At 43.9% G+C, this 72,089-nt stretch overlaps 2 protein-coding genes across 4 annotated transcripts in view; one reads left to right on the top strand and one right to left on the bottom strand.

The window, feature by feature from the left end:
- The window catches only part of KLF11 (KLF transcription factor 11), a 15,084-nt gene extending 5,873 nt beyond the window's left edge, over window positions 1–9,211 (top strand). Inside the window, exons 3-5 of one of the 3 annotated variants that reach the window (XM_032779725.2) lie at window positions 786–1,097; window positions 1,560–1,782; window positions 4,310–9,211. In XM_032779725.2, coding sequence (XP_032635616.1) covers window positions 786–1,097; window positions 1,560–1,782; window positions 4,310–4,605 — 831 coding nt within the window. In that variant the 3' untranslated portion in view covers window positions 4,606–9,211. Of the gene's footprint in view, window positions 1–785; window positions 1,783–4,309 lie in introns of all 3 variants that reach the window. The other 2 variants (XM_032779724.2, XM_075063681.1) reach the window with 2 other exon arrangements.
- Window positions 9,212–19,690: 10,479 nt separating this feature from the next.
- CYS1 (cystin 1) lies at window positions 19,691–52,244 on the bottom strand. The gene is given in 6 exon segments (XM_075063505.1): window positions 19,691–20,736; window positions 26,595–26,647; window positions 37,308–37,410; window positions 37,412–37,547; window positions 37,550–37,709; window positions 52,143–52,244. Coding segments are annotated over 6 exon segments (660 nt in total). The 3' UTR covers window positions 19,691–20,630.
- Between the last annotated feature and the right edge of the window lie 19,845 nt (window positions 52,245–72,089).

Genomic DNA, 72,089 nt, shown 5'->3' with positions numbered 1-72,089 from the left:
TGGGCTGATGGACCTTTTGGTCTGACCCAGTATAGCTGTTCGTGTGTTTCTTATGTAGGTATTGTTGTAGTTGATATTCAAGAAAAGCTAATTTGTTTTAATCTTTCAGAACGTTAAGGAATTTGTTTTACCCAATAGACTTTTAATATGCAAATGAACTAGGAAGGAGGAGGAAGATTGAGAGGGATGATGGCTGGCTGATAGACTTCTTAGGTCACATTCTCATCTCCCAACAGTGGCTGGTCTCTTCTGGAGCAGTGAAGGGAAGAAGGATAAATTCTCAGAAGCAGTATAGGGAAGAGGGAGAAGTGGCTCAAGAAGAGAGGGGAGAGCATTTCCAAACATATCTATTACAAGATGAGCTACTAGCTGACAGAATAATAATTAATAAGCTATTTAGGTCTCTGCAAACCTGCAGTTAAGCAAGTATAATGTCACTATGACTTGCTATCCTATTTTCTAAGAACAGCGCACAGTGAACAGCATTTAAATAGACACAGCCATTATCTGAGGAGTGAAAATGGGCGTTGGAGCCTAAAGAGCTGACACATGCAGTATTGCGGCTGTGTCACTGTTTACTTGATACTAGCAGGCTTTTGAACCTTCCAGAAGAGCCACTCTACAAGAAGGTAATGTTTTAGTCATAGCTTCCTGAAATATGGCTCTTTAGACTCTTCGTTATGCTCTGGATCTTCATCACATGTTCTTTATTTTTAAAATAAGGTTGATAATCACTGTGAAAACACCTGACTGTTATGTCTGTATATTTTTGGTTTTTTTTCTAGTGTATGACCCCACCCCACAGCCCTGATTTTGTTGAGTCATCGACTACAATGCTCCTTTCTTCACAAGTCACTTATTCCAAACCAAGGACAGTCATGGCAAATACATCTGTTTGCATAGTCACCTCTACAAACTGTGCATCTGCCATAGCCAAACCATCTGTCATAAACATGGAGAGACAGTCCAGTCGGAAGTCAGGAATATCTGAGCCACCTGTCCCTCAGCCTTGCAGGGCCATGGCAACCAGTGTGATACGTCATACGGGCGATAGTTCTGCTTACCCCCACATTCCTGCTGTGCAAGTTAAAACAAAGGTAACTTCAGGCAATTGCAGCACTTCCACAGACTGGTGTGAAGCACAAGACCGAAGACATTCCAGAGTTTCAGAGGACATGGATACTGCTGATGGTTTAATTAGTAATACTTCACCAGTACATCAGCCTTATTTGCACAACTCTACTTGCAACACTACCAATAAAGGGCAACAGCCAATACGGCCTGTTTCACCGCGGACTTGTTTACCAAAGAACTGTGACAACTGCCCACAGGAAAAAGCCACCCAGCTGCTGCATGCCCCTGTTTCAAACCCCCAAGTCATCTGCCAAATGATCCCTTTTAACAGGCAAAGAGGTATGATTTCTGCCTTTATAAAACCCCCTACACAGACAGTCGCAACTACTGTCCAACCTATTTTACCCCAAACAGCCCCAGTTTCTCAGCCTGTTCTCATGGGATCTTCTGTGCCTCACGGGACTGTTATGTTGGTTCTTCCACAGACTGCTGTTGCACAGACACCGCAGTGCCAACAAAATGTAATGACTGTTGGAAATACCAAGTTATTGCCTCTTGCTCCTGCACCAGTTTTTATTGCTTCTGGTCAAAGCTGTGCACCTCAAATGGACTTCTCAAGAAGGAGAAATTACATTTGCAACTTCCCAGGCTGTAGGAAAACTTACTTCAAAAGTTCCCACCTCAAAGCCCATCTTCGTACTCACACTGGTGCGTATGGAGGGCAGGTCTTTTGTTACAAGAATATTCACTTGTATTGTTGAAAGAATGTTGTTCTGCATTTTGATTTTGAGAGGGGTAAGTGGGTGCATAGAAACCTTCCCATATATTGTGGGAGAGTAGAGGATATTCTTCAAGGACAGACGAAAAAGGGACAATTTTTTTCTGTAACTTAAACCCCAGATTAACTCCGTTGACATCAGTAAAATTTCCTATAGTGTAAATTAAAGCAAAACTTGGTCCAAAATGTGTGTTTTAAACTTGAGTTGTGCTATATTTAGTATGATCTGAAGGAATTATATAAACCAGTTTTCCTGGGGAGGGGGTGTTGTGACACATCATCCTACAGGTAGTTTTTGTGTCTGTCTTTTTATGGTTCATCAGGCTATACATAACAGAATCCACTCTATACATCTGTGAATAATAGATGTATTTTTCCCCAGTTTTTTAGCATTCTGACTTCACTAAAGGAATGAGCACCAGGTCCTGAGCTGTAATGAATTCCACGGTGGTGGATAATAGAACTAACTATTGGTTAAATAAAACTGATCGGCTTTAGTTTGTGACCGCTATGTGCATAGAATTGTTAAACAGAAATGAAAATTAAACAGAACAAATACCTGTGGACTGTCTTTAACCAGATTTTGAGGAGCTGTGAGGGGAGAAATATATTTTTACCAAGTATATTTTAATAATTCCCCTTTCCCTTTTGAAATCCTGGTCTGCTGCAAGTCGTGCATTCTGGGTACTCATTAAAAGGATGTCAAAGTGCTATATTTGTTTGTTTTGGAGGGAGGGGGCAGGGGAGATTATTTTAAGATGTATTTCTTCCCTGGTTCTGTCCTCAGCCTGGTCTCACTCTGTGGACATTCAGCACATAATCTGGTTTTAATTTCCATTTAATCTGACAATTAATTTATTTTATTAAAATTCCTCATTGGAAGAATAACTTTTTGAAAAAGACACTTTAAGGGAGTAGGTATTCCCCTAAACTAGAACCTAGAGCAGTGGTCTCCATACTTTTTACCTCGCATCCTCCCCTTACCTCTATCTGTGCCCCTGGAGCTGGGGTTGGGAGCAGAGCCCCGGGTATGGGGCTGGCAGCCAGGGCCAGGCCCAAGAGTGGAGCTGAGTGGTGCTCTCTCCTCGCGCCCCTCCCCCCTGCTCCCACATCAGGGCTGACCCTGGTTCTAGCTGTGCTTCCCTGAATGTTCTTTGGTGCCCTTCCAGGGGAACATGTCCCACAGATTGGGGTCTCTGACCTAGAGGTAGAATGCTGTCCTTCCTTGTTGCCCTTTAGGGTGTGTGGGCGAGTGGAAGAGTTGTCATGGCTGGTGTAGTGGGATTCTGAGTTATCCTGGTGAAGTGCAGGATGCCCCAGGGGTAAGGGCAGTGAACCTTACAGAACATCTTTCCTCTGGTTCGGAAAGAAGCTGTATGAATCTGGTCTAACATCTAGCAGCATGTGTACAGGGGAGCTGGAGCAGACTGGCCTAACTGTGATTCTTAACTAGCAAACAGCCTGCAGAAGGCCAGGGGAACAATAGCTGACCTACCCTTTTCCCTCTGTTACTCCTGGTTTGAGAGAGAGATTATCTTGTACAGTAGGGGAAGGACGTAGGCCTTAATATGTAAGAATTCTTTTTAGTGCTTCCTTGTGGAATGGAGCACACACTTTCAGATTTATCTGTAACTATATTTTGGATATTAAACATTTATTGCTGGGTAAAAGTGGGTAGTAGATCACTTGCTATTAGAAGAGCTCTAAAATTGCACAATTGTGTAAGTATTACACACATACAGTAATCAGAAACTAGCAAAGGTGAGGTTAGAGCTCTGAGCGCACACTTACATTCCTTGAGCATCCAAAATGCTCATGAAACCAATGGAAATTTTAGCTTATGAAAGGAGTGCAGGATCATCCCTTACATTAGTTCCATTTCACACCACATGAGTAATAAAATGTAACTTCTTTTTGGTGGAATTGATGAACTGCCCAAATCTAATGATAAACGTAGCTTAGTAAATGATCCAAAATCTTAGTAATTATGGTCTTAATTGTTATTAGCAGTTGAGTTGCTGTGTTCTTTTGAAGAAATTAGCATTTTATTATGACATTGAGATCAAATCCAAGACTTTATTTCAGATTATAGTACTTTCTAATGACATGGCACAGACTCTGACCTCTAATAGAAGGGTTAATTTCTCAAAGTTCACAGTCAAAAGATATTGTAGCTTTATGCAAAAATATTCTCTCCTAAACTCTGAATTGTTTGGCGAGATTTTTTTTAAATGTTGTTGAATCAGTAAACTAACAAAAGCAATAAATGTGCTATTGTCTAAGACCTCGATGCAGCAGCTACTTAAGCACATGCTTAATCTTATGGGACTCATGCATAAAGTTAAATATGTGCTTAAGTGGCTGCAAGGCTGAAGTCTAAATTATTAGTTCTTAAAGCCATTTTCTTTTTTTATCAGTGAAAATAACATTGTTTTGCTTTTCTCCATATCCATTCAGGAGAAAAACCTTTCAGCTGTAACTGGGAAGGCTGTGACAAAAAGTTTGCCCGCTCAGATGAACTTTCTCGGCACCGAAGAACTCATACCGGAGAGAAGAAGTTTGCTTGTCCTGTGTGTGACCGTCGTTTCATGCGCAGCGATCACTTGACAAAACATGCTCGTCGTCATATGACTACAAAGAAAATACCCAGCTGGCAGACACAGGTTGACAAACTGAACAGAATTGCTACGGCAGAGAAACCTAAAAGTGATGGTGCATTGAACATGCTCATACCCATACCAACCTCTGCCTAAGTGGGCTAGTTGGACAAAAAATCTGCTTTCAGAACTTTCTAAAAGTCAGGAAGAGCTACAATGGTTAAAATTGAATTGATGATGATTTCTTAATTTCTGTTCATATTTCCCTCTTTAATAGTGCTGAAAAAGGTATGTAATTATTTTATTCAGTTTAGGCTCTGTTCTGATGATATATGAGAACTCAATTGTGTCTCTCTCTTTTTTTTTTTTTTTTTTTTTTTTTTTTTTTTTTTTTGTTCCTCTCTCAACATTTGGGCATCACTGGCACTTCAGGAAAGCAGAACTCTTGGAAACAATTTGGATACTATATTAAAAGCAAAACTCATTTGAGTAACAGTTGCTGTTCATATTTTGATACAAAGTAAAACAAGTGATTTTAATGTTCTATGTACTAGTATTTTCTATACAAAATATATTTTATATTTGTTCAGCTAGGGCTTGGCCTGCTGTCATTGAAACTACTTGCATAAGTAAAAGTGTGCAAAATCTGACCCTTTGTTTGGAAACTGCTTTTCACTAAACCTCAAGAAACTTAATTAAAACATTTTATAAACATATACACACTTGGTTAACTCAGAATGTTTTGGAACTCTACACATTCAGATCCTGATCCAGCAATCAGTTTGCATAGTCAGACCTTCATTCAGATGAGATTGCAGGAGTGGGACTTAAAAGCCTGTTGCTATTTACCGAAAAAAAAAAAAAATCTTCAGGAATAAGTGTGCTTCTTGAAATCCACAACAATTAATTGAATTAGGTTCCTTGAAGGAAAAAATTGCACTGAGCATGTTTCATAAACTTTGCTGTGGGAAGTCCTTGTGACTTCAGGTGGAAGCTTGAAAGACACACACTCCTGATTAGTTTTTGTTCTGACTGAGCAAAGTTTGGAGATTCAAGACTGTTCAAGTGGATGCATAAGGACAGCTGCTTCTGAAGAATTTTGCCACCATTAAGAGATTTTTAGTTAAATCCTGTGGATGCTAATCTACTGTAAACACAAAACTGGTAGATGGTGACAAATCAGCTGTCATGTGTAGTAAACTGGATCTCTGATTTTTATTTCTCTGTTTTTAAAATTAGAGAGTTTTTTTATACAGTGTTTAGGTTAGACTCTTGCACACCTAATGAACTATTCAAGACTTCAGTTTGTGTATTAAAAGCACACACCCAAAGTCTAATTTAAAACACAGCCACTTTGTTAAACTGATGAGCCTCTTCTATACACCATGCTATTTTGCATGCAGAACCACTCTTTTCTATTAGATGAAATATTCTTCCTGTTGAATGGACTTTCTTTTCCATCAGAGTAGGTTATGACTCAGATGAATTGCAAAATTGCCAGCTGCAGGACTGCTGTGTTGTAACTTTCTTTAGTAGCATAGTATGATTAACAAAATTAAATGTGTGTAGATCACTCAGCTTCTGTGTCAAGAAGAGAACACACACATATATTAACAAGCAAAGATGTTTGCTGTAGTGCTGAGATCACATCTGACATTGCATTTAGTACCCAGAATCATTGGCTATAGAACAGATTAAAAATAGCTTTTTGTCTAGTGTGGTACCTTCCTTAACCCAAACATTTCTGTTCTGTAGGTTGATTCCTTGTGCAACGTGTCTGCCTCTATTGCAAACATCTTTTAACATTAACATAAGGACTTTTCCTTAAGCTTATTTATTTATTTCATTTGAGTCTAAGTTTCCTGTTGTGAACAGCCTTCTCCTTAAAGCGTGGTTCTAATCTGAAAAGTAACAATATAAAAGCAGCAGAGAATCCTGTGGCACCTTATAGACTAACAGACGTTTTGGAGCATGAGCTTTCGTGGGTGAATACCCACTTCGTCAGATGCATGTCACATGCATCTGACGAAGTGGGTGTTCACCCACGAAAGCTCATGCTCCAAAACGTCTGTTAGTCTATAAGGTGCCACAGGATTCTCTGCTGCTTTTACAGATCCAGACTAACACGGCTACCCCTCTAATATAAAAATGGCATTTTCATACTCCAGGTCATCTGCTTCTTGTATGTGCATTCAGTTGCATCTTCCTCTTTACTGACCAAGTATGTTTTTGCTACTCTTTGCTCTTATGAGCCTGTCACAGTCAACACAACTAATGGAGCATAAGCTAGATTCTCTTCCTTTTTGCAAAATAATGGTTTACTAAGTTTGTTCTATTACACTTTTTGAAATCCACTGAGTGTCGATATGGAACAGTATTTCAGTTATATGGGGTAAAATGATTGGACTTTACTACTACCAGCAAAGAATATATTGAAATTGTCAATAATATTGAGCTTTTGAGAAGATACCTAAATTTCCAGATGAATAAAACATCAGTAATTTGAAATGTGCTGCATGTTGTACTGCTTCATTAGTCTAAAAACTTTTTGTTGTGCAGTATGTTGGTTTGATTCTGCGCTCATATGGACTGGTGCAAACACGCTGAAATCAGTTTATAGTTCATGTGAAGTCAGTGAAGCGCATGTGTAATAGCAGAATATATATATATAGGTTTTTATGCCTCTGGTTACAGTTATTGGTAATTTTGAGATTATGCTAAATTGAAACATTGCACTCAGTGTACTTAATTTTTGTGCATATCCTTTAAAATGTCCAATCCTTGTTCATTTGACATTTATTATGACACAGCTGATCATCTGTTCTCCTGGGGGAGTTCTGCCCCATTGCGCATGCACAGAATTTATGTGCTTTGCAGAATTTTTTTTCAGCAGAAAATACATTCTGCCAGCAAGGTGCTGCAATTACTCCTTTTGCCCACCAGGGGCCATTGTGTCACCAGAACAGAGAGCAGCTGCTCCTATGCGGGAGCAGCCCCAGCTGTGGATAGAGAAGAAGGAGAGGCTGTCTTCCTCACAGCGCCCTGCCCCTGGAGCCAGGTCAGGAGGCACAGGATAGGCAGGGACAGACAGCATGGGCTGCTGGGGAAAGGGTCACAGACTGGGGTTCAGAAAGGGAAGTGAAGGCACAGATTGGGGCAGGGACTGAATGGAAGTGTGGGTGCAGGGACACATAGGGAAGTAGGGTAGCTGAGTGGGAGAGCAAGGCCACGTGGGGACGGGGGCAGATGTGCCTGTCTGAGAGGGGCTAGGGGGTCAGTCAGCGTCAGCATGGTGAAGTCTCCCTAACAATCCCTCCCTGCTCAAAAAACACCTGGCGTGATATTTTGACAATAAAATATACAGAATTTTGCAGAAATCCCCCAGGAGTAATCTTGTGTATTGCTGAATGTATGCAAAAATTTATTTTTTGAAGGGCTACATTGTAATTCCTCTTTTTGGTAAAGTGGATACTTGGACTGTTACTCTTGTGGTGTTTGAGTACTGACGGTTAGGATGCAAGCTTAATTCCATTGCAAAAAACGATTAGCCCTGCTCTTTATGCTCTAGGGAAGAAAAGAGCAAAAAAATCTGCCTATGGACTGTAGTGCGACTGGGTGGCTTTTTTACTTGACCCCGACATGACATATCAACTTCAAAACCTATTTTGGTAAACTTTTTTTTTAATTTGGCAGAATTTTTGATATTTCCCAGTAGCAGAACAGTTTTGGAAACACTCTGTAAGTAATCTTGTAGATGGTCTTGTTCTTTTGCTTGTCAGAGAGATAAAAAGATGCACAGGAGAGTATGGGATAAAATTCTGCCCATAAATGTGCAAGCATAGTTGTGATTGGTCCCTGTGTCCTGTTTGCAATATCTCTACTCCTATTTACTTAGGAGTTAGGGCCACTTAGACATCAGCAGGAACTTTGTGTGAGCATTAGAACCATGATTATTTAGGACCTGAGCCTGCAAAGAGCTGACTAGAACTGAGCAAATAATAGATTTTTTGGTTTGGGTGCTGAACTGAAAAGTTTAAAAAAAAATTGTTTTGAGGCAAACCAAGCCAATTTTTTTGAAATTTTTAATCAAACTGAAAAACTTGGAAAACTTTCATTTCCAATTGACTGAAATGTTTCAGGTAGAGTCAAAACAGTCTTTTCATGTTTATATTCATTATGAGTGTTTTTGTTTTCATTTGGCAGCTTCAGGGTATTTTTCACCCTCTTTTGTAGTGATGGTCTTTTTTGTCTTTTTTTTTAATTGGCCAAATTTGATAATGAAATGCCATTTTGAAGCAAAATGTCAGAAAGAAATGTTTCTAAATCATTGAAATGAAATGTTTTGACTTTTTCCACACACAAATTTCAAGTTGTTTTGGCTGAGACTGTTAGATTTTACCCAAATTTGGGAATAGTTTTTGATTATCTGAAAAATGCCTTTTTCGGTGAAATTTCTTTTAGCTGAAAATTTTCACCCAATGCTTTGGCCGAATGTATCCTGTGAGGTGTTTTGAGGGCGCTCATACCATTGGGCCCAAGGGAAGCAAAGTACTTTTGTAAATGTGCATGAATAATTAAGCCAAAATTTGAAACTTTTTTTCTTGCACAGTATGAGGGAGTAGAAACAGAAGAATGAAGTCTTATTAATGGATTAAACATGACCAGGTTAGCTGTCCTAGTGCACTTTAATGCCTGCACAATATTGTTCAGTCTTTTTACTGTGAGCCTATAAGTATATTTCAAAATAAATTTTTAAAATTTTCACTTTTGTAACTGTTTTTAACTTATTTAATAAAACTGTAATGTGGCTGTATTTTTAAATCACATATTTGGGATTTAGAAGTATTTAAAGCATTTAGCTTGTTGAAGAATGTGTAAAAGTAAAATGGTATCTGGCATGTATTTAGACAAATAGATGTATTGGTTCATCTAGTGCATTTCTCTGCAAATACAGGATTTTTTTTTCCTATTCTAGATTTTTCCAGTGCTTCATCCGTTTATTCACTGTTACATAACCCTTCACGTGCACTTGGTATAGTGGTGTGCAGTTCATAATCAGTCATTGTGTCTGTGTTTTGAAAGACCCTCCACAGCCATTTGATTGGAGCCCTTAAATTTTTATAAAAAATTCTCCTTGTGTGATTCATGCTGATAATCTGTAATGATACAAAAATGTGCACTTCCATAATTCCACGAGGTCACTGCTGTAGGTGCAAATATCCAAATTTGGTCCAAAAGATTTAGATGCAGGTTGCTCTTCTGTTTAAACTAATAGAAGGACTTTAGTGCCATTTTCTTTAGCAGTGGAAAGAAACCAGTATCCCAAGACTGTATGGAAGTGTCACTGGTTTCTCCTTCCCCTATGCAGTTATTCTGTGATATCGATGCAACTTGAATGGGGCATATCTTATTTAGTGGTCTATCAGGCAAGAGTTGTCCAATATCATGGCAGAATTTTTCTGCTATTTCTCTGTGCCCTTCCCACCAACCAAATTGCAGCAACACTTATTTCTGTCTGAGTCACTTTTAAAAGTCTGGTTTTGTCTTGGACTAGAAAACAATTAGTGTAGAAACAAACAAGAATCCATAAAATAAGTTTAAAGCAAGAAAATAAAGGCCTTGTTCTTCCTTCAGCTTTTCACTGCAACATTTTAGTACGATACCTGTCTATAGCCATTGTCCTTGCCGCTGGCAGCGTACCCTGAATTTGGGAAGAGGAGCAATGCTGTACTGTTGTGTAGGTAGATAAGACAGCAAAAGCATGCCCCTATATAAATCCATGATACGCCCTCACCTTGAATACTGTGTTGTTTTGCTTGCCCCATCTCAAAACAAACAAACAAAAAAACCTGGAAAAGTACAGAGAACGGGAACAAAAAACAATTTAGGGTTATGGAACATCTTTTATCTGAGAAGAGATTAAAAAGACGGGCTGTTCATTTTAAAAAAGGAACAAGTGAGGGGAGGGGAGGTGGTATAAAGTGGAGGAAGTGAATAAGGAAGTGTTATTTTCCCCTTCACATAACAAGAAGCGCAGGGGTCACCCAATGAAATTAATAGGCAGTTGGTTTGAAACAAACATAAGGAAGTACTTCTTCCCACAACACACAGTCAATTTGTGGAACTTGGCAGCAGGGGCTATTGCAAATGCCAAAAGTATAACTGGTTTCAAAAAATAATTAGATAAGTTAATGGAGGATAAGTCCATCAATGGCAATTAACCAAAATAGTCAGGGATACAGTCCCATGCTCTAGATGTCCCTAAGTCTCTGACTGCCAGAAGCTGGAACTGGACAACAGGGGATGGATCACTTGATAAAATGTCCTGTGCTGTTCATTCCCTCTGAAGCATTTGGCACCTCCCACTGTTGGAAGACAGGATACTGGGCTAGATAGACCATTGATCTGACCCAGTATGGCCATTCTCACGTGTGTGCATCACCCGACAGCAATGCCTCCTCCCTCCCAACCCCCAGCAAAAAGCGGATTTTCCTTGCAAGTCATTGGAGGAGGAAGACTATGAAGAAGAAAAAATATGGAAATAGGGCTCCCTCCCAAGAGCTTGATCTCCTCCGTGAGTAATTCAGCCTCTTGTGTGTATGTGAACTCTTCTGCTTTTCCTGATGCTTTTCTCAGTCTTCCAGTCACAGGATCCACTCATTGCACATGGTGCTTCTTCCTGGCAGCTCAGGGGATTAGCTTTTGCCAGGTGCTGACCGCCTTTTGGTGGTGTGTCTACCAGTCATCTCTTTCACTCTGACCCTTCTCTCCCAGACCTGCAGCTTCCTGTTTGTGGTTTGGCTCTCTGGCCGAGTCACTGAGATCCTTCCCTTACGGGGAAGTCAAAATCCTGGATCAGCTGTCTGGTAGGCATCTCCAGTGCCCTGCACGCATCTCCAGTGCCCTGCACCACTTCCCAGTGGCTGGTAGGGGAACCCAGACCTGCCCTCTACACTGGGTTCCAGCCCAGTGACCCTATAACAAGCAGCCCAAGTCTGTATGCTCCTACCCCTTGCTGATGTTTCCCTGAGCTTCTTCCTACTTGTACTGGCAGAAAGAAAGGGAAACCAGACAAGCACTCTTCCCCCCCAGGGAGTGGCTACAGACTACTTCCTTGCAGTCTCTTGCTACTCACAGCTCCTGGGCTTTATACAGGCCCCTCCTGTTCCTGCCCAGCTGTGTCCATTTCCAGTTTGTGGCCTGCTCCCTGTCTCCTTCCTCAGGTGTAGTCTGGGCAGTTAATTGGCCTGCCTAGCCATTTTAACCACTCCATGCTTTGTAGGGGTGGGCACCCCATTATACTCTCCTTGGGCAAATGTTGTGCCCACCCTTTTTTCTTTCTGGATTCTCTTAATGGCAGGTTAGACCTTAAGAAGCTACCTTCCCACTCTTTCCTCAGACTTTGTAACAGCTTGCCCTAAGCCTGCTCCCACTAACAAGGGGAAAGGCTTGGGTATTTCAAAATGTTGGTGTAAAATCAGACTTCATAATCTTAAATTTTCACATAAAATTGCTCTAGTTTAACTGAAGCCTGGTCTACAGTTAAAACCTATCGTGATTAAGAAATGGGACTGAAGTAACTATTTTAGTGGCAAAAAAGTTATGTTGAGAAAATGGAAATCTGCAATTCCTCCCTCGTACATAGACAGGCTTAGAGAACTCTCTACTACTGCATTAATGGAAAAAATGACTGTCTAATAGAAATGATTGGAAAAAATGTGAGGATGTCTGGTCATACATTGCAAACTTTTGCAGCTTAGTATATATTAGTCCCTAATACTTGCAGATTGTTCTAATTTATTATTTTGGTCACTTTAATTGATGCCCTGCATGACCTCTATGGGTTGAAGGTTTTCTTGTTTGATTGTTTTTTCCCAGGTTTTACAAATACTATGACCGGGGTTGCAAGGGGGGCAGCTGAGGTCACTCAATTAGGTTAACTGCAAAGAATGAGGCAGACAATCCCCAAAGCTGGTGGATATTTTCAGTACTTAAATTTACCAAGACAGCACAAAACAGCTTCTTTATTACCTCACTGGTTGACCAGAAGTCAACAAAACCATTACCTTAAAGTAACCCAGCCTCAGGCCTCCACCCAGATACCCAAGTCAAGAATGATGAAGATTACTGAAAATAGTTTTCATCATATAAAGGAAAAGGTTCTACCAATCTCAAAGGATCAGACACGTTACCTCCCAGGTTAATGAATATTCCAGATCTTACCCAAATACATGCTTACAGCCAATTCTTATTAACTAAACTAAAATTGATTTAAAAAGAAAAGAAAGAGTATGGTTTAAAAGATCAATATATATACAGACCTGAGTTCAATTTTTGAGGTTTAGATATATAGCAGAGATGGTGAGCTTTGTAGTTGCAATGAGTTCTTTTAGAATTTAGTCCATAGGTTATAGTCCAATGTCATATTCAGAGTGTTTCTACTTTAACTGGGACCTCAATCTTGTGACTCAAATGTCCCCTGATGAAGCTTAAGCAGATCTGAGAGAAAAAGGATTGGGACCCAAGGATCTTTTATACAATTTCAAGCCACCTTTGACAGGTTGGAGTGCCTCAGGGAATAACGGGCCCTCATTTCGTAAGCAGTGTTATTAATTATTCACACAGATTAACATAAGGCAAGTGCCTATGTTTCCACCATTCACGGGTGATTTGCTATACACTTCAAAGAGATGATTACAGCAATATCCTGTGTTTATAGTTCATTTACATGCTAGGATGTTCTTTTGATCTCTGAATTAACAGCATAGACAGGGACTGTTGATTACATTGTTGACCATTACCCTATATATGTAAATACAAAGAAACACAAACATTATCCCCTCATATGTCTTTAAGGGTTGAATCTGAGTCATACATCCTGCAGGATGTTTAACCCTTTTTGGTCACGCATCACAATGAACCTTGAATTTTATTAGTGATATGCCATTTCCTTTTTCATGTATTTATATGTTTTGGTTCATGTGTTTATATTTAATATTAAAACAACAAAAATAAAGTTTAAAAAATAAAACCTATAGCAGCATAGCTACATGGTATGGAGTGTGGATGAAAAAAACATATACCTCAGGCACCATAGCTGTACCAACAAACCCCCCAGTGTAAATGCAGCTGCAACACCAGAGTGCTTTTCTGGGTATAGCACATCATTCAGGGGAGGTGGTGTTCCTATACTGACAGAACTCCTCATTGTCGTCGTCCTGATTTAATTAAACTGGTGCAAACCCCTCTTGGCCACTTACTTTGATTTAAACCAGGCTTGTTTCAGTTTTGTTTAAGTTGGCTAATGAATTAGTTTGAACTGGAATAAGTGACTTTTAAAGCAAAGAAGGTTTTCACTAGTTTAACTAAATAATATAAAATCATACCTTTAATTAAATCCATAACTTTCTTAATTAGACCCTTATCTAAGGGTCCAGATTTCAGACCTCACTAACTTAGGCTCCCTGAGCTGCAACTTGAGGAGTGCCCCTCAGGGGAATATGTTCCTGAAAGTGAAAATTTACTCTCTAGACTGAAATCTTTTTTTTCCTTTACATGAGGCCTTCCATGTTTGTTGTGTGTCAGTAATTTCTCTCCATCAAATGTGCTCAATTTACAAGTAGAATGATAATTTTTTCTTAACTGCAAACTCAGCCTAATTGGGCTTTTTCCCTCTCATACATAATCACCTGTTACAAAGGTTAGGTCAGCATGAGAGACCACTGTCTTTGACCTATGCCTTCCAGAACACCTGTGCCATAAATAGATTTCCATAAGTGCAGCTGATGGGAGTTTACTCAGCAATTCCAGTGATACCACCCAAGAAGGAATAGAATTTAGCTCCCTCTCTCCTGGTCTGTTGGTTCTATAAATAACAGCAATAAAAAGCAGTTAAAACTTACTTTTGTTACTGTAGTCAGTAGAGATGAAAAGGCTCCCAGAAAGCAGATCTGCTGAATAAAGGTATCACTTCTTACATCTGAACTCTTCAAAGTATAACTGCACTCTAAACCAGCATCCTACCCCAGCCCCTGGTTAAGACACCCATTGCTTTCTGGAGCACCCATGGAGTTGGCACCTATGGGCCCATCCCTGGGTAGGGCATTCCTACTCAGTGGATCTACACTGGTGGCAGCGGTTTCAGTGAAAAACAAAATGTTCCTACTTTCTAATTGTCTTCTGTAACATAGCAAAACCAGTACAGAGTTCCACCCTGATGGAGACAGGTACACCTGAGGAGTCTGGGTCAGGAAGTCATCTCAGGTATTATAATCTGTATTTCTGCTTTGGAAGTTCTGAGGTGAAAAACCAGGTGAAGGGAGAACAGGGAGACTAGCTGTGAAAAGCCTTCAGGTGAGTGAAAGCTGCGAGGTTGTACTGTAGGCTGTATTATTAAAGCTGTGAGTCTTGGTTAACAGAGTACTGAAGACATATTGTTGTTTGCCAACACAGACTGTTTATTGCCGCACCAAGCATATAGATAAATATGGAGCAAATATTGCTGCTTATAACAAGTAAGGGGGTCCTCATGACTTGCTTTTGGCAATTTCCATGTCAAGCTTTCTATCACCTGCCCACACGTTAAGTCACAGCTCCTCCCATTTTGAGTCTTCAATTTCTAGCTCAATTTGTCCCTGTAACCAGTTTTTAAAGCCTTGTAAAAGGGTCAGCTGGCCCATAGCCAGCCTATGAGAGGGTAATTCCCTTCTTAAAACTGCTCTAGAGGCAACCACTTTTTCTGGTTGTTTTCAGGAGACAAAGCAGCCAGTAGTTTCCCTTCTGAAGGTCTTGCTGTCTTTCTGTTCCTTCCTGTACAGGTATGTGCAAGGCTAGAATGCTACAACAGTGACTACACCCTTTTAACTTCTGTTCCTTGTTCAGTGCAAGGCATGCTGCTGTTATGGTAGTAATGTTATGGAAAACAATCAGCAGCTAAGAAAAAATACTTCTGTGCATTATATCTTCAAAGGTGCAGTTCTGCATTTGCAAAACCCCAATTTGCATCTAACTCAGGAGTTGAGTAGATGTAACTGGAGTATGCATAAAAGTGGCTTTTGTTCTGTTTTTGGAAGATTTTGGCCTAGTTAACTAACTTCTAAGAACTCTTTTCAGGCTTTTAAATTTCTTACCATTTCAGTGTTTATCTTTTTACAGGCCAACCAGTGAATCTTGTGAATTCCAAATTGCCTTTTGTTAGGTTGTCATGCTGCTGACCAGGTCTTCAGTTTTTTTGGCCTGCTGTCCTCTGCATGACTGCTTTTCACAAGACAGATAGTCAGTCAGAAACCAAGATATTTGCCTTTTGGTTAATATTTATATAAAAATCTCTTATGATCTAGTTTTTTTCAGTTTGCATGGCATGCTCTGAAGGCTTACTTTTTTTTTTTAAACACTATACTCAGTGAAAGCTAAGTGGCTGGAACTGGTAATCTATTTAAGTGGTAACCATGGAAAATGTGACCCTTTCCTTAACCTTCTGACCAACCGTGGTTTGGTTTGGTGTTTTTTAAGGAAGGGCTTTTTGTAGAATGGCTAATAGCCAGCACGGCACTAAACGTAAGGTAGTTAGTTTGTGCAAAGTACAGCACATAACTGTTTTTGTGTAATTTTGTATTTATGTGCTGCTTCTAGATGAGGGAAGATACCATGCTAAATTGTGGAAAATACTTTGTTTGGAGAGGACTGAAAGTTTTTTGCACTAAATACTGTGCCCTGCTCCAGTACACTAGGCTGTGTATATCATGTAGAAAGGTAATGACTGAAATGCTGGGCCAGCTACACAGCTGGTGTAGCTCAGTGCAGTCCCAGATGTTTAGGAACAGGCTTTTCAAAAATAGGAATGAATTTTGTCATCTTATGAACAACTAGCCGTCACAGACTGGACTAAAGTATGATGTCCCCCCAAATGCTAATGGGGAGAAAATAAATCTTCTTGCCAGGCAGGTTAGATTTCAATGTTCGGTCCTTAGGCCTAGTGCCAGCCTCCAGGTACTTTTCTTAATAATCAGTCAGGGATGTCTATTTCTTTGCCTTTTATTTTTAATATTTTCTCTTTCTATAAAATTGCCAAAACAGTGTTTCCTTTAAGACAACCTGGTCATAAACAGATAGCTAAGGATTAATGTCTTTTTCACCTGTAAAAGGTTAACAAACAGTGACCTGCAACACCTGACCAGAGGACCAATCAGGAGACAAGATACTTTCAAATCTCGGAGGAGGGAAGTCTTTGTTTGGGTGTTCTTTGTTCTCTCTGGGATCTGAGAGTGACCAGATGTACTACAGGCTTTCTAATTTTCTATTCAAGTAGTAAGTGCAAGTAGAAAGGCAGTTTAGTCTTTTTAATTTTTCATTATTTGCAAATGTGTAGTTTGCTGGAAGTATTTTAAATTGTATTTCTGCTGGAGAAGGTTTTCTTTCTAGTGTCTATAAGCTGAAAGACCCTGTAATATTCCATCTTGAATTTACAGTGATTATCTTTACTCTTTCTGTCTTTTATTAAAAACCTTCTTTTTAAAGACCTAATTGATTTTTACCCCTTGTTAATGCTAAGGTATTGAGTCTGTACTCACCAGGGACTTGGTGGGAGAGAGAGAGAGCGTGGAGGGGTGGAGGTGGAATCTGTCTGTTTTAAGATTCAAGAAGTTTGAATCACTGTCTATCTCTCCAGAATAACCCAGGGAGGAAAAGCCTGGGAGGGGGGAGGAGGAGGAGGAGAAACCTGATTTCTCTGTGTTGTGATTCAAAGAGTTTGAAGCACAGTGATCTCCTGGTGTACCCAGGGTGGGAAAGATCTGGGAGGAAGAAAGGAGGGGGAAGGGAAATGGTTTATTCCCCTTTGTTGTGAGACTCAAGGAATTTGGGTCTTGGGGTCCCCAGGGAAGGTTTTGAGGAGACCAGAGTTTATCAGGCACTCCAAGTCCTGATTGGTGGCAGCTTATTAGATCTAAGCTGGTAATTAAGCTTAGAGCAATTCATGCTGGTACCTCATTTATTTTTGGACTTTAAGGTTCAGATTGGGGCTAAATGCCATGACACAACCTGAAAAGCATTCTTAGCGGAGCAGTTACTGACTAGAGCTGCAGAGAGAGAAACTGAACAGGAGGAGGTCTCAGATACTGAAGGAGGCTGTGATCTCCCTGCCTACACAGTATAACAAGCGGGTCTGGCATCTCAAAGGGTCTGGAAAGTTGGTAGATTTTTCCAGCCGAGCAGTCCCCAACTGACAGGGGTACCACCCTTCTCCAGCCTCCCCAGTGTTACATTGGGGTGTGGCCAGAAGAGGACTTTCATCCAGCTATTCATGGCTAGTAAAATGAACCCTGGAAGCCGTAGCCAGCTGCCATAGTTTAAAGCAACTTGGTGGTGATCCTAAAGTAGGCCAGGCCCCAGAACCAGAAAGCCACAATCAGTTCCTCTATGGCTTCCTCCCCCCATCTGTGCCTATCACATACTGGGCAGTCCTTGGAATCTGCCCTGTGTGACTGTCCAAGAACAGCCTCAATCTAAAGGAAGAAACCTGGATAGCGTAGAAATCTAAAAGTTGGCCAGTGTCTGAACAAAAAGGGGACACGCCATGCATGTGGCATCATGGGTAAGTACAGCTACTAAATTTAGAAATTTTCATATTTTTTTGTGTTCTCTACAAAAAATGCACTATGTATTCTCACTCTGATATAATTTTGCTTGCTATCATGGCAGGTTATTGGAGATTAATTTAATTCTGGCCAATGTAATAGAATACTGACCTGGGTCATATAAATTCATGTAATTACTTTTGTGTAATTTTTACACGGTAATATTATTGAATGTGTTTCTACTCAAGCACTAGTTATTACCATATTTTCTATTTTTGTGTGCAATTCTACTCCTAATATGTTACTCTACCACCCCCAACCCCTGCACATATATCTTTTGACTAACAGCAGGATATTTCTGGATATACCAAGCTATTCAAGAATCGGTGTGCTGCCCTAGGCTTTAAACTTACATGGCTTTCTGAAGCTTTCCTTTCATCCCCCCTTCCCTCTTATTAAGGGTGCACATACATGCAGGGGGGGGGGGGGAGAGCCCACACTAGCTGTTCATTAACTCCCTGTGTAGGCACTCATATTGTGCACTGAGTGCCTTTGTGCTCAGGAGCATAATGCACATTGGCTAAACTGCGTGAGGGCTCTCTTAGTGTGCAGTCAGTGTCCCCACAGGGCGAGCTTTAAAGTCACGTTTTAGCTTATTGAGCATATTAGCACTAACATCCCCATGTAAACATGCCCTAAGTATAACTTCCGTCTGATTGGGTACCACAGCAGACCTCCAACAGGAACCTTTCTGTCCTTCTCTATGTAAGGTTCCTACCACAACGATACCCACCATCTGAGTACATGAGCAGGACATCTTTTGGAACACTTTTCTTATCCAAATTGGTCAGTAGGGGTTTTTGTGCTATCTGCATGATCCTCTCCATCCTTCTAGAATTGTGCACATCCCCTTATAGATGAACTTTGGCTCTGCTGTCTTCATATTCTTAGAAGGTTCATTAAAAGGCTATCAGTGTGCTGAAGAAGCACTGAGCAGGAGAGGACTATGAACCACTATGTAGACATCTGTGCTCTGCCACATTGGCGAGGAGAACATGACAACCTGGAGATAGCCACAGGTTCCTCATTATATAATCTGGAGGAAAAACTAAAACTAGATATCTCATTAGGAAGAAAAAATCATATGCGGTGATAACTAATTAAAAATCCAACTGGATATCTCCATGAAAAATAAGTTAGGGGGACAGAAGATTGATCACCCTGTCTCTCTCAAACTGATACTTTTGCCTTTTATTGAGAATTACATGGAACATAGATATTTGTGAAATATACACCAAACATTGACATCTTAAGGTGTATCCCACTGTTCCAATTAGCATGTGCCTCACTAATTTGCCCTTGAGATTTCATCTGACATGTGTTATGTTCCATCAGAGGACAGAAAAGTTATTTTTTCTAATTCTGATAATAAGCAGCTACTCAAAGTACATCAGGCTCCAAAAAACCCCCCAAAAACTACACACACCAGAAACCTTAATTTAAAAGTACAAGGCTTCACCATCAATCATGCTGAAAACCTCTGAGTCTTTGGTTTTATAGGATTTTTTTTGTTTTGTTTTACTTTTCCATTCTTAGTGATAAATGTGGTGAATTTTTAATTACACAGGAATCTTCATTAGTGCTTAAGCCAAAAGTGGTAAATATCTAACTCCAATGCAGGAGCGCTGATTTATGAACTACTGCTCTTCAATCATGTTAAAGCCCATCTCAAAGTGGGTGACCCAACAGGCACATACATATGGCATTGGACCAGTATGTGCACATCACTCTGTCCTTGTGATTTTCCCTGTTGCTTCCATTTCTATAAGCCAGCAGGTAAGAAACTAGACCAGAAGCTTGCCCTTTCAGGAAACAGGACTCTTGACAATTTCAATCCCCTGCCTCTTTGGAAAAGGGGAGCTAGAAAGAACAGAGCCATATGCACAATCAGAACAAATCCCACACCTGTTTGATAGAGAACTGGGATTTGAACTCTTAGATCCTGCAGCCTAAGTGTGGAATGATTGATTCGCTTCCTTTCCTTTTTCTGTATTGTGGAATATTTAATAATAAAAAAAAGTGGGGCAAATTCAGACCTGGTGCATAGAGTTGTAATCTGCTTACTGTAAGTCTGAATTTGACCCATAGCGAAGTGTCAGGAAAGGTAAATTTTGGATATATCCTATCAAGTAAGTATTTATTCAAATGATTTGCTGCACTTCTCTGACTGAAATCATTGTCAGAATGGCACATCTCAACCTTGCAATACATTCAAGACCTCATACACAAATATTACTTGGAAACTGGCTTTTAAATATTAATTTTACAAGAGGAATGTAATATGATAATTTTTCCCCACTGCTTTGCTTTTATTCACTGGTCAGTGAGGATTCCTTCATTAATCAGTGCTCTTGCTCAGCACTTGCCAAAGAGGTGATCTTCGAAGTCCTACAATACTAACAGCCTCCTGAGTGGTAACATTCTCTTTCATTTCATTCTTGTCTTTTCCATTTCTTCAGAACAATTTCACTGTGTGGGGGGTTATTTTGTTGGCAGAACCCTTGCTCATATGTGCCACTGTCAGTTATGATCATACAGCACTGGCTCTCAGCGGCAGTACTCTCGTTCAATACTCGCCATGAGCTCTTCTTCAGAGTAATCGTACGATATTGGGGATTGCATCTCGGGCTTCTTGTTACTTCTGACTGGAAACCTGTAGGATGAGACAATGAAGTATCTTTACTGTAAAAGAAAATCAAGCTCTGTGAGACATAGTAAGTCCCTTATCCCTAACAGGGAATGAGAAACATCATTTGTGTGTGCAAAAGTCAAAACAAACCCATCCATCTTACTGAACCATGGATTCTGTAACGGTAAGCAGGCCTTAGTTTTCTGACCCAAAAGACATGTGATGCTCATTAGTGATCTTTGGGTAATAGTGATTTCTGACAGGTTTCAGAGTGGCAGCTGTTAGTCTGTATCTGCAAAAAGAACAGGAGTACTCATGGCCACCTTGAACTTGCAATTTATTTGAGCATAGGCTTTCGTCGGGCTACAAGCCCACTTCAATTGCATTGCATGCAGTGGAAATACAGTTAGGAATATTACATACACACACCACACACAGAACATGAACAATGGGTGTTACCATAAACTACCACGAGTGATTCGGTAAGGTTGCTATTACACGCAGGAGAGAGAGAACTTTTGTTTTTTGTTTTTTTTTTTCTATAGTTGGTAATTCAAAATGGTCCATTTGCAGCAGTTGGACAAGAAGGTGTAGGAACGAGGGGGGCAGAGGGGAAAGGAATAAACATGGGGGAAATAGTTTTACTGAAACAAGCACCAAGAAGAACCTGGAATGATTTTTGATGGTATAATCGGAAGTGGAATGTTCATGTTACGTATGCTGACAATCCTAGAATTCACTCCTGCCCTTTCCTGTCTGAGCTAGGAGGGGTGGGAGAACAGTGGAGAGGTTTTGACCTTGCAAAAGTTACCACAAACAGTTAACTCTACCTGGTAGGCCTGTTTTACCACTCCACAGAGCAGACAGCAGCCTGTTGGGCAGGCAGCTTGAAGCCTCTCCTGGCTGCAGATCTACACACTCTTTTGAAACTGTAGAGCTGGAGGGCAAAGACCCTGGGACCTCTTGTGTTCTCTTGAGTGCTCACAATCTTGCACTCCCCTGTGTCCTCTTGCCCCCAGAAAGGATGGGGGACACGGGGCTAGCTTTGGCCCTAAAGAAGAGGCTGCATCTTGCTAACCATGTTTAACAGCACACACATAATTAAATATGGAAGTAACTGTCTCCCCAAATATTGCATGCAGCATTACCCCAATGGTTCAGGGGCACAATTCCTGTATTCCTAGTATGGGTGTGTGGGGCAAAGCCTAGGAGCATGTGCAGCACAGCAGAACCAACTTCTTCCCCCAGGCCCTCTTTATCCAAGTAGTGGCCTCAGCCCCCTATGAGAGCGCAGGGAGCCCCCTCCCTGCAGGCCAGAGACAGGAACCTGCTAGGGGTCTGAGGCACAGAGGTACTGCATGATGCTGTCAGAGGGCTGGTTCACATGTGGTAAAATAAAAAGACCTTTGAAAAAAACTGCATAATTTTGAACTCTTGGCCAACTATACTGGATTAATCAAGAAATCCTGTATTCTAATCCTTGTTCTCACATTATCTCCCTCTGTGGCATCAGGCAAGTCCATTTGCTTCTGTGCCTCACTTTCCCCTTTGTCAATGAGAGATAATATGTACGTAGCCCCCAACAGTGCTGGGGACATTAGTTCATAAATGTTTGTACAATGCTGCATGAAGTGACTATTTCTGTGACTCTACATTCCTGCTAGTGCTGTGCTGCAGAGGAATGTCACTACGAGGGTAAAATGGTTTAATCCACAAGAGACTTCGTTCTCAATAAACTAAACTAAATGTTCCAGAGCTCCCAGTTCTGACAATACCTGCAGGTGAGTATTGCTGGGCCCTGTGTTTCATTCAGTGAAATGGGTTTTTGTAGCGCTTTTCCCTGAAGTGGGTTTATTTTTGGTGTTTGTGGAGAAAACAAACGGGAAAGAGCTGATTTCTTCATATCCTGTGTATTTGGTACTTAAGCAGAGGTTTTTCATACCAACTAGCCTGGCTTCAACTACATCCCAGCAAATGGGACTTGATACCTAGTGCCTATAAGTTTACACATGTGGGACTGGTAAATCCAAGTCAATGGTGTGAAAGCAGGGACGAATGGCCTGCATTGCTGATAGCATCATTTGCACAGGAAAACCGAGGGCATGTTTGCCAGATGAAACCATACGGATAGTTCATATGCTAGACAATAAGAGGTATGGAACACACTGACTTAGAACTGCAGTGAGGATCCCTGAGAACTCTTCTCTAACAGAAGCTTCTATTGATTCAATGTTTTCGTACCTCAACAGCTTTCGTTGGTAGACTAGAGTTTTTCGCTATGAACAAGAATTCGTTCCTAGTGTCGCTGAAAAGGACATACACCTGATGGCAATCAGAGTTCTGCAGTAATTGCTTTGGAGCAGTTTTGCCCACAGCATTGCACTGATTGTATGTCAATCCTTAGAATATAAAAAATTCTCATCTGTCTAGTTGTCCATCTGGAAAAAAGTACCCTGATCTGGCTGTGTAAATATCAGGAGCTGCAGATGTCATCAATGGCTTTATTTTTCAAACAGGCCAACTGGCATGCAGATATGTGAATTTCCCACCCGAGAGGCAGTTAATTTACTTTGCACAGTTTCTTCAACCACAAGTTCTACTGGCACCAACAGGTATTTAGCAAATGAGTCTTCTCTTGATTCCTTCATTCAGTTTCCTTCTTTTGACAGAGGAAATTATTTGGTTGTTTTTTTTTTTTTTTTTCACGTAGTAAATAGGAGATGGGAGTAACACTTAAAAGCAGTGTACAGGGCCCTAATACTTCATGATAGGAAAGGGAAATGTAGAAATATGATTTGAACCCACAACTGGCACGTGATTTATTGATTATAGCTCATCATGTGACCAGCCCTCTGCTAGTTTTATAGGAATGTTGAATGATGGATAAGAAACAGCCCCTGGCAAAATTTCCAAGACTCCATTTCAAAACCTACAAAACATTAATTGTTTCCATTAGTGTTTATGTAACTTTTTTCTAATTATTCCTGATGTCTGAGGCATTTCGACACAAGACACCTTACAGTGGCATAGCTCTGTTGCTGCAGGCTGTGCCGCTGCAAGGTCTCTCACATAGCTGCTCTATGCCAAGGGGAGAGCTCTCCTGTCGACCCCCAACAAGCAGCGGTAGCTGTCGGTGGTAGAAGCTCTCTCATCAACATAGCACTGTGCACGCTCCCACTTACCCTGAGCAACATACGTTTTGCCAGCATATGTTTTTTCACACCTCTGAGCAGCATAAGTTTTGCCGCCATAAAGTGATCATGTAGACACGGCCTTAGTCTTCATAGTGACCTTTAGGATGAGAGAGGCTCTCTAAATAAAAAATCCAACATACTGAAAAATGTATCAGCTGTCAACTTTTTTCTTTTTAAACAATCATGAATGAACAGGGCGGAGCATAACGCTAATGGGCTAGGACAATGGCTGGAAAAAAGCAAACAGTCCCATCGCCTTTATTTTCTTCCTCCAACCCTCATGGAAATGTGCACTAGAGTTTAATAGGGATGAAACCTATATTGTCCTGCAGAAATAGAACATGGCTCCTCACAAATTACTCTACTCTAAAGGTCTGAGTTCTCTGGTTTGCTAAGGCCACTTTGTGCTGCTTAAAATAGCCAGAGATGGTAGAGCATTCCCCCTGCACAGGAGATCTCTTGGGTGGAAGAAAGCTGGCAGCAATAGAAGCAGCCAGTCTCAGTGTTAAGCAAGAGACAGGGTGTGTCGGGAATTTTGGGGGTGGGGCATGGGTGGGACTGGGTCCGCTGAAGCAGAGCTCTACTATGCTGATCCTGCACTGTAACTAGTGGTGCAGAAGTTAAAGTAGGTCCCCAGCTGCTCTAATTTACCCTGGGGCTAGGTGGCTGAGGATCAGGAATTGTAACTGTCTGAGCTCAGTTACAGTGATACCTCTGACTTGGAATGGGAAAACCCCAGAAATTTTTCACCTGGTGCACACAACCACATTAGCCCCTCAGCAATGGTTTGAGTCATGAGCACAAACTCAGGCACGGCTCACCACTCCAGACATTGTGACCTGGCAAATGGGATTGCAGCGCCACTCAGCTTTGGCCTGGCAGGAGTCATTCACTGAAACTTGACCCTGCAGCCCTCTGTGGCCCTGCAGCTCTCCTTCACAACCCTGCCAGGTCACAATGCCATTTACCTTGGGGGCCCTCTCAAACAGGCACTCTGGGACAAACTATCCCTTTTTTTACTCACCCCCATGGAGCTGTCTCCCCCCGCCCCCCAATTGGCACACCTGCCAATGGTATGCACTGTACATAATGTACACACAGCTGTGGGCTCCACTGATCTGGAAAATAGCAAGTCAACACTCCTGGGGGGGAAAAGAATTTAAAACATAGTTATTCAGTGGGAGGGAGAAAACTAGAAAGCAATAATGCAGACAGGAAAATGGCCAATAGTGTGCAACATACAAGACAGGAGTTTGCAGTGGAGCAGATCAGCACAAAAAGGCGCAACTCCACCAGGAATACTGTGCTCATGTCTAGTCACCTCATTACTAGGAAAATATTAACAGTTTGGAAGGAGTTCAGAGAACAGCAACAAAAATGCTTACAGGGCAGAGTGGACCGATGAAGTGAGAGAAGCTGAAAAGAAGCAAATGTTTAATTTAACTGAGGAAGGGGAACAGGAGAGGAGACTTCATCTATTTTAAGGGTGTTAATGCCAAGGAGGAAGAGCAATTATGGAGAGGCCGTAGGATACACAGTAAATAGGATACAACATGAGACAGGACAAGTTAAACTAAATACAAGGAAAATTTCCTCTTATCAAGATGCATCAGGCTGTGGATTAATCTCCCACAAGGAAAAATGGCAGGAGTTCCTTTGCTTGAGAAACACACTAGGCCAGGGGTCAGCAATCTTTCAGAAGTGCTGTGCTAAGTTGTCTTTTATTCACTCTCATTTAAGGTTTCGCGTGCGGGTAATACATTTAAACATTTTTAGAAGCTCTCTCTAAGTCTATTATATAACTAAACTATTGTATGTAAAGTAAACAAGGTCTTTAAAATGTTTAAGAAGCTTCATTTAAAATTAAATTAAAATGCAGATCTTATCAGTTTAGTGCAATGGTTCTTAACCTGGGGTGCATGCACCCCTGGGGGTGCGAGATGCCCTTTCTGGGGGTGCAAGACAGGTGAGATTTTTTTTAGCAGGTGAATCATCGAAAACACAAATTAAGCACAGGCACATAAGTACAACTACTTTCATCAAACCTATGTATTTATTAACATTATACATTTTTAATTACTGTAATATACAAACCAAGTTTTTAAGTTGATTGTAGTGTAACTTTTGATAAGGGGAAGGAGAACATATTTTGAGAACTCCAGACTGTCAGCGGGCTAAGTGGGGCCGGGTGCAGTGTATTAAATTGCTCCCCATAAGAATGTGCTACTTACGGTGTGCTACTTACGGCTGCCAGTCCTGGTGCTCCGGAAGTAGCATGTTCCTACGGGGAGAAATTTAATACACTACAGGCAGACAGCACCTCAGACTGGCAGCGGGCTGAGCAGCTGCCGTTCTGGGGTTCCATCAGCTAGTTCCTGCTAGTTGGGGTTCCGGTTGCTGCCCCTGCTCAGCCCACTGCCGGCCTGGGTGAACGGAACTGAGGGGGCTGAGCGGCTGGGACCTCCAATGTGCCATTAAAAATCAGCTTGCATGCTGCCTTCTGGCACATGTGCCGGAGGTTGCTGACCCCTGCACTAGGCAATGTACAACCTGGGAAATCCTGCCTTAGCAGAGGGATGGACTAGAGGCTCCACAAGTGATTTCATACTGTCACACCCTGGGGCTAAAGATGTAACATGAGAGGAAGACCTGCCTTTCTGCAAAATATCACATTGACATGTTACTTACTCACTGGCGGAGTTGTTCTTCTCTGGGTCCTGCATGCTTCTTGTTAAGGAGGCCTAGGAAAGAATAAATGGAGCAGTGTTGTCATATTTGAAATAAAACATTTGCAAATCTATAGCTACCTTTGCATGTGATGAGCCACACTGGCCCTGCCTTAGCACTCTATGCAACCTCAATGAAGGCAATCAAGGTGCCCAAGGTGTAAGAAACAGACCTGTTTAGTTATGAAAGCCTCACTAGGTCACCTTCAGCATCTAAGGAGCCTGGGTGTCTTTGATCTACAGATCTGAAATCATTAAATATTAACTAATTAAGCCTCCTAATTTCCGTGTGAGACAGGTGAACATTAGAATGCCCAGTTCAAAGATGGGTAAATTGAGGCCTAGAGCGGTAATGTGATTAAAGAGAAGTTAAAAGAAAGCTGCCCTGATTCTTCTCATCTGACTAGTCTGAACATGTCCCTGAGGAGAAGCATTTCCCGTCACATACAAACCAGGAATCGCTCCTACAACTGGCACTTGTAGTTAGCTGGTATCACTGTGCCCCTTGCTGGCACCAACTGTCTTGCTGAGAGCTGATTTTATCTGTGACCCTTAGAAATCTTGGCCCAGGCCCAATATTCACTTTCTGTCAGAGAATGAAACTTGACTTACACATGTTCACAAAAAGCAATTTAAAACGACAGTGGATACAAGTCAGGGGAAATCCTAGTTACAAATTTTTTTTCCTCCTTGTTTTCCAGCTCTGGTTAATGTACACTTTGGGGATGTTACTGCAAAGAGCGAGTGGAGAGCAGGGTGGAACCAAGCAATGCACGAGTCGTACAGAACACCCTCTGCAATGCTGCAGTCTTACAGGGCATTTCCATTTATTTTTTTTAAATGGAAGCACGTCCTTCCGCGTTACTGACTATGCAGATTTGCTTACAGAGTGTTAATTGCACAGTGATTGCAGGAAGAAAGCTGCGTTGGATGTTCATGTTTTCAGTGAGCAGGGGCGGCTCCAGGCACCAACTCAGCAAACAGGCGCTTGGGGTGGCAGAGGGAGAGGGGCAGCACGTCTGGCTCTTTGGCGGCAATTCAGCAGCAGGTCCCTCACTCCCTCTCGGAGCAAAGGACCCGTCGCCAAATTGCCACCAAAGACTGAAGCGGTGGCAGTAGAGCTGATCACGATCGCGGCTCCCCCCTGCCACACACACACCCAACCTGCTTGGGGCGGCAAAAACCCTGGCGCCGGCCGTGTCAGTGAGTCAAGAAATGAATTGGGTGTGGGAGAGTTTCCCATTCTCAGTTCCTTTTTCTTTAATTAGAGAGGGACTAGAGACCCACCCTTCACATGGGGTTTACAAAGCACAGAGTTAGAGGCCAGTCAAATGTGAATGCAGGCATTATCAGACCCGGGAGTTTGTTTAGGCTCAATGACGCTGATTTGTAATAAAATGAAAATTCAGCAGCCTCGCCAGATGTGCTATACTATTGAGAACAATGTCAAGGCCAGTGTTTTCCTTTTCATCTTTCTTTCCCCCAATTCCTTCTGTCTTTCTGCTCTCACAGGAGGGTGGCTTCCAATAACACTCTCACCCAACCAGACCAATTTGAATTTTTAATTTTAAATTTTTAAATGATGGTCCTGAATCGGCCAATCTTGATTCCCAGGAGTTCACTGATTCAGGGGAAGGGTCCAGCTGATGCAAAATGGACAAACCTGCATAAGGTGAGCAGACTTTGGCCTTGGCTTTCATTTTCTTTGCAGGAAAATGAAAAAGTAGCTTTGTCTCCAGAGAGGGAAAGAGAAAAGGCTTTCCTGGGAAAAATGAGATTGCAAAGGGGGGGAGGCGGGGGAATAGCATAATATTAAAGCCTCCTGCCCAGTTTACAGTCTGTGATTCAGCTTTGCTTGGCTTTTTCAGGCCCAGATAGTTTGACAGATTACTTCATCAGGAGCAGCACTGTACATTACCATATGCCTACAGTGGGTTTGACTGCAGCTCAGGAAGACACCTGAGCTAGCTTTAGGCCTGGTCTACACCTAAAATGTTAGCTTGACCTAGTGATATTCAGGACTGTGAAAAATGTCATGCCCTGTGCAGCACAGGGCGACTCACCCCCTCTGTAGATGCAGCTAGATAGAGGAGAGCCCACCTCTCCAGGGATGGAATTACTACAGTGATGGAACAACCCTTTCTGTCGCTGTAGTAAGTGTCTACACTGCACCACTAGTAGCGTCAATATACCTTTAATCTAGGTAGCTTGGGTACCTGAACACTGAAGCTACAGAAGCACGGGTAGTTTACTCACAGGACTAACCCATGCTGAAGAGGGCACTGCCACAACTGTTCCGGTGCCCAAGCTAGCTAGATTAGCCCAGCTAGCATTATCGCTATTTGAGCTACACTCGCATGCCGTGATTACAGTGTAATCATACATACCCTTAGTCATCTGTTTAATTCCAGCTCAGTAAGGGCTGCTCTACATGCTGTTTTGCACCAGGTTAACTAAATTGAGCTCAACCCCAATTCAGTTAGATCTGTGCAATTCCCTTGCCTGGAGGCAGTTCTATGTGGATAAGCTGTGCCCATGCGAGGGGGTTACGCTGACTTCACTACAGCTGTTTTTTATACTGATTTAGTTACGCTGGTAAAAAAAGTGTGTGTAGACAAGTTGTGAGTAATGACTGCCTCAAGGCTGGGATGGATGTCTGGTACTTGTGACCTTGCAAATCTTTGGCCTCTCTGTTAGGGGTTTACAAGGTAGGCAATTGGGTGATGGTGGCACTGGTCCATTAGCAACCAAGGACCAGATTGTAAAGGCCTTTAGGTGCCTAAAGATGTAGTTCAGTGCCTAAAGATCTTTAACAATCTGGTCCCAGCTTCTTTCACACAGGCCACCGAAAGGTTGTTTGTTTTTCTTTTGCAACGCTCTGTTTGGCCTGAGAAGACTTCTTAGACTAATAGGAAGCAGTTGCATGAGTCAGTGAGAGGCCCATTGGCGGGGTTGTGTGGAGAAATTGAAAATTTGCTCTAGTACTTTGCCACTATCTACACATTTTATGGAAGAAAAGAGAAACCTGCTCCCCCTGACTCTCCAAAGGGACAAGGTATTGGTGGGATGGTGTAAGGAGCAGTCTCAGAGTGGAGAACCCGAGTCCCCTTTCCTGTGTCTGCTGCTGTGGAACATACCATGATCTTGGCATGCAGGAGATTCTCATTAGAGACAAAGGGCCAAAGTCACCTGCTGAACTCCTGGTGCAGGGCTGTGGGAGGAAGACACTCTGCCACAGGGGTGCTTAACATCACATCATCCCCTCTACTATAGACTACCAGAATAGCACTCAAAGAATGGGCGGCACTGTTCCGGGATGGGGAGCAGAAGGGCCCTGTGACTTGCCCCACAACAGCACAAAGCTGGCATCACATGTAGTAACGCCTGTGAGAAGGCAGTACTGAAAACACAGCCTGCTCTCCCTCAGGGGACAGAGAGGGTGCAGCTCCTTGCACAAGCAGGTACGAATCTCGTCCCCAGTGGTAAAGTGGCAAAGAGCACTTCATTCCAACGACAGTATTAGGCCATGCCTACACTGCACTTTCGTTGGTAAAACTTTTGTCACTTGGGTGTGAAAAAAATAACCCCCTTTATTGATGAAAAGTGCCAGTCTGGACAGTGCTTTGTTGGTGGGAGACAAAGCTACCACCTCTTGTTGCGGGGATGATTTGATTTTGCTGGCAAGAGAGCTCTCTCTTGCCAACAGAGTGGTTACACCGAGTACCTTACAGCGGCCCTGCCGTAGTGGAAGAGCTGTGCCGCTGTACGGTGTGTGGTGTAGGCACAGCCTTAATCATGAGCACTGAATGGGACTATACCCTTTTGGGGCATTTGACTCTGCTCTTATCTCTGGGAGAATGTAGCCAACATTCCCAACTTCCAACACTTTTCTAGGCAGGAGGATGCTGGATGTTTTAAGGGTGTGTTTAAACTATACAACAGATTTTTTTTCCCACTGTGGCTAACTCCTCCACACTGTGAGCTGTACGTGTTATGTGGGCGGAAGAGAGAATTAATTAGTCATCAGGACTGTCTCTGGTTAATAAAACCTGCTTCACGAAGCAAAATTAGCTCCTACCTTCCAGGGGTGCTGGAACAATTTGTATAGTGGAGGTGCTGAGAGCCACTGAACCAAACTGTAAACCCTGTATATAATGGAAAGCACTTTAAGCCAGAGGGTGCTGCAGCTGCCCCAGCACCTCTAGTTCCAGCACCTATGCCACCTTCTGTAAAGACCTCTTTCAGCAGCAACACTTGTTTCTGAAGAGAAATGTGTATTAGTATATATAGCTATCTACTATTATGTAATCTACTGTCTCAAGAAAAGCTCTGGGAAACAGAAAAGAGAGGAAGGTAAAATATAGCCTGCACCTTCAGGTCTCTACCCATGCTTCTGTCTGATCTCAGTTCATCCCAGATGGGCAAGATGACACGGTCAGAATGACCAGGAGGAGGAGATGATCTTAGCAGTAATTCAGGTCACACGGCATGAGATGTCCCATTGAGTATGGCATGGAATAGACATAGAATGAAATCTAACTCCACCCAGGTGTGCTCATGTTAGTTGTAATTGTATGGTGCACATGGAGCAGGTAACTTACATTAATGTTTTATGTGGGTTAATGTGATGCACAAGGCTTCAATACTAGTGGGTCCCTGTCCTGCAGCTAAATGAATAATCACTGGGTTGTTTGGCACCTCTCCTATTTCAGTGAAATGAAACGTTAAATCATGTCAGCATCGTGTGATGCAGCTTTTAGCCTCTTTCTAATTCTCAATCAGACTGCAGAGCCTCCTCCTTGTTTTCTTTCCATCCTATTTCCAGGCTGGGAAGAAGGTTTTGGCACATGGTGCTGAGTTTGGCTGGGATACAAATCATTAGAACTCAGTAGATCAGATTCATCCCTGCAGTGAAACTCCACTGAAGTCAGCATAGGAGTGTTAAGACAGATGCTGACGGGGAGCATCACTTAGGAAATGAATATGGGGAGCTCCCAGAGAATCCTTCCTCTAAAATGTTTGAGAGCTAGAATTTTTTCTGATAGACCTCCTCCTCCCCACCCTCCACTTTTTTTTTTTTTGCTTTAGATCAGCAAACATTTACATTACAGAAGCAGCAAAGTGAACCAAACACTCTGTAAAGACCAAAAAGTGATGTTGGTAGAAAAAATACCTCTCTGTCCTGGTGGTCATTCTGTTCAGCTGTCAGGGTGAGTGCAGCACAGCTGTGCTGTGATGACATACAATCTTAACTAAAAAGAATGCTGCTTTCAAAGAGTGTAACACAAATACCGGTTTGCTTGTCCACTGCCCAAACACAAATACCGGTTTGCTTGTCCACTGCCCAAACTTAAAATAAGGGGCTTGTGATCCACACACAAAAAAAAGTGAATCATCAAGATCTAACTCTGGAAATTAACAAGGGGAGTTGGAAAAAAATCTGTTTGTTTGGATTTTCCATCCAACCATTCCCCCAGCTGTAGCTAGGAGTTGATAGAATCACAGATGTTAGAGCTGGAAAAGCTCTATTTATTAGGTCATCTAATCCAGTTCCCTGCCAACACAGGATAGTTCCCTACAGTATGTTTTCTAGTCTTTTGGTCATGGAATGAGGGACTTGACTTGAGGGCACGTTCGACTACAAACAGTAATTTTTAAATGTTGAAAATAAACAATGTATTCACTTTAAAAAGTATTTCAACAAGAAAAAGAACACTATTTACTGACAATGTAAAAGTAACTATAAAGTGTGTGTGTACGTGTGCACACACCTGTGTGCAATGAAAAATGTCTCTTTGGACTATCCATACGAAATACAGAGAGTAAATAAGATTCAGCTAACCAGCCACAAGGTGACACTGTTTCACACAAATCTACTGAAAGGGCACTTATCTGGATGTAAAAAGGATACACTACCTTTCTGACCAAATCAGATTTCTAAAAGTACATTACAATCCATTGGACTGTGACTACTAAGTATTGTGTACTACCATTAACTATACCATCCCATATGCAGTGCTGTAATGTAATCACTTCATGTCTCTATTAAGTAGGTGCTACTATAACACTGCAGAAAGCTATTCAAACAAAAAGATTTCTTGCACATTTTTCCATGTTAGGAAGCCAGGAGCATGATGAATGAGGCCATGGCATCACAGTCCTTTCTGGTTTCCATAGAGAGTTGCCATCATGTACTGTACTATGGCAGCTTTTGTAAAACCACAAATATTCTTTTTGAGCTGAGCAAAGAAAAGTGAGACAGAAAAACAAGAGTGATCGCTCAAGCTCTAGATGGGTGAGTGGGTGGCTGAAATTAAATGGAAGTTTAAAAAAGTATGGCTTGAGTGGTAGCCGTGTTAGTCTGTATCAGCAAAAACAATGAGAAGTCTTTGTGGCACCTCAGAGACTAATACATTTGTTAGTCTCTAAGGTGCCATAAGGACTTTGTTGTGTTTTTTTAAAAAAGGAATGGTGACTGCTGTCAGTGATCCAGGGGTCCCAAAAGAATCAGGAAATTTGGGTTCTACTCCTAACTCTGCTGCTAGCCTCAGTTTCTCTATCTCTATAATCAGAATAAAACCAGTCCATGTATGAGAACTGCTTTGAAAATTCAGATGAAAATGCTTAGTGCTCCAGGTTGCAAAGGAAAAAAACCCTGACCTAACCTGAGAGTTAATTCTCTTTGCAACACCCCTGTAATTGTTTCTCTTCAAATGACTTGGGGTGGGGGGAAAGAGGGGGGTTGAGTGCTTTTGTCAATTGTTAGCTCAATTGAGTTAGGTTAACATAACTGAAAACTCTTCTTTCTACCCGTGTAGATACAAGCTGACAACTTTGAAGTAATGGTAGCCAATCATGTTGTATCCTAGGCTCCTCACTATTCTAAGCCAATGGTGTACAAGCCTCTGTCCATGGGTGCCTTCAATCACTGGGGTGTTTCTTGTGGCTCCTCACTTCCTGCAGACTGTATGCTGTAATTTAAAAGTATTCTGTTTGAACCAATGCAGACCTGTCTTAGGGCCAGACGGTGCCCTCCTCTCCTACCCTGAGTACCACCTTACTCTCCAAGGCATTGTCATCGTGCAGGTCTGATCATGAGTCAGAGGATCAGAATCTTGCCTATTGTGAGTCTGTAGAGAGTTAGCCTGAAACTAGTGCTTTGAGAGATGTGAACTGACCCTGATTTATCTGTGTGGTGCTAACTCTGAAGCCTAATGATGATGGTGTAGATGTCAACATTCTTCACTAATATTTAAGTGAAATATCCAATTGATATGAATAGCCACTAGGGCTGGTATTAGAAATTATAGAAAAGATATGAAAAAGATATTAGGTGAATGGCTAATACCTTAGAATACTTGAGCATATCTGTGAGGAGAGGCATACTGGCAAAAGCGAGTTGGAGAGGGCAGAAAGGTACTGGGTTAGATAAATCCTGCAAGGAATTTCAGCAGCATCTCGTAAAAGGCTAAAAATAGTGCATGGTATCACATATCAGTATATGCATGTATCCACTTACACTTAATTAGATGAATTCAGACATGTCTGCTTCAGCCTTAATTCTTCATTTCTTGGACCTTTATTGATTTGTCAGTTCAGCATTTTACTAATGCCTACTCTTATGGATTAACTTTCTCTGGTTTATTTTTATAAAAAAAAAAAAAGTAACCCTGTTCATTACCTGTCATGACTTACTGTAGTTTGCCAATGTATGTTATAAATAAGAATATACAGAATAGTAAAAACGTAGCTACTTAAAAAGAAGCCTACACATAACAGCCAAATTTCAGCTGAGCTGTCTTATTTTTAAAAACACCACCACCAATATTTGAGTGCACATGCTGGAACAAAAATATAGAGCCATATCCTCTAGCCCTTACATGACTAAATATTAACTAGTGAAGTAAAGTAATTCTCACTCATGAGCAATCCCATTATGTGAGTAAAGGTTCTAGGATCAAGCCTTAATTTTAAAATTGAGTGTGTTTTGAGTTATAAGAACAAAGAGGATATTAAACCTCTATTTTTTTGTGATGTCTAAATAAGACTTCGCTTTGAGGTGTTGTTTGGTTGTTTGTTTTTTAATGTGCCCCTGCTTATTGTTGACAAAATAATTACTCTGTTAGGAAACTATATCAATGTTATCATTATCCCTTGCAAAAACGGAGTTTTACAATGGAAATATGAATATACTCTTAAAGTGAGACTGTCAGGGCTTTAAGCTTCCATTTAGCCTAACCTAAAAGCCGTTAGGCATCTGATGGGGAAAGTACTCTAAAAAACAGTAACAGATTGAATTCTAAATATTTATCAGTGTATTCTCACAATTTTTGTAGTCCCGCCTGCAGCAGCATCTAACAAACAGATCACTGTTCTTGGTGCCCTGGGTATCATACTAAGGTGATACAGAAATTGAAGTTAATGTTGTCTTTATTGGATAGGAAGAGAGCCCTGTTAATTTCAGCTCTATTCACCAGAAAATTCAATAGTTGCTGTAGAGAATAAGACTGAGGTGTTGGTGGTTTTTTTTGTTTTGTTTTAAGATGGTACCATTGTTACTGAAATGAACTGGCAAACATTAAAAGGTACCGTGTGTGTATATGTTCAGGTTCAAAACTATTGCTTACATGACTGAACAAAGGGAAAAATGTGAGCTGTGCTGTATACTTTATTTAATGACACTAGGATTCTTCTACAAGGAATTAATCGAAGGAGGAAAAAACCTTTTTAATGGAGCACAGAAAACTGAGACTGGCATGACCCTTTCATGATTATACTTCCCCTAAAAGAGACAAGGAATTTGGGGAAGAGCAACAGAAATGATAAAAGGGCTGCAGGGAATGATTTGTCAGGAAAGATAAAAAGAACTGACTATGCTATAGCTTGGCAAACCACTGACTACGTCGACTGATAATTACAATGATAGACTTTTCTAATGTACACAGGGCCTAAGTAGAGAACCAGCAACGGAAAGAGAACTTTCTAAGGGCTCACCCTACAACTTTAGCTGAAGGACGTAAACACCTAAGAGATGGAGAAGGAGCTACAACTAAGAGTAAAAGGATTAAATGAAAAACGGACAAATTAAGCTATGCAAATGTCCCTATAGAAAGGGGAGACCCCTATAGCTTGGGATGCTGATCTGCAGATGTTATAGCAAGGGTCGGCAACCTCTGGCACATGGCTCACCAGGATAAGCACGCTGGCGAGCCAGGCCAGTCTGTTTACCTGCCGTGTCAGCAGGTTTGGCCAACCATGGCTCCCACTAGCCCCGGTTCACCATCCCAGGCCAATGGGGCAGCAGGAAGCGGTGTGGGCCAAGGGATGTGCTGGCCGCAGCTTCCGGCTGCTCCCATTGGCCTGGAGCGGCGAACCGTGGCCAGTGGGAGCCGTGAGCAGCCAAACCTGCTGACGCAGCAGGTAAACAAACTGGCCTGGCCCGCCAGCAAGCTGTGTGCCATAGGCTGCTGACCCCTGTGTTATAGGAAGTGGTTCTGCATTGAACTCAGGGAACTGGGCTGGCTGGGACACCCCTCCCATAGAGGCAGGCTAGCTAGGACTCCCAGAAGAAATTTAAATAGATAGGGGACCTGTAAGGGAAATGGGTTTGCTGGGTGATAGGTTATGGGGGACTTCCAAGGGGGGCATGCTGGCTGGACCCTAGGGCATGGTGTTAGAATGGGAGTCCAAGTGAGGGATGGGACTAGGTGGATCCTCAGGGCAATGGATTACATAAAGGATCCTGGAGGGATGGATCCCAAGCGCATGGGTTGATGGGGCTCTGGGAGGTAGGCCAGAGGGGACACCAGGGGCAGGATGGGCTGTCTGACACCTTCACCCTTAGGGTCTGGGGGTGGGCTGGCTTTCCTCCCAGACAATGGGGCCTAGGGGAATAGAGTGGGCTCCTGGGGAGTTGGGCTGGCTGGATCCCTGAGTGATGAACCCTGGGACAATGTGTTAGGGGGGAACTGAGAGGATGGGCTGTCGTGATCCCAGGGGGCCCATGGGTACAGGCTGGCTGGATCCCAGGGTGATAGTCCCCGAGGAACTGATTCTGGCTGGCTGGGGCCCTGGATGGATGGGCTGGTGGGATCTAATGGTGCTGGAACTAGGGCTGCTAGAGATGCTGCCCTATCCCCTGTCTTTGAGGTAGTATAACAAACACCAAATACATGGTTTCCATCACCAGCACCTCCGCTATAAACACTGTTCTAGCACCTCTTGCTGGATCCCAGGGTGATGGGCCAGCTGGATCCCAGGGGGACTGGTTACTGGGCCCCAGGCCGGGCTGGGTGGATCCCAGGGCGCTGGGCCCCATAGAGCTCGGCTAGCTGGATCCCAGGGCACTGGGCCCAGGGGGGATGGGTTACTGGGGCCGGGCTGGCTGGATCCCAGGACACTGGGCCCCGGGGGGATGGGTTACTGGGCCCTAGGGCCAGGCTAGCTGGATCCTAGGGCGCTGGGCCTCGGGGGGGAACGGGTTCCTGGGGCCTGGCTAGCTGGATCTCAAGTCACTGGGCCCCATAGAGCTGGACTAGCTGGATCCCAGGGCGCTGGGCCCCAGTGGGACGAGTTACTGGGGCCCGGGGCCAGGCTGGCTGAGCCCTGCCTCTCCTCCATCTCGCTGCCTGGGCTCCGCTCCCGCCCCCCTTTCGGGAGTGGGGGTGTCACTTACCGGCTGGTCCTCTCCGGCGGCACCGCTGCCCCGGCCGCTCCCTCCTGCTGCCGCCGCCGCTGCCCTTGGGTGCCGGTAGTGGCCGGCCCAGGAGTCCCCGGGCTGGGGCAGCCGGACCCCGGGCCGTGGGGGCAGCCGCGCCCGGCTCCTCGCACTCAGCCAGCACCTCCTCCAGCAGCTCCCAGTCCGAGTCCTCGCGCTGGCGGCCCCGCAGGCAGCTGCTGGGCAGCTCGGTGGGGCGGGCGCCCTGCTGCCCCTGGCCTCCTCGCCCTGCCCGCTGGGGGCGCTGCTCTTCTGCCCCGCTGGCGGGACATCCGCGCCGGGGCTGCAGCTCCGCTTCTCCTGCTGCTGCCGCTGCCCATGCTGCCGCGGCTGCCCCCGGGCGGCGGTCTGGCGGGGCCCCTAACGGGCGACTGCCTGGCCGGATTCCAGAGGCCAGCCTGCTGCTCTGTGCCTCGGAGCATCCTGGCTGATCCCGGATCCCCTGTTCCTTCTCTGCCTCCCCTTGTTCGCCTTGAGGGACCAAAGAAAAGCACTTTTCCTTAGAAGTGAACGCGACTGACTCCTCCTGGGGAAGGTCCAAGTAGTGGCAGCCAGTGAGCACAGGAGCAGCAGCCAGGGAACCTGCCCTCTCAGCTACAAGAAAGGAAATCGGCTGTTTGAAGCTGCGAATCCCAGAATTTACCCTGGAGAGGGAACCAATGGGTGAACCTCGCCGTGTGTGTGTGAACATGAAGCAGTTCAAAACAGTCTGGAAAAAAATCTTCAAAAAAGGAAATACCACAAACCATGCTCACAACTTCAATCTGCTGTTGGGTCCTAGTCGGTGGCAAACTATGACAAATAAACATGGATATATAGTGTTGTTTTATTTTGTGTGGTGTGTGCGCGAGAGTCTGGACTGGTAAAGTGAAAGGAGAGAAGAGCTCAAAGAAACTTTAGATTCAAACTTCAGCTTAGTCCAGAGAAATACAGCCCTTTCCCTTCACTCTTCCACCAGCACAATGTTTTCATATTCTCTCATGCTTTCAAATTCAGTTCATTTAAGGACAACAAAAAAAATAAGCATTATACAAATATTTGACTCTTGCCCTGGTTATGTTCAATGGTGGGATTAATTTCAGAATAATCTGGATTTTGGACTGTAGGAAAGGACTGTGCCTCTTTCAAAATGGCCTCTTATAAAATGTGAATCAGCATATTTTCTCAGCCTGTTCAGCTTTTTGGTAACTAAGATCCCACAGTAACTCATAAAAGGAATGTAATATAAATTGCAAATCAAAATATACATTGATCCTGTCACATTTCTCAAGGGACAATAAATTGTTTCATATTATCTCCTTTTTTAATATGTGCTGTGTTTACACCCCAGATGCATGCGATCTAGCCAAAAAACTCATAGTTTGGCTTCAGGTGCCTGTACAGATCTCCAGATGTGGACAGGCTAGTCATACAAATTCCTTCTTAAGCCTGATTCTGCCCTAGCAAATTAACGATTATGAAAAACGGTTTTTCAGTAGCAGCTTCTCTGAACTGGTATAGAAAATGGGCTTACACTACACAAAACAATGTCTAATCCTATTACAACCTCACTTTTGGATGGACACCAGTCCATAATAAACAGACCTAAATCCTGGCCCATCTGCTTCTAAGCTCCTGTGAGTCTGGGTAGTGGACTGGTATGGTTCCCAGTTATGAGTCTGTTTAGGCATACTCCCAGGAGCACACTCCAGTTTGGCACCACTTTAGAGCAGTGGGATCCCACAGTTCAGCTACCTCATACCTTTAGTCCAATGACCCACCTCTCTGAATCCCAGTTAGTTAGTATGTTCCTTCCTAGTGATCACCTGGCTCTGGGAGCTCTGATTTCTAGTTAAACCCTTCAGGGACAACATTGCAGGAAAGCAAGGGAACACAGTGTAGCAAAGGAATTTTGTAACCACAGACATTTACTCTTAGGCCACGTCTACCTACAGGATAATATCGAATTAGCTAAAATGGTTTATAAAATGATATTATAAATTCGATTTCATGCGGCCACACTAGGCACAGTAATTCGGCGTTGTGCTTCCATGGTCCAAGGCTAACATCATTTCTAAAGTGTTGCATGTGGGTAGCTCTTCCGTAGCTATCCATAGTTCGCAGTCTCCGCCGCCTTGGAATTCTGGTTTGAATCATTATTGTCGCGGTGGTTCTGGGTAAATGTCGTCAGTCATTCCTTCCTCCGGGAAAACATCAGCTGACTATCCTTTCGTGCCATTTTCCCCTGGATTGCCCTGGCAGACGCCATAGCACGGCAACCATGGAGCCCGTTCAGCTTTTTTTTTTCTGGCACATATGTGTACTGGATGCCGCGGAGAGAGAGGCGATACTCCAGCGCTACACGGCAGCACTCACTTGCTTTTGCATGATAGCAGAGATGGTACCAGTCGTTCTGTACCGTCTACTGCTGGAGTAAACTGGCAATAAGATGACGGTTATCTCTTCCCCTCTGTAGGTGTCCACTGCTATCATGAATGCCCCTGGCTGAAATCGGCCGGGGCGCAACGCAAAAGCAAAATTGGTTTATGGTTTCTAAAAATAGTCAGTCCTGCCTAGAATAAGGGGCAAGTGATTAGAGAACCAGTGTATCAAGAAAGCACAGCTGCTCCGTGTCAGTATTACAGGGGGTGCCCCTGCAACAACCCATCCGTTGCTTCCCTTCTCCCCAACCTTCCTGGGCTACCGTGCAGTGTCCTGCACGTTTGTGTCATGAAGTAATAAGAATGCAAGGATAAGAAACACTGATTAGTACATAAAATGAGGGGGAGGCAGCCTCCTGGCGTGATGATAATCCAGGCAGGACATTAAGCGGTGTGGGGGAGAGGAGCACAGCATGCTGCTGCTATGACAGTCCAGGCAGTACAGAATCTTTCTTTACACAGGAAAGGGAAGGGGCTGATTGAAGCTCAGCCCCAGTTGCTATGATGAAGACGGTCACTAGCTGTTCTGTCCTACTACTGGGAGTGACCAGGAATCATTCCTGTTCTTACCCAGGCGCCCCCATATTCAGTTAAAAAGCACTGGAGCACTCAGGGGTTCATGAGGACAATTACCAGTCCTATTGCACCGTCTACCACCGGGGAGGGGAGAGAAGCGGATACTGCTCTTCACTGCGCAGCATCGCATCTACCAGCAGCATTCAGGTACACATAGGGTGACACTGAAAAGAAGTCAAGAAATGATTTCTTTCCCTTTCTTTACGTGGTGGTGGGGGGGAAAGAAACTGAGGAGCTATTCCTGAACACGCAGCACTGTGTTTGAACCTACAGACATTGGGAGCTCAGCCAAGAATGCAAATACTTTTCAGAGACTGCTGTGGACTGTGGAATAGCTGGAGTCTCTCAGTACCCCTCCTCCCTCCATGAGCATCTATTTGATTCTTTGGCTTCCCATTACACTTGTCATGCAGCGCTGTGTAGCCTGGAGATTTTTTTCAAACGCTTTGGCATTTTGTCTTCTGTAACGGAGCTCTGACACAACAGATTTGTCTCCCCATAAAGCGATCAGACAGTACTCCTGTACGGTCCATGCTGGAGCTCTTTTTGGATTTGGACTGCATCGCACCGTGCTGATCAGAGCTCCACGCTGGCAAACAAGAAATGTAATTCAAAAGTTTGCGGGCTTTTCTGTTTTACCTGCCCGCTGCATCCGAGTTCAGATTGCTGTCAGAGCAGTCAGTGGTGCACTGTGGGATACCGCCCGGAGGCCAATAACGTCGATTTCTGTCCACACTAACCGTAATCTGATATGTTAATATCAAATTTATCCGATATGGTAATACCGATTTCAGCGCCACTCCTCTCGTCGGGGAGGAGTACAGAAATCGATTTAAAGAGCCCTTTATATCGATATAAAGGGTGTTGTAGTGTGGACGGGTACAGCGTTAAATCGATTTAAACACGTAGTGTAGACCAGGCCTTAGGCTCAGTGGTGTACCCAGGTTTTCAGTGTAAGGGGAGCAAACATAAAAAAGGCACCCCCCCTTGGCTCCTCCTCTGGCCACACCCTCCTTGGCTCCTCCTCTGGCCATGCTCCCTGACGGAAACCACCCCTCCGCTCCCCTTCTGTCCTGTGCCACTGCCTGTCCCTGGCCTGCTCCCAGCGCTGGGCATGCTCCATGCGGGGCTCGCCAGCCAGGTGGCCTTAAAGGCACAGGGGCCCTTTTGCCTCCCCCCGCCAGCTTTATTAGCAAGGGGGGGGGGCTGGAGCCCTGAACCTTCTCTCTCCTTAGTCTGATCTTCTTGCATGTGGTAATAGTCTGATCCCTTGCTCAGAGATTCACGCACTTTTTAAAACACTGTCCCTTTTTTGCCCATGTGCTTCAGTGAGAGGAATTTCAGGCTCCAGCCCTTCTTCCCTGCCAACTGACTTCTGTGTAGATTGTCATTCAAAGTCAGTGGGATTCTGGGAGAAAACTCATTGCTTCAGAAGTGAAGAGCCATTTAATGTTGTTAGCTCTCTCATTGTTATCTCTGAGGTGTCCCACAACCCAGCGTGATCAGAACAGTGTCTGGAATAGACTGGCCGTGTCAAGATCAGCCTAGTTTTCAACTCAAACTGGATGTCTTAATCTAACTTGGAGATTACATTACGAAGTGTAACCTTCACTCTGTCCTTCAATCAAAAATGGCATTCATAAAACCAAAATCAAATTCACAATTTGGCCCAGACATATCAGCAATCTGTTACAAATCCAATTTAAGAAAGTCTGATAGTAGAACTTTCAGGAAAACTGTTGTCCTGAAACAGGTTTACCCTGAGCAAAATCCTATTATCAGAAACCGGTAAGTAACATTCATTATTAAAAGAAAAAAATTCCATGTTGTTGTTATTCCAGTAGCATCTACCAGCCCCAATCAAGCTTGGAGATACATTGTGTTGAACAGTTTATAACTGAAGAATAAAAGCTGAGCCGTGCCCTGAAGAATTACAGTCTAATTAGAAAACACAACCGAACATACACCTCGTAACACAACCATAAGCATCCAAGCACTATCAGCAACATGTATTAATTAATGCCTCTCTGTCTTGGAAGTCTTGTATAATCAGGTAGATGTTTAGTTACTGAAAACTTCAGATAAGTTTTCGGTACTATTTTTAGTGCCCTCCCTCCCAGCAATATATACTCTAATGTGGGAGAGAACTGAATAAGGGAGCTCAGTCTAAATAGAAAGCAGTGTAATCTGGAATGTATGCTGGTGTAGAAGGGAACATAAAAGGAGAAGAAAATTCAATAATGGAACAGTTAAATCTAATACTGAACCTCCTTATATTAAATGTGATTTGTTTCTACAGTCTTTATTCACCTGAAGCTCCAAATGAATTTATCCATTGCATATGAGTTCAAACATAATGAATTCTAATATAGCTAATCTCCATTGATAAGATCTCTATTTAGAATATAGATGTAGAATGAAAGATCTACCTTATGTCAATGTGTAAATTATAAGGCTGTAGAAAGTAGCCCTCTCTTTATGTGACCAAATCCTACAGCTCTCCCTCTCTCCAAACACCCATTGACTCACATGAGAGTTTTGCTCATAGACTTTAAGGTAAGAAGGATCATCATGAACATCTAGTGAATCTGACCTGCACATTGCAGGCCACAGAACCTCACCCACCCACTCCCATGAGTCCATTAATGGCTATTAGCCAGGATGGGTAAGGAATGGTATCCCTAGCCTCTGTTTGTCAGAGGGTGGAGATGGATGGCAGGAGAGAGATCACTTGATCATTGCCTGTTAGGTTCACTCCCTCTGGGGCACCTGGCATTGGCCACTGTCGGTAGACAGGATATTGGGCTAGATGGACCATTGGTCTGACCCACTACGGCCGTTCTTATGTTCTCCTGAAATAGACCGCTAGCCTCTGGCTGAGTTACTGAAGTCCTCAAATCATGGTTTAAAGACTTCATTTTACAGATAATTCACCATTTACATAGTTTAAACCTGCAAGTGACCCTTGTCCCATGCTGCAGAGGAAGGCAAAAAACCTGCCAATCTGACTGGGGGAAAAATTCCTTCCTGATCCCAAATATGGAGATCAGTTCAACCCTGAGCATGTGGGCAGGACCCACCAGGCAGATACTTGGGAAAGAATTCTCTGTAGTAACTCACAGTCTTCCCTATCTAGTGTCCCGTCTCCAGCTGTTGGGGATTTTTGCTCCTGGCAGTCACTCAAAGTAAGGATTGAAGGATGTAGCCTATAGCAATCCTGTGGGGGGAAAAATGTGATTTCAATGGCAGTGGGTCCCAAGGTGTATGCAAAATGGCTTGTGTGAGCAAACTAGATCAAATCCGAGTAAATTTTTCTTCCTGATGTCACCTGAAGCGTGCTACTAGCTCTCAGAAACCAACAGATCCTTTGTTTTCCACTACAGTGCTATAGATAGTGTATTTGTTCAGAAACAACGTAGAAGGTTCCCCACAGGAGCAAAGGTATGTGTACACTTTCTGTATTGTGACCAGACATAAAGAGCAGTTCGTCTGAATGTCACAGTTCAAAGAAGAGCACAGTTGTACACGTGTTGCCAAGTAATTTGCACCAAAAGGCATATCCAGAACTTCCCATCTGAGGGCTTACTACCACCCCGTGTCCTCCACAGCCTGGTAAACACATTGGAGTTTTTCCAAGTTCTGTACTATGAAGATGGACTGGTGTGAAATTCAGATAATCCTTGATGTGGAGCTGAGTGGTGGTATTCTTGTACAAAAGGAGACTGAAAATATGTTTGCATAAAGGCCATTTGACACACACCCATTAGAGAATGACGACCAGGAAAGACTGAAATATATATCTGTAGACCCGCTAGTCATGGATTTCCTCAAGTTCTCATTTCATTCTTTGCTTCTGGGAATGGAATGTTTGTCTGATTGGCTGACAAACTACTAGGTATCATTCAAATTAAAATATCTTTCAAGGGCAAGATTTTCACCCTACTGGCATACGGAAGTAAGAGGGTGTAAGGGGCTCCCTTATTCCCCAACATGGTCTACCTGTATTGCAAGGAGCAGAGTAGGGGTGGGAGTGGGAACAGCGTCTATGAGGCTTCTCTTTCCCCTCTGTAACAGGGTGACTGCCCCTTAAGGGTAGTAAGAACTAGTAGTCAGTCAGCAGCTGTTCTGTGGTGTGTCCCTTTAAGTCCTGGTACTTTTAGAGTGTATGAAGACCTAGATAAAGCAAAGGTAGTTGTTGGGGCAAAGGGAGACAGCAATAGGGAGAGGACCCTAGTGCTGAGGAAGATGTTGGTGTTGTCAGGAGCTGGGGAGAAAGGAATACATCATTTCAAAACAAGACACAGTATAAAATGGTACAAGGATTGATCCTGAGCATTCTCATCATCATTTTGCCTTTCCCTGAAAGCCCATGGTTTCTGGAGACCTTCCTTTTGGCAAGGAGACCTGGATGCAGCTCTTGCTGGATTCTGTTATCACAGCTGGCCAGAAGGCCGTCGGTCTCTTTGTGGGCTGAGGTTGTTGTCACCACTGCACACCCAGCTCTTACCAGTCAGACAGATTGAGGTCAAGTTTAGAATTTTTAGTATCCTAGGTAACATAAATAGACTATATTTGTGCTGTGCTTTAAAGAATTAGGCTCCTAGTTAAACTATCCAAGAATATAACTTCCTGTTGATGAAAAAGATCTACAGATGATCTGAAGTCACTGAGCAGAGCAGATCTGCTTCTCCACTTCATCAAAAAATAGTAAATACAGCTTTATTTTATAATAGTATAAGCAAGGGTGCATGAACTCTCTGTTGACATTCATGAATTTCCATAGCACAGCTTTACAGGACCCAAATTCAGGTTCTTTTCCTTCCTTGCCCATGGGAAGATGGCTATTATGTGGGCTAGATAATAGTAGTGTGGGGCTCTGCTGAGCATTGTTGGGGCAGGGAGGAGGATTAATTTATATTGTCGCTTGGTTTGATCTAAGGTAAGTGATGTCTCTGTTTGTTTACTAGTGTATTTTAAAAAGACTTTCAAGGGCACCCAGCGCAATGGATGGGCGCTTTTTCATTACAGTCTAGCACAAATGTGAACGAATAAATAAATAATGCAATTGGCCTGTTCCTCTGTTATTGTGAATTCATAGCTTTATACTAGTGTGTGTGTGTTTGTAGTCATGTAGACTCTGATCCTGGGAGGTGGTGAACACTTGGCCTCCCTTTAATGTCAGTGGGCCAAATCCTGAGGTCCTTACTCAGGGGCAGATCCCCAGCTGATGTCTGATGGACATTGTCATAGCTTCACTGACTTCAGTGGAACCATATCAACTTACACTAGCTGTGGATCCATCCCTCCACTTTCACTTAGTCTCTTCTCAGGGAAGACAACTATACCTGCGTAAAGAGTCATTAAAGCACCTCGGTATTTGGCCTCATGGGAGTTTTGGATGCCCTGCCCAAAGGCAGGACAGGGCCCACACATACCGTAAATGATATTGCTTGGTTCTTTTACCTTCTGTAAACACACTGGCAGGATCCCCTGCCCTGTGTACTCGCTGGGATGTTGTGCTCAACTGTGTTCCCTTGATCCGTTTTATTGACCTGCTGTAAAGAAACATTTCTGTCCCTTTCCAAATGTAATTGTTGCTCCAGCTCCTGAGTGCTGAGGATTGAAATTCTTTTTGTGTGGTGCTAAGGGGGTGCATTCCTCCCTGAGTGGAAGGGCATCCCAGAGATCAGGGACAAAACCTGTCTTTCAATCTTTTAACAAGAAGAAGTGAGCAAATTCCTCCTTTTGCTCCATCTTTTCAGCCAGGGTGAGTGCTGCGCCAAGCCAGGGCTGCTGTCTGTTGACTCTCTCTCTTTCTCTCCAAGTGGAATGTACACACAGGCACACAAAAAAAGGGATCGTTGCTAAACTTCCTCTTCTGAGGCTGGCAATAGCGTTGTGTTCAGGGCCAGACCGTTCGTAAAACTCACATTAGGCATCTTCTAACTCACAGCAGTTATTAATTTAGAGACCATTTCAGCTTTCTGAAAGACTGAAAACTCCCAGATCATTTCCTAGCTACCCTTATGGAAACAGCCTACTCTTTACTCTAGAGCAGTGCTTTCAAATTCATTTGGATGGGATGCCTATGCAGGTAAACTACCTGTAAAAAGGGATTAAAATATGTCACAGTCTGAATCCATTTGCTGCTTATTATGTTGCAAATGACAATACTCCAGCTAAAAAAGTATTTCAGTATTCTACAGTAATGCTTCGATGCAGTGCTGCATGCAATTACTGAATACCGTTTCATTTCCTTTCCATAAAAACCCTTTCTTTTTCTTTCCACCAAGACTTGAAAATTAAGGGGTAGATTTTCAAAGGCACAAAGGGCTGGTGGGCACCCGGCTGCCAGTGAAAGTCAATGAGAATTGACCATCTAAGTCAATGGTTCTCAGACAGGGAGAGATAGGGATACGCAGAGATCTCGCAGAGGGTACATCAACTCAACTAGATATTTGCCTAGTTTTACAACAAGCTACAGAAAATTCACTAGCGAAGTCAATACAAACTAAAATCTCATACAGACAATGACTTGTTTATACTGCTCTATATACTAGACACTGAAATGTAAGTACAATATTTATATTCCTATTGATTTATTTTATAATTATACAGTAAAAACATATGCAATTTTCAGTAATAGTGTGACACGACTTATTTTTATGTCTGATGTTGTAAGAAAGTAGTTTTTAAGTGAGGTGAAACTAGAGGTACGCAAGACAAATCAGACTCCTGAAAGGGGTACAGGAGCCTGGAAAGGTTGAGAGCCACTGATCTAAGGGCTTGGCTACACTGGAGAGTTGCAGTGCTGGTAGTGGCTTTACAGTGCTGCAACTCACTCACTGTCCAGACTTGCAAGGCACATACAGCGCTGTATCTCCCTGGCTACAGCGCTGGTTGTACTCCACCTCGGCCTGGGGAATAATGACTATAGCGCTGCTGATGCAGCACTGCTCCGCCAATGTGCCACCAAAATTGCAGTTTTAGGCCTCCAGAGGTATTTGGAGATATCCCAGAATGCCTGTTCAGCCACTCTGCTCATCAGTTCGCACTCTACTGCCCTGGCCTCAGGTGACCCCCCCTTTAAATGCCCGGGGAATTTTAAAAATCCCCTTCCTGTTTGCTCAGCCAGGTGTGGAGTGCAATCAGTGAATCTTTCCAGGTGACCATGCACACTGGCCCGAGGTATGAGCACCACCCTTAATACTCACGTGAATTATTAATCTGCGCTGGACTGTTTGCTCAGCGCAGGTGTGGAGTTGCAACAGTGAATCTTTCCAGGTGCATCAGCGTCCACGTGCCAACGAAGCCCCAGCATGGAGCATGGCGAGTTGCTGGACCTCATCAGTGTTTGGGTGAGGAAGCTGTGCAGCTCCGTGCGCTCCAGCCATAGGAATTACGATACGTATGGGGCAATTCTCAGGGCCATGCTGGAAAGGGGCCATGACCGGGACGCGCTGGCAGTGGCAGATTAAGTGAAGGAGCTGTGGCGTGCCTATTACAAAGCCCTGCAAGGGAAACGCTGCTCCGGTGCTGCCGCACGACTGTCGTTTTTACAAAGAGCTGGACGTGATACGGGGGTGACCCACCACCACCTCTGAGGCCAAGACGATGGACCTTCATACGGAGGAGGAGAAGCGGAGAGGAAGCGAGAGTGGAGGGTACTGCGGTGGGGATAAGACAACCCAGAGGTCTGGAGGCAATGCAGCCAGGGGGAAAAAGCCCTTTTCCTTTTTTCCCTTCAAGCCCAGGGGACGGTGCGTTGCAGCACGTCGGCTACTTGTGGTGGAGGACATACGAGGAGCGGGTTCCTGGTAAGCGGCTTTTTATTTCATGATGGATTTTTTGGGAGAGGAGGGAGGTTAGGGCTGCACGCATGCATCCTAGAGCGGATAGAACTGATGTGGTCTATCAGGGTCGCGGTAATCGGCTTGGTATCTCTCATAAAGTTTCAGCAGGCGTGCGGGCAATGCCACTTTGCGCACAGTTTCTTTGGAGAGCCACTGTGGTCCTGTCCTCAGTCAGGCTAATTGTGTCCATGCCATGTGCTGGCAAGGGTGGGGGACATGTGCTGCCCACGGCAAGCTGCAGAGGGCCAGCGGAATCCGCATTGCAGTAGAAGACCTCTCGCTCTACCCCAGGTGACCCGGAGCAGTGAGATCTTGCAGGATCAACTCCTGTGGAAATGTTGGGAGAGTGTTCCAGTGTAGGTGCCCCTGCAGCTGTGTGCTTTCCCAACGTAACAGAGCCCCGAGGGAACAGTGACAGCCTGAACAACGGTCCCTTCTCACCTTTTGGGGCTCCCTGGGTTATGTCCTCCTTGGGAGGGAAAATTATGCTATATTGTGAAGATGTTACACTCCTTAACTGTGTGAAATAACTGTCTGGTATAAACAACTGCTTGCCTCTGTTAAGTGTTGCATTTTTTGCCTTAACAGAGCAACTGGAGATCTCGCTGCCCATGTTATCAAACTACCCCCCCTTCAAAGACTACAAAACTTCCCGGAAGAAGCTGGAAAGCAAAGAGATACGCTGGCAGCAGCTATGCAGCACTCTGTCCAGCGAGATATCAAGAAGTGCAGGACTGGAGGGAAGGGGAGAAGCAGTAGATTCGCACTAGGAAAAATGCAGAGAGGTAGACAGGAAAAATTAAGCAGCACAAAGAGCTGATAGCGACCTGGCACGGCCGAGATTGAGGCGAGATTCTAAATTAGGACGCTCATTAGCCATTCGCGAGAGACAGAGCTCTACTAAGCCATTGTGCAACAGCCCCCGCCTGGCCTACGTGTAGGGTCCCAAAGCCGTAACTTTCCTCCTATTGTTGACACCCTCATGTATCAGCTCAAACCCTATCACGCATACCGCTGTGTCATGCCTGCATACCAACAGTGACCCAGCTCAGCCGCCGTCACCAACACCTTTAAACGTCTCACTCTCAAAACCAGCCCATGAAACACTCATATATAGCACCTCACACCTCCCTCCCGGTCCGTAGAGGCCATCTCATAGAAGGTCAGCAGTCTTGTGCCAAGACACTCGCCAGTACGCTAACTGTCAATAGCGTGTGCACTCTAGGTTTCAGGTTCACGATCGCCTCAGCACAGGCAACCGCGGCCCCCTATGGTCTGGCTATTGCCCACCGTTCTAGTGAGTTTGGAGCTCTCATAATGGTCATCTATTCTTTGTCACTATAGAGTAGATTCTTGGCTTTCGGAATAAGATAGTGCATTGAGTCTATGCAGAGATCATAAAGATACCTGAGTATCCGCACGAGGAAAGTAAACTCAGACGACTATCTAGGATACTGGAGACTCGCAATCTAGCCTTTATGCCAAACACCGGATTCTTATTACATCTTGATAACAACTGCACGATCCCAATGCAAGGGCACCAAACCATTACTTACTGTTTTCCAGCTCCGATTCCCTCCCCAAGGCATCCTAATTCCTTGCAGTGTGCTCCCACTGTGCCTTTTGCGGCCTCTCTAGTAGCCCTGCTCCTCCGGCCTCTAGGCAAATTCCACACTTAGGGTTGAGACTCAGATGGTCATATATGACTGATCTTGCACTCTTCAACCGTTCTCAACCTATCTTATGGTGGAGAGACGCAGCCTATAACAGTCTATCGCTAGGCATGCCACTTTCCGCACATTTCCCCCAAGTTCTAACGCTCCTACAGAGAATCACACAGCCTTTAAAAGATACCAAGACACACTTCATTCAGGTCATGCGAACTAGAAAAATAATTGTACGTGATGTACCTCCCTATTAACGACCGACCATAATCAAAGACCCAGATCTGAACACCAGCAGCCATCGGTGGATACAAACGTTCACACGTGGCTTCTCCCTGCCATAAACAGTCCCGCAACCAGAAATCTTCAGCACAGATTCAACTTAACTTCAGAGGAGCTTGGATCCAAACTCTTGGGCCAATCTTATTTGGGGTTGAGCACCCTTGGCTGCCACTGACTTCAGGGAGAGTGCTCAGCAGCATCCCAGGATCAGGCCTTTGAGAGATCAAGCCCATCTCTACCAGTGGCATTGTAACAGCAGGGATGACTTTTCGTAATCCCCAGTTTTCATTGCAACACGGCCAGGTGGCACTTTGTTAAAATTATGATCTCCATGGTGCCCTAACAAGAGCATCCCATTCTCTAGTACGGTAAGTTGCACGCCCATCACATTGCCTGCACCAAGTACAAAGAGCCCAGGTAGGGGCTTTCATCCATCATGCGAGCTGTGCATCTGTTTCAGACCTTCTACCTATCACTATAGTGCAATTCCTGCTCTGATTGTGCATTGCCAGGGGAGAGGAGAGATGTTCAAGATTCACCCTGGGACAAGCGTCCCTGGTCACAGACAAGCTCAGATAGTGCAGGGAACGTACAAAGGCGCACTGAGGGTATCAAAGAGCGCAGTGTTTTTAGGTATTCCCGATTTTTCTTGGAAGAAGTCAATGAACAGCCTGTCTCAGGAGTTACTGTTACAGACCAGAGGCATCCTTCCTCCTCTAGGAAACACCACTGCAGGAAAATGTGATGTATATGCACCAAACAGTGCTTCAGTTTAGGATTACCAGCCCTAAAGGACTGAAATCGACACGTGCACACCAGGGTAGTAGGGGCAAAGACACATGCACGCTCCAACCAGCTGCCCAGATTCAAGAGTAGGAACCAGTGGCCCATATAGCAAGCACTTATGCAGTGTTCTCTATAGGACTGTCGCGCGTTCATGTACCAAGTTGGTATAAACATAATTCCGGCCGACCGTGAGAGGCATGAGCTCAGCAAGGACCCGGTGTTATGCTTGATCCTACCCAAGTTGCTTTTGGTTTGGCCTAATCCCCTGGCAATAACCACTCGCACCGCCCTTACGGACAGCCGTGTATGATATTGTAACCCCTGGGGCAATTGAATGTATATGTCGTCCATGTAAAGGGTTACAACTGCCTATATAGGTGGCATGTGCTGCACGGCCCTCTTACAGGGGCATAAGGCAGCAGAGTCTCCCCGAAGGAATCACACACACGGGCTCTGCAATTTCCGCATAGTCCACCCTAACGTGATACGTCGGTCCTGTGAAGAAAAATGTCCCGCCAGCTTGCTGCTTCCTTGACTAACAGCCAGTGCTTGTGTAACGATTGGTGTCCCATCCATTGGCCCACCCTTTTCAGGGTCCTGTGTAATGTCCGAATGAATGCCCAAGTGATCCCAAGCGCCTGGAAACCCATTTCGAAATCCCCCTGTCTCGCGAGTTCACAGTGGTACCTACGGTTGCCAGGTGGGGGCCTGAGTGGCCAGAATAGGATTAGTGTCCCCATCTATCGCCCTCCACGTTAGGGATAACCCATTTAGGCAACAGCCATCCAGAATGTCCTGCACGTTCCCCAGGTACAGGTTCTTCTTACAGGATGCGATTAATGGCCCTGCAAACTTGCATCAACCATTGCATGACTTCCTCGGGTCGGACACTTTCTCCACGTCAGAACCGGTTCCCCTGACCGCATTGGTAGCTGACTATCTGGAGTTGGTCCCAGCTTTCACAGATTGTTGAGTAGTAAAGCATTACCTGCTTAGCTTCCACCGGTTAGGGGACGCTCTCAATCTCGTGTCCTTGGTGTGCCACGAGGAGGGGGACAGAAGCTCTAGACGACCACTCAGTGCCATGAAGTCGCGCTCTTCTCTAATCCGCACAACGTTCATGCACAGCCACTGCTTCGTGTTTCGACCTCCAGACTCTTAACAGACTAATGCACTCGTGATCCCACCATCAGTGCTGTTTCCGAGCCCTACGTTGTCGCACATCGGTTGCTGAAGGCTATTTTTGATGATACTTGCAGCGGGATCCAACAATTTCGTGTGGTAGCGTCCCATGTATTCATCATCAAGACGCATCAACTCCAGCTATTTGGTCTTAATAGGAAATAATTTGTAACAATTGCAATGATGGATGTGCCTAGCGTGAGACTCTCGTCAGCATCTTCCCTGGAGGAGCAGTTGTGCCGAGCTCCATTTCAAGATAACTGCAGCTGCACAGAAACCGTTGATAAGAGTCTAAGAGGATGCCACATTGTGGACGGAAAAACAGGATTGGCCTGGATGTGAACGATGCATCGGACCGAGGGTCCGCCGTTGGGAGACAAGAAGCATCGACATTGGCCTCGCACCGCCTCATGCCCCAGCTCTTGCTCCCCCAAACAGCACCCCCGCAGCACCCCAGAATGGGAAGAGGTGCTCTCTGGGATAGCTGCCCATAATGCACCACTCCCAACACCACTGCAAATGCTGCAAATGTGGCCACACTGCAGCGCTGGTAGCTGTCAGTGTGGCCACACTCCAGCGCTTTCCCTACACAGCTGTACGAAGACAGCTGTAACTCCCAGCGCTGCACACCTGCAAGTGTAGCCACCTTTGTAAATTGCTGCACACCTGCCCTCAGTCACCTTTGTAAATCTCTCCCTACATTCCATTGCTAATATATTGATTGACCTTATAGGCCACACTTGAAATCTGATGTTTGTTTCTTCTAGTAATACAATCACTTATAGCCCAATATCCGTATCTGTGCGCTTGTGCCCAAAGCACCTAGCTAGTTTCTTTCATTTTTGGAGTGACTGTTTTATTTTGCTGTGATTCCTCAAAACCACTAACACCAGTATATTGTCAATGTGGCACTTGCCAAACAGGCCTTTGTGGACTTGCAGGAATGAAGAGCAAGATGATGAAGGGGAATACATGAGTGGATGGACATGGCCACCATGCCAACTTATTGCCAGGATTGTTTTGTAAGAGGGTCTGAGGTCAAACAAGGTGGATTTACCCCAGACACATCCTATCAGAGCAGCAGAGGACTGTGACTGCCAGCAGGACTCTCGTCTCTCTGTTATGGGAGTCTTCCACACTGGAAAACACTAACTGGGGGCTTTTCTTTTAAAATAATAACCAACTCCCTTCAGGTTGGCTGCTCCTCCTCTCTCCTCAGCTCCCTACTTCCAGTGTTTCCTTGCAGACAGGTATGAGGAGAACAGAGAGAAAAGGCAACTGCTTAGGCCAATGATGTCCTGACTGCATCAGATCCCCTATCCCAAGCATAAAGTGCCGTTGCAGTAAATGGTGACTATAAAATTGATATCTGTTGGGCTTGATCCTGCTCCCCATTGAAGTCAGTGGTCAAACTCCCATTGGCTTTTATGGGGAGCAGAATCTGGCCCCACATCTCTTTCCTGTGAGACATATTCAGGAGTTCTAACTCCAACAGATCACATCCTTTGGCTCTATGCCTGGAGGGGCTCCTCTGTGCACAGATCTCCCTCTGGCCAGGCAGAAAGTAGGGATGAGGGTCAGGTGTGTCTGCAGCAGCACTGCACTTCACTCAGACCCTGCAGCTTCTCCCTGTGTATGGGTGTGGGGGGGCGGGCGTGCGGGGGAGAGGAGGAAGCCAGGTGGGAGCATGCAAGCCAGGCATGGGCTTTCAAAGGCACACATCATGAGAACATAAGAACATAAGGACGGCCATACTGGGTCAGACCAAAGGTCCACCCAGCCCAGTATCCTGTCTGCCAACAGTGGCCAATGCCAGGTGCCCTAGAGGGAGTGAACCTAACAGGTAATGATCAAATGATCTCTCTCCTGCCATCCATTTCCACCCTCTGACAAACAGAGGCTAGAGACACCATTCCTTACCCATCCTGGCTAATAGCCATTAATGGACTTAATCTCCATGAATTTATCTAGTTCTCTTTTAAACCCTGTTATAGCCCTAGCCTTCACAACCTCCTCAGGCAAGGAGTTCCACAGGTTGACTGTGCGCTGTGTGAAGAACAACTTCCTTTTATTTGTTTTAAACCTGCTGTCCATTAATTTCATTTGGTGGCCTCTAGTTCTTTTATTATGGGGACAAGTACATAACTTTTCCTTAATCACTTTCTCCACACCACTTATGATTTTATCACCTGAGGAGTCCTGGACCTCCTGGCTCAGGTGCAGCTTTTGAGCTCTGCTGGCCTTTTGGCAACATGGAGAAGGAAAAAGCACAACCTGTTTGTCGCACCAAAATGAGATGTCACTCAGGACCGCGCTATTATCATTCATATTATCATAGCACCTACGGGCCCCATTGTGCTAGGTGCTGCACGAACACAGAACAATGTAACAAGGCTTTGCTTGTTTAGTAGGATAATGAGTCTGTCAGTAAAGTGTGATCTCTTCTGCACAGCCAAGGTCAGAGGCTAGGAAGGAAGTTAATATTCACCATTCTGGGTTTTTTTCAGGAACTTGTTTCCACCAGAAGATTTCTTGGGTGAATGTTTTCAGTCAGGCAATCTATGGAAGAGACTTATCTCATGACAGTGCTCAGGTAACTAGTTCAATCTGAAATGCCACCTTGTGAGTGTAAAATTCTTCTGTGCTACTTACAATATTTTCAACAGAATGCCAGTAAAGACTGCATACCTGGTTTATGAGTTCTGGGTGTCCATCAGTGTATAGGAACTCTGGAATGTTAAGGGGTTTTCTTATCAACAACACTGGGAAACAATGGAAGTGTCCTTGATATTAGAGAATTGAGAAGAAATCTCTTCTTGTTGCTCACTAAGACTCTTTTCTTGAAATGCCCCTTTCTTCAAGTTTCTGAGTCATTTGACCAAAAATGTTTAGCTGTCATACACTAAAAGATAAGTATAGAAAATAGCCAACTGAATGGTATTAGAAGAAGGGGCCAGCTCCAGGCCCCAGCATGCCAAGCGTGTGCTTGGGGCGGTAAGCTGGGGGGGGCGGGGGGAGGGCTCTGTCGCCACTGCAAGGGAGGCAAGCAGGCTGCCTCTGGCGGCTTGCCTGCGGAGGGTCTGCTGGTCCCGTGGCTTCAGTGGACCTCCCGCAGGCGTGCTGTGCTTGGGGCGGCAAAATCCCTAGAGCCGCCCCTGATTAGAAGTTAAAAAGTTTACATAGTCGTTTTTAAAAAGGGGCATTTTTAGCTCAAACACCCATCCTGTTCTTTAATAAAAGATTTGGAACTCACAGAGTAAGCAGAAAAATCTTCAGCTTTCCTATTGCCAGCTGCCTCGACTAGAGTCATCCTTCAGTGCACAAGGTTTATTTATTAATCTGCCTTTCAAGTATTAACTTGTATGTACCTAAGGCAGCCCCTAACTTCACCGTCATTCAGATAAGGGAGTGATTGCATGAGAAAAGGAGGAGGTTTGGCATTTGGGCCTGGTTTTCAGATCCAGTTGATTTCAGCTGAAGTTGTGAGTGCATAGTATTTCTGAAAACCAGATACAACTTTGCCTTTAAAGTAAGTCAGTAATTTCCAAAGCACTTTAGAATGTCGCTCTGAATACAGTGATCTCTCACTTCCTGTGACTCTGAACATTGTCCCAACCTGATGTGTTATAAAACACAAGGCACAGAAAAAGCTGTTCCTGAGTGCAAAGCAAGTATCATTCTGCTATAGAAAGGGAAAGGAGTTGGCTTCACTGCTATGAGCTAAATCAAAAAAAACAACTGTTGAGGGTAGAGAGAGATATGTGAGGTCTAATGGTGTGAGCACAAGGTTGGGAGTCGGGAACTCCTGAGTTAGTATCATTAGTAGGTTTATGGCACTTGTTTTGATATTTTCATGCTGCAATCTTAGAGTCTGATCCTGCAAGGTGCTGAGCATTCCCATCTTTTATTGACATTAATGGGAATTGAGGGCACTTGTCAGCTTGCAAGATCAGGTCTTTTTTACTGAAAAGCAATCCTACAAAAGGGTTTAGAACAGGTAAGCGAAGGAAAACTACAGCTAGGATTAAGAATATAATTACTTGATCTGGAATTTGACCTAGTCCTGTGGTTTAATACTCCATCAGAAACTGCTTTATAAATTAGTACAGGAAGGTTTCAGATACTCAACTGAGGCATTGTCTTTACAGTATCTTTCAGCATGGATTGGATATTACTGCACCCACAATGTTATTTTAAACACTTATTTTTTCCCTGGCTCAGCTTTTTAAAAGAAGAGATTTGTTTTGTTTAAAAAGATGGGATCTAAAATCAAACCAGGTGGAGTTTTACATTTCACGCACTTCAACGCGATCTCTTTCTCCCTTCTTCCTAGGGGAGGGAGAGCTGTGAAAGACCCAAAGACTAGAGTTGTGAAAGTATTTCTGCCAGCAAAGCATCTGGCTCCTTGGCAAGCTTTACAGTGCACTGGGCGGGCAGCTTTCAAGTAGGTGGAATATGGTATGTCTGATATGAGCAGGCTGTGTGCTAACAGACTGTGCAGTTGATCTAGTCCTGCTGGACTACACTTTCCACAGAGTCTCCCTTTTAAGTCTGACAAATTATATCCAAATGGTGAATAAGGCCCTGCAGAAAGCCCTGACGCGGTGCATGGTCCAGAACAAAAGAACATAGGATGGGCCTTTCCTAATATAAGATAAAGACTTTTCAGTGCCACTTCTAAGTGTGAGGTCTTAAGACTGCACACTTGATGAGATGTGGACTCTCTTACCAGCATACAGCTGTCAGCACTGCACAGTTCAGAAACAGTGGGAGAAATGCAGACAAACTGTCCAGCACTCTAGGTGCCTGACTTGTATACAGGCGTATTTTACATCAACAGGACTTAGAGATGGGCTAAAGCTGCAGTTTTGAACCCAAGTGCTCCCCATTCAACCCCCACTCTAGTTTGGAGTCTGAGAGGAAGGTGTTTGTTTCCCAGATCCAGGCAGAGAGTGGTTGAAAGCTCTCAAGAACAGCTGATCTCATGAAACTCTTACTATTCAAAGTGGCCAGAATGTCATCGGATTAGGTCATCTCATGAGATCTCAGCTGTTTAGGGTTCAACAGTTTAGACAGATTTTAGCACTGTCAAATCTGGATTTGACTAAACCTAGAGCTCTAAACCTAACTGGATTTGAATATAGCTTCATCATCTCTTCCCATCTCGTCTCTTTTACTGGCTGCTACATAGCATGGCCTAGTGGATCAGGCCCTGAACTATGACTTCAGAGACTTGTATTCAGTTCCTGGCTCTACCATAGATTCATTGTGTGACCTTGAGCAAATCACTTAATCTACCCTGTGTTGTGGTTCCTAATCTGTAAAATGGGGATAATACTTCCCTACCTCACAGAAGTGTTGTGATTTTAACGTCCCTTAACTATTGGGAAGAATACAGGTATTTTTCTGAGGAGGGCAACTAGCAAGATAACTTGTAAGTAGATAGAGTTCGTTTTTTAACGGTAATTTCAGAAGCATTGATTCTGCATCCAGTAGCTGTACTAATTCATTTCCCATCTCTTGAACTGGACTGAAGTTATGTATGCATTTGTTAGTTCAACCTTGCATGCCACTTCCCTGTTGGTCACCTCAAGTCCACCTGGCTCAAACAAATGAGCTCACACATTCCGCCAGTTTGATTTTAGACAGACCCTATCGATTCTGTGATGCTGTGTTTAGCAGGAGACCAAAGGTCAAGTGGTCACATGAAAGATTGTTATAGGTCACAGCATCAGCAAGCTGAGCCCATTTCTCCATTGTCTCTTCATTAGGAGAAATGCCTCTTCTTTTATACCTACATTTACCTTCATCACAAACTTGGTGTTCTTATAAATTGATTCTTATAAATTATTTACCTCACTACCATGGAGTCCTGAAGCTGAGGTTAGAGGGAAATGTAAATGTGTTAACAATGTAACTTCAAATAGCTTTAATCTTCCTGGGATCTTGTCCCTTATTTTGGGCCTGCTCCAGTTAAAGTCAATAGATGTCCTGCCAGGTCTACTGAAGCAGTATCAGGTCTTGTATATATTAGGGAAATGGATCTCGTTAAACCCCTAATAGGGAGGCACTTACCCTTTGCTTAGATACGTTTAACTTGTGTTAGTACCTTACCAATGGGCTTTTTAATCAATGTAATTAAACCAGTGCACTTCTCTGATATAAACAAGGCCTGTGTCTTTGGTCCATAGTCAGACCATGGCAGGCTTGGAGGTATGGTCCTTGTTATAAACTGAGCTAAGCTGGCCTCAAGCACAAGCAAAGGAAGCTTCTGGGATGGAGGCAAATGCCTGTGTGGAATGGATGTGAAGGAGCTGGGTGATTGGGGGCAATCCAATAAGCTAATAATAGCTCAAAGTGGGGCAAAGGAGGAACTGCCATCATGTTGTTAACTGCAAAGGAAGAGGTGGGTGTGGGGGAAATGAACTACATATCTGTGGTAACAGGTGAAGCGGGAAGCTGTTGCATTGAATTAATCTTTTTAGCATGCAATCACCTGCTTTTTCTTGAGGGGAAATGCTTCACATTTTTCTGGCTGAATTAACTCTTGCGGTTCAGGTTAATAACAGAGAAGTGTAGAGGAAATACTTTTTTGTAAAGTCTAATCTACACAGTGTACAAACTATAATGTAAAATGGGCCTTTCAGTTGTTCCTGAACAGTCTGAGATCTCTGTGCTGAGAGTGGCAAGGTTAAAATATCTCACTCATGTAGTGCAGCTCTCATCATAATGCTGGATCCAAAAATTGGGGGCAGATGGGTTGTTCCTCTGCTGATGTCCTAAATATGGGTCAGATTCTGAGGTCCTTACTTAGGTTTTATTATACACTCAGACCTGACTCAGTCATCAATGGGGTTATAGTTTGTTTCTACCCCCCTATTATCTATTATTCAGCGCAGGCTTAGACGACATAGTGGTAAAAATGTCTAAGTCCTGTCTACGTGACAGTTTCCACTTTTGCTCCTGCTGGAGGAGCCGCGGCATTGGTGAATTATGGGGTCTCATTTTGGCCAGTGTAGATAAGACTAACTGGGAGTTTGTCTGAATAACAACAGAGACAGCAGGCACCACAGGTATTGGCCCACTGGAAACACAGCTAAACATAATACCGAAGGGCACATATTTGCTTTTCTACCATTCAGGTGCTGAACACAGAGGAGATTCCCCCCCATCCCCAGAATTATTCCAAATATTTCAGTTTTAATGATCACTTATCTACTTGTATTCCCATTGTGTTCTAAGGCTCCACTCAGAATTCTTACCCCATTGTGCTGGGCTCAGTACAAACTCTTTGGGTCCTTGCCCCAAAGACGTCCTTGTGGGGGGAACCTGGGGCCTGCAGGATGTGCCTCTTTTAAGACAAGACAAAATAGGCAGGTGTAATAAACAAATGAAGAAGGGACAAGGGTAAGAGTGATAGGAACATGCCGTTACCTAGACTAACTGCAAACACTGGGAGATGTTTCTGCAATAGTCAACGCTTCTCTTAATTGCAAGGTATTAATAAAAATATCATTTTGTCAGCAATCCATCAATTACTCTATTTCACACATTCCTTGGATTGCACCAGTTGCCACACAAGACGTCTTTTACACTTTAACATGTCTCTATTTAAGAAGTATTACCCACTGTGTGTAAGTTTAAATAGAAATCATTTCACGTCCTTGCAGTTGCTGCCAAATTGCTGTGGCTGAATAAGCAAATGATTGTCACCATAGCAATTGGGTAATTATTCACTTTAATACCCAATGTGTTTAACTTCAGTAACAACATTTGGGTCAGATCTCTCCCAGGAGGCTTGTCAAATTGATCACTTGCATCTTTTTGTAGGCAAACTGCAATACATTATTCAGCTCAGTAATGGACTCGAGTTATTTGATTGAAGTAATCTGTGTGGCCCTTTGGATTTGCAGTAGCATGCAACTCTAGGAGTGATTTCCTCTAAATGCCAACAGACGTGCTGCTGTTGTCAAGGCTGGTCTTCAGATGTGAAAAACAAATAATTGGTAAAATAGTTTTATTAGACAAAGATTTAAGTGAAAGGAACATATTTTCTTTACAATGTCTTGGTCCTACAGCTGGAAGGCTCTTTCTGCCTTGCAGAAGAAATTGTGCTACCAAACCTCATTTTTAAGCCTGGTTTTGGCCAATAGGGGAACAGCATGTTTTCCCTGTCCACTCACTGTGGCACTCAGATACTAGGGGCATGAGTGTGCTATGAAACGTAGACAGAGATGAGCCTGAACTGGAGCACAGGATTTGAATTTGGGAATGTTCACATCTGTAGTGTTACTATTATTTGTATTTTTAATAGCAGTGCCACTTAGCAATGCCAATCAAAGGCAGGTGTGGCAGAAGCCCTCTAAAAGTGTATTTGGGGGGCACGGGCCCATTCCCGCCCCCTTCTCCCAAGACCCCGCCCCTTTCCCCTTTGGCTCTGCCCCTGCACTGCCTCTTCCCTAAGGCCTTGCCCCCTGCTCACTCCTCTCTGCCCCCATCCCACCATCGATCGCCCTTACGGCTGGTAAAAAGTGGGAGGGCCACGGCCTCCTGACCCCACCTGTTCTGGCACCCCGATCAAAGGTCAAGTACTGTTTGGAAATGTAACAGAGAAGACAGGGGAAACTAGGTGCTCCAGTGGATAGGGCACTGGACTGGGAGTCAGAAGACCTACAGTCTATTCCCAGGTCTGCCACTGACCAGCTATTTGGCTTTGGGCAATTCTGTGTCTCTGTTTCCCCACTGCCCATTCAGACTGTAAACTCTTCAAGGCAGGGACTGTCTTTCACTGTGTATGTATACGGCGCCTAGCACAGTGGGGCCCGGATCTAATAACAAAAGCCCCTGCCCCATGTGTCAGGCAGGATGCGACTTTTCTCAGGCTCATCATCTACATGCTAGATCTAAACCAGACACAAGCTCTGGAGAAGTCCAAATGCATCTCTAAACTTCTTGGCTGAGGCCAGCTCCAGGGCAGCCTACCCAAACCTCCTCAAGCCTTGGGGGAATTTGGAACTGGATCCGAACACCTTAGACTGAGTCTCTGTCTAGTTATGCAAGGAAAAAACCCTACCCACTCCATTCCAGGAAGCCAAGCTAGCATCAGTGGGGATTAATCTCACTCGTTGCCAACATGCTTGCAATCAGCGTGTAGGCAGGATGGAGGATTAACAATTATAAGTTGTTTTTCTTATATGAATAACAGAGATGAGCCTTAATCTGAATTTCCTATAAGTCCAAAGGAGTTTAATTCTGTTATCTGGTTCAGCTCCATTGCTAGTTAATGATAAAATATTACAGCAAAAATTTGCAGAACCCACTCTCCAAATCAGGTTGTAAATCCTGGAACCTGAAAGGAATGTACAAAGAAATCACAAAACATCTTACTATAAGTAATGTTTATTTACAGGAGAGGTTGAAGTCCAGCCTTCCAGCACTCCTAGTTTGCACCATACTGTTGGCCAAATTCCAAATGGGCTGCCATCCACACAACCGCTAAATCTCCAGCACAGAACTAGCTGGGTGTGCAGTCACTGGGCTCTATGTTCTGCTGCTGTTATAAATTAGGAAGGACAGATGCAAGAGGCAGTCCCAGCACAAAGAATAATCATTAAGATGTTTCAGGTCTGGCAGGAGATCTAGACTGATTGGGCAAGTCAGGGCTGGCCGTGCTGAAAATAGCAACCTGAGTGGGGAAGAATGTGGTGCCTTCATACAGATAGAATTCCAGCTGCCAAGGGGGTCAACTGCAGAGAACGAACTGTCCTGGGCTCAGTGGTACATAGCATCTGAAATCTGGGGGAGGGGATGCATACAAAGAACGGACTTTAATGGTGAAATTGGAGTACCCAACTACCTTCAAATAAAGATGCTGTTTCAAAGGCCTGGAAAGAAGATACAAGGCACTACTACTGGGACTGAATCAGAGGGAGAAAAAATCCCCCTCCTCCGGCCCCCGAAAAATGTAGTGGCAAAATAAATGTGCCAGATTTCCTTCTAATTTTCTACTTTATCTTCATGCTCAGACACAGCTCCATCTCTTCTCGCTTCCTCCTTGACCTTCATCTTTCAGGGGTCTTCACTGTCCAGAACTGTGGTGTCATCCTTGACTTTGAACTCTTTTCTCCTCCCAAAGTCCCATGTGTATAAATCTGCCTCTCACCAACCCTGCAACATTGTCCATGGACAATGCTGCCTCAACTCCAGCTCTGCAAAAGTCCTCATCCATGCCCTTTCCTCTTCTCACCATGGACCCTTGTAATTCTTTAGCTGATGCTAGCATGGTTTCAGCCATAGTGGGGATGGGGCTTCTGAGGATCCTTATAACCTTTTGAATTAAAGAGTTGTCTGCAGAATAAACCTTCCTAACATTTAGGAACAAATTCCAGGATTATGGGACATGAGGTTGGCACTTGAACAAACTGTCAGCTAATAGTCAACAGAAAGCAAATTTTTGTTCTAAAGATTTCTTTATCTAATGTGCCCTAAAGTCTCAGGTGGGGTTAATGCTCCACCTATAATAACACCAGGCTGTGTCACAGGGTGGACTGGACCCTTTAAGAGGAAGCTGTGGTAGAGAGTGAGAAAGGCTCCTGCAGGGAAGACTCTGAGTCAGTAGGGAGTTTTGGGACAATACCTCAGGGAGGAGGGTCTCTGCCTAACTTAAGGCTGAGGAGGAAGATATTTCGTGTTTACTTTTAACTCCTTGCTAATAAAACCAGATCCTAAGAAAGGTTGTTACTGCACAGAGAGAAGACTTTTGGTGAGTCATTGAGGAGTCCAAAGGGGGAAACTGAGGCAAGGTGCCACAGAGCCATCCCAGACCATAAGTCAGTGCTCAGGTGGCAGCCGGTCCTCTGACAAGCTAAAATTCATTCCTGGTGTAACTTGAATAAAGTATAGGTTGGAATTTGGGAAGAATTTGGCCCTTTCAAACACAATCTATTTAAGGTCCTTAATCTATTTAAGGTCCATCCACCATAAAACAGCTTAGATTAAAATTTATTTTGATGAGGCTTTAAAATGGTGGAGAGGTCTTTATATCAGGAAGCCATTCAGGAGATCCTAGGTCGGGTCTGACATTTTGAATTATTTACCACAACCTGGTGGAGATAGAAAGCCTGGTCTAAAACCCTCTGCAGTGAAGGGAAGTCTTTCCCTTGACTTCAGTGGGCTTTTGTTCAGGCCCTGAGAGAATCACAGAAGTAATTTAAAATGACATGGTAGAAACATTGACCATGTTGATCGATCCTTATAAAAACACTGACTTCAGCTTCAGAAGGCAGCTAATCATTAGTCCTCAAACACAAGTAGTAGTTCCTGGCGCCCAATCCCGTATTCAGACTGGTGAGCTCTTGAATTATAGTAGTTCATTTATTTGGCAAACAGCAAGATACCTGCTGATCAGCGTGTGTGTGTTCAAATGGTTACTTCACAGCAACCTTTTCTAAGAGGTCTTGTCATAAACAGATAGTTAAGGGTTAATGCCTCTTTTACCTGTAAAGGGTTAAGAAGCTCAGTAAACCTGGCTGACACCTGACCAGAGGACCAATAGGGGGACAAGATACTTTCAAATCTTTGGTGGGGGAAGTACTTTTTTTGTGCCTTTTGTTTTTGGGAGATGTCGCTACTTGGGATTAGGAGGACCAGACATCAGCCCAGGGCTCTCCAAATCTTTTCTGTGAACAGTCTCTCAGTTTTCAAAAATTGTAAGTAACAGCCAGGCAGGTCTGTATTAGTCTTATTGTGTTTTCATAACTTTGTAAGTGTTCCTTTTTGCTGAGAGGATTTTACCTCTGTGTTTGCGATGTAACTTTGAACCTAAATGCTAAGAGAGGGTTCCTCTGGGCTATATGAATCTGAATTACCTGTAAAGTAATTTCCCCCTGATTTATTTACAGGATGATTTTTACCTTTCTTTTCTTTACTATTAAAAGCTTTCTTTTTAAATAACCTGATTTGATTTTTCCGTTGTTTAAGAATTCCAAGGGGATGGATTGATTCTCCCAGCGGATTGTGTAGGAGAAAGGCAGGGAGGGATGAACAAAAAAGTTAATTTCTCCTTATCTAAGATCCAAGGAGGTTTGGATTTTTTCACCAGGGATTCTGGTGAAGTCCTCAAGGCCACCAGGGAGGGAGAGTTGTGGGGACGGAGGAAGTTGCTCGCGACACTGACTTATTGGATGCGTGCGAAGTTACCGATCTAAACTTAATTAAGTTAGAAGTGTCATGCAGGTCCCCACATGTTGGTGTACCCTAAAGTTTCAGAAGTGGGGAGAGGAACCTTGAACAAACCCCTAAACAGCGTTCTCAGCACCTGATAAAAAAGCGAGAAACAACTCACCATCATGGGTGTAGTGTGGATTAATTAACTAAATGTTTAAACAATGTTATTGAGTAGTAAAGTGTTTGTTAATGGTTTATGTTTCTGTTTAATTGCGTCAGAAACGTCATGACCAAACTACAAAATGCTGTTGTCTCAGTTTGATTGTAAGCTGTAAAGGGCATCCCAAGAGTCATCGATGAAACCAATGAGGATGTTATGCCACCTAGAAAAACTTGGCCACTATGTTCCTACAACATGGTGTATGTAATCACCTGTCAGGTTCGTTCCCCAGCTCTAACTTTAAGAGTACAGATTGTGGGACTCATGGGAACACTTCTAAGCTTACATTACTAACTTAGATTTTGGTAATCACTGCCACCATCCCCAGGAATTTCAGTGTCTGGATCACTCCCGTCCCCTCAAACTTTCCCCTCCCTGGGGTAGCCGTTGAGGACTTTTACCCAATTCCCTGGTGACACAAACATCCCAACCCTTGGATACTTAGAATAAGGAGAAATTAAACCATCCTCCCTCCTTTCTCCTACCAATACTTGGTGCGTCCAGATCCAATCCCTTGGATCTAAACAAGGAAATCAATCAGGATTAATTAAAAGAAACGATTTTATTAAAGAAAAGAAGTAAAATTATCTTTGTGAAAATCAGGATGGAAAATACTTTAACAGGGTATCAAATTCATATAGCCCAGAGGAAACCCCCTCTAGCATTCGGTTTCAAAGTTTACAGCAAACAGAGCGTAAAATCCTCTCAGCAAAAAGTAACACATTTACAGGTGAGAACAAATAAAACTAATCCGCCTTGCCTGGCTGTTTACTTACAATTTGAACAACATGAAGCGACTGGTAGAAGATTTGGAGAGGCTGGATTGACGTCTGGTCCCTCTTAATCCCAAGGAGCCGACACAACCCCCAAACAAAGAGCACAAACAAAGACTTCCCCCCGCCAAGACTGAATAGTATCTTGTCCCTCTATTGGTCTCTGGTCAGTGTCAGCCATTTACTGAGGCTTCTTAACCTTTTACAGGTAAGAGACATTAACCTTTACTGTTCTGTGTTATGACAGGAGGTAGTGTAGGTGGTGTATTGTGATGCTCCACTTGATGTCCCCCATGCACATGATTGTGCATTTACTAGGTTAATATAGGACACTGACTTGCAATGTGACCTGAGGTGCAGATCCTCAGTCAATGCACAATTATCATAGCTCCTTGTGTGCGAAGAATTCCTTTCCAGCCCGCGTCAGTATCAACTGTGGTCTGAACTATGCATATAGTTAATCAGACTGCCTGCATTACTGTGGCTGCATTGTGAAATGGCCTAAACAATCATGTCCTTTCTAAATTCCAACCACAGCTATTTGATATGAACAGGGCCGTGCAACCATTCTAGGCCAACTCAGGGTTTGCCTAGGGCACCAATATTTGGGGCGCAAAGCCCCCCCAAATTTTTTTATAATGCGTTGCCAGCCGCTGCTGCTGGAGGGGCTGAGCCTGCCGGCAGCAGCAGCTGCCTGCAGCAGCAGCCCAGGTTTTCCCCGCGTCAGTGGTGCGCCGTCACAGCCGGCAGCCCAGGGCGCCCCGGGGTCAGGGGCCGCCACCGCAGCCCAGGGCGCCCCCCCCTCGGTCAGGAGCCGCCGCTGGGACCCGGCAGCCCAAGGCGCCCCACCCCCGGGTCTCGAGGCACTGCCGCAGCCCAGGGCGCCCCTAGGGGTCAGGGAGCCGCCCCGCATCTGGGCAGCCCAGGGCACCCCCCACCGGCCCCCCGGGGTCTGGGCGCCCCCCGGAGTCGGCAGGCCCCCGCCGCAGCCCAGGATGCCCTCCGGTCAGGCGAGCGCTGCCGCAACCGCAAGCCCAGGGCACCCCCGACCCCCGGGTCAGCGAGGCCGCTGCCCGCAGCCCAGTTGCCCCCCTCCCCGGGGTCAGGTTGCCCGCCGCCGCATCCGGGCCAGCCCAGGGCGTCCCACCACCCCCAGGTCAGGGACGCCAACCGCCGCAGCCCTGCAGCCCAGGTCGCCCCGCCCCCGGGGTCAGGAGCCGCCGCCGCAGCCCAGGGTGCCCTGCCCCCCCCCGGGTCAGGGAGCCATCGCCGCTGTGACCGCAAGCCCAGGGCGCCCCCCCCCCCCCGGGTCAGGGAGGCCCCGCCACACCCGGCAACCCCAGGGCCCCCCCCCGGGGTCAGGGAGCCGCGGCTCCGGTGGACCTGCCACAGGCATGCCTGCGGCAGCTCCGCAAGACCCGCGCTCTGGGCGGCGAAATGTCCCGGCGCCTAGGGCGCCAGAAACCCTAGCGCCGGTCCTGGATATGAAATCCTGTGGTTATGAATACCATAGACTGAATACACAGGGTGAGAGGCAATATTTCCACTTCTTTGTAACAAGTGTATCATTTTATCTGAAAAAATTTGGCTTTGGCCCAAAATTCATTTTTGCTCATTCATGGTGCTTATATTATTAAACTTCTGGTCACATTCGCAAGCTACTAGGTGCTTTGTAAGCACAGGTTCTGTCCCCAAGAGCTCACAGTAACTGAAATCCTGTGGCTTGTTCTAATCAAACAAGCCTACGCTTCACAGAAGTGGCTTTGTCTTAACTCCCATAGCCACAAAGGCAGTGTGGGAGAGACTTTCGCTCCTCATGATGGGCGTAGCAATGTGTAGTGTTACTGGGTGGCTCCTGGTAGGTAGGCCAATAGGAATAAAGGGAACTCAGCTTCTTGTCTTACCACTTCATAGGGGTCATGTGAGGTCTTCATTAGTGATTGTAAAGCACTTTGAGATCTTTAGATGAAAAACCCTATGGAAATGCCAAGTATTATTATTGTCCTAGTATTATTGTCTCCTTCTACATGGTTTACTTCATAGATATTGCGGTAACATCTCAATCCCCACATGTAACACTTTAATGCTAATGGGAGATGTGCATGTGTCTACAATATAACCTACAATAGAACAAGGAACGGTTTCACAGAATGTTGATCCTCAACAACCAAGTGTGTGGAGTACAATTAATAAAGAGGGACAGGATGGAAATGTGTGCAAAAAATGCAGCACCTCCTTAGTTCCAGCAAAGTAAATGCAGAGGACCAAGCAAGAGACAAAAAGTCAGTGATTTAATCAATAAGTGCTAAAACTGGGACAGAAATCTAGTTCTTTCAGGTGAGATGAGTGATTAGACTTTTGCAGGTTTGGATGTGGAGCTGCAGACTAGTCAAGATAATAGTATAATTGTTGTTAAATCTTTATGATCTTGTTTATGATACCTAATTATAATAACTGAGGTAAAAAGTTGTTATTTAGTACTTCTGTACACATGAAGTTATAAGTATAAATCAATTTAATGCCCAGGCAGCTTTAAACTGAATAGGATAGTTAGATAGGTTAAAAGAAAATTTTTCTGAACAGTTATTGGTATTTGAGAAGAAATATGGTCTAATGGATAAGCCAGTGGAGTGGAAGTTAGAGGACCTGGATTCTATGGCACTGACCTGGTGTGTGACCTTGGGCAAATCACTTCACCTCTATTTCTCTTCCCAATCTCTTATCTGTTTTGTCTGTAAGTTCTTTGGAGCAGGGATATTTATGTACAGCACCTAGCATGGTGAGGCCCCAGTCTCAGCTGGGCCTTCTGGGTGCTACCTTCATACAAATAAAAATGCTAATAATCTTAATGATGTAGGAGTCAAGCACCAACAGTTTTGTGATACCAGTTTCATGCACTGACTTTAAGGAATGTTCATATGCTGAAGAATGTTCATACTGTTCAGAATGTTCAATATTTGAAGAATGTGCATTCAAGAATGTTCATACTTTACTGTAAATCAAAATTACGCTGCTAAAAATCTAATGGGCGTGTACCTGAGTGAAAAGGTTTTGATCTGAGTTCATTTTCTCACACGGATAGCTGGATGCTGAATGTGATATAAATATCCAGGGGACAGAACTACAGCTGGTTTAAACTGGCATAGCTCCATTGAAGTCAATGAACCCACACCATTTCACACCTGCTGAAGATCCGGCTCTGGATAGACAAAGTCCCAATCAGATGTCTCACAAGAAACAAGTAGCTGTATGAATTCTGTGTTTAACAATATCTTTAACTGTCTGCTGCTCCCCCCTGGTTTCAGTAATAGCAATTGCTGTTACTTAGTACTTACTATAGGGTGTACACATCACTCTTCTCAAGTTGAGGCCAAAGCACACAGAACATACACAAGCACAAAGCACAAGCAGGTCCATGGAGCTACCTCCATTGCAATGGAGAGATACACACAAAAACAAGAAATGGATGCTCCCCTCCTAAAAAGTTTCACTTGAGCAGGTGTAAATCTTCAAGAAGGGCTCCATTGGATGTGGCTACAATATGTGTCTGCATTACAGCATAACAAACTCTGCTAACTTGTCTTCTTTTGTGAGGTGTTTGTTTCATGTAAATTAAAGGGTGATCAATTTTGCTGATGTGGCTGGAGTTAGAAGAGAAGTAAACACACTGGAAGACAGAACCAAACTGCAAAGTGATTTAGGTATATAACAATAATTATTCTCCCGAAGACATCAAAGAGCATGCCACTTGAGGTCTGAGGGGTGTGTATACTCTAAATGCATAACCTTATCCACTGATCTGAATTAAAACTGGCATCTGGCCTTCTTCACATGATGCGTAATAAATAATATATTTTAAAAAAACATTACTTGTCATTATTAATGACTTTTTAATAGGTCATTTTAAGTCCTTATTTTAGGTGAAAGAATAATGTAATAATTTTTGCTCAGTGTTCTTTTATTAGGTATGCATGCTGCCATTTACATAAAATAGGAATTGAAATTTTTGTAAGTAAAAGACTAATACATTTTAACAGCTACATGGAAGCTACATTTATTCCACATAAAGGACCAAAATACCTCTTGTACATAGACATCAATTTCTTACATGTAAACAGCAAAGCAATCTCATTGGGTAGCTCTCTTATTCCACAGTTCATTTATTATTAACAGAAGTACTGAGGTAATGCCCAGAGTCCTCAGTCAGGATGGGGAACCCACTGGGTATACAAACATGTTGGAAGATATAGAGTATAGCTACATTTTGAGCTGGGAGTGTGTAACAGAGACAACCGCCACCTTCTACCTCTAGAGTGCCCCCTCAGGGCTTTTTAATCAAATTCCACATAATCCAAAGGAAATTAAACCTTCTCCACCTATCAGAGGGGTAGCCGTGTTAGTCTGAAACTGTAAAAGCAGCAGAGAATCCTGTGGCGCCTTATAGACTAACAGATGTTTTGGATCATGAGCTTTCGTGGGTGAATACCCACTTCGTCCTACATTCATCTGACGAAGTGGGTATTCACCCACAAAAGCTCATGATCCAAAACGTCTGTTAGTCTATAAGGTGCCACAGGATTCTCTGCTGCTTCTCCACCTAGGATCCAATTGATTCAGTTCTCAGGCCTACCAGTCCTCCAGCTCCTAACCCCATCTTACTATTGCCAGGCATGCCACAGTTTCCTGGATTCCCCCACCCTGCAGCTTTCTGCTGCTTTTATACCAGAAACACCTGATTCCTTTGCATTGGGACTCATTCAGTAATCAGGGTCGGGTTGGCTAGCCTCAGCCCTCTGGCCATAAAAGGTGAGCTACCCTGTAACAGGCTGTCATTCCCATCTTGAGGAGATATATCTGGGCTTGTGCACAAAAAACAGAGTATAGCTGTGGCAGCAGGAGAGGCTAGCTGCCCGGATCACATCCCCAGCTCAGACACTAGACATGTAAGTGGGTGGTCTGCCTTTTGCGCGGCCACGGCTACGCTCTGTTTTTAGAACACTAGCTCGATGAGCGTTAGTGTGGGTATGTTTCCCTGAACTGGAAATTATCCCTTAACCTCGAAGCGTGGACATACCCACGGTCTCCATCCTGAAGAGTAAGGACCTGCCAGTACAATGGACTACGGCTGGTAGATCCACTGTTACCATCTCTTGCAATGTTATTACAAGTCTCATGATATTTGGTGCTTTTTTAAAAGCCCCAGCTCCTTGAGTCATGTGATTATGTGAGAATCTCCGTTTTCATTTAAAAATAAAAGTGTCTAGCCTCGATGGTTACAGAGAAAGGTTTGAAACAGCTCACCCTAAGGGCTCAAATACCAGAAGCCAAATAAAAAATAACCAACACCTTAAAAAAAATCTCATGATTTTGAAGCCTCTCATGATTTTGAGGTCTCATTCATGAGTCCTGAATGCTTGGAGTTGGCAACACTGTGAAACTCATTGCTCTGTTGGGGTCTAATTCTGGTTAGTTTTTGTTATATTATTAATGAATTAGCCTTTTAACCCTTGCTAGTGAAGCTTGATCCTGTGAAATTCACATACTAATAAATGTATTCAAGCCTATGATTTGCACATGTCCAAAGCAGGAGAGAGCCCAAGGGCTCTTTGCAGCAACTCAGAATGTCGACATAGCAACAACAGCATTACTTCTGAAAGAAGGAAATAGATTTTTGTTTTGTTTTTGTTCTGCATCTGTTCCAGCAAGACTTCCCTCAAAAAGTTGTTTAAATTTAAAATGAGAATCCAATTAGCTCATCAGACAAGATGCACATGGAAATTAAATGTCTTGCCAGCAAGCCTTAAATTCATGCTGTCTGCTGCTGGGCAAGTGAGAAATTGTGCTTGTGAAGAGTTCAGTGGTGGCCCAATGTCTTGAATATATAGAACAAAAATGAATCACTTGGAGTTGTCATTTACACTTCTATGGTACCTGGAGGTACTAGCACACAGCTGGCATTTCAGCTCCTGCACCTGTGTTCCATATTCTGTTGTGAAAGATCATAATTTAGACATAGGGATTAGCAGCTATACAGTATAAGAGCCAGGTGTGAAGAGAGACGATGCCACATATATTGTGGAATCTTGACGTTGAAACAAACGCCAATTTTTTTTATCTGTAGTAGTAACTATAGCCGGGCACAATTATTTTGAATGAAAAAATGTTTCACCAAAAACTAGCTTTCTTCCAAACTCAAAATGTTATGAATAAATTGTTTGTAAAGCCCTTGAGATTCTTGGATGGAAAGTGTCATTGTTATACCTGGTGCTTAAACTGCATGCAAATGTAAATCAGTAGGCTCTTATGAGATATTTACTTTCTTGTTATGGAATTATATAATACTTAGCTGTGCACTTGAACCATTTGTCTTGGGAGGAGCAGTGAATGTGGAATAACTGTAATAGGGTAAAAGGATTTGTGTAGTCTACAGATTTACGGAGTCTGATTTTATTGGAAGTGAGATTTTTTCCAGCTTCATTCAAGGGAAATATTTCAGAAATGTATATTGCTCTTGATCCAGGGGGAAAAGTTCACTTTTGAATTATAAGCAGTCCACTCCCTAAAACATTCTACTGTAAAAGCATGCAAAGAATTGTTAACTGCAGTGATGAGTAATCATATAAAATATTACATCTTCCTAATAAGTTATATTACCTGATTTAAAGTGACTCACAAAGGATTTATTGAAGAATGGGCTTTTATCTTTTTGTATGCTTTATGAAGTGTCTCTTTTTTTTAAAGGAAGGAGAAAGTCTCTCATTTTTTACTATAGAAAAACCAGGAATATTAAGTCTTGTCTTCTTTGGTTTTGCTGTAGGA

The sequence above is a fragment of the Chelonoidis abingdonii genome, chromosome 3 (genome assembly GCF_003597395.2).
Source record: "Chelonoidis abingdonii isolate Lonesome George chromosome 3, CheloAbing_2.0, whole genome shotgun sequence".
Lineage (NCBI taxonomy): Eukaryota > Metazoa > Chordata > Testudines > Testudinidae > Chelonoidis > Chelonoidis abingdonii.
This window is presented reverse-complemented; position numbering and strand designations above follow the sequence as displayed.